At 43.1% G+C, this 60948-nt stretch overlaps 2 pseudogenes; one reads left to right on the top strand and one right to left on the bottom strand.

Annotated features, from left to right (window-relative positions):
- Positions 1–514: 514 nt before the first annotated feature.
- On the bottom strand, positions 515–10488 carry LOC123394242 (annotated as a pseudogene).
- An 8199-nt stretch (positions 10489–18687) lies between these two features.
- LOC123394244 lies at positions 18688–29522 on the top strand (annotated as a pseudogene).
- Positions 29523–60948: the final 31426 nt, after the last annotated feature.

The raw sequence follows: 60948 nt of genomic DNA, 5'->3' as shown, positions 1-60948 counted from the left end.
TTTGCCAGCATCCACTGTCCGTGTTCTATTTGATTCTCTCAGGAGATAATACTTTCCTTTCTAAAATGTACACTTTTTGCACCAAACAATTATGAGTATATGGCTAGGTCTTCAGATGACTCACTACCTGAACAATCAGCTTCTTATTATTTCTCCAAAACTGAATTAACTCATATAATTTTGTGTCAAGGCATCAGAACTCTTTGTTGCATAAAAAAAATAGAAGATATCACCCAACTCTGGCATAAAAGTTCTCCTGGAATATAATCAGCCTTTCAGCTAAACATGAAAGCCATTCAGTACTACCCATGTAGGAGTTAAATTCTTAAGTATTTATAATTTAGTATATTATAATCCAGAGCTCTGTTGGCAAGTTAACTTTGTTCCAGGCCTTACTGTTGTGGAGACTCCCAAATTTACTTCATGTTGGACACTGCCAAGAAAGTGTTCAAAGCACTTCATGCTTAAAGTCACCTTTGCCCTCTTTCATACCCACATGAGAGACCGAGCCCTATTTCACTCTTCTTTAAATTTTACTATTGTACTTATTAGTAATAAACCAAGGGAAATGGGATAACAAAGGGAAAAGTTCAGGCTAAGTAACTTCTTCTTTATGAATTAAAACACATATGCACACTTGAGTTACCCCCCCCCCATGTACAAATAGCTACATAATATAGTCCATAGAACACTGTGAGCCACTGATACCAGGAGCCAGGCAAAGGACCCCAGTTGTGTGAAGTCTCAGGCTGATCTGGTTCTAGATGACCAGCTTCTCCACGCTGAGTGTACTTGTGGTTTCATCCTCTTCATTTGACCCAAAATAGCCCGGGAGGTCCAGCATCCTCTGCTCTGCCTCGGTAAGGCCGAATGACGTATTGTCATAGAAGGCGAACTCAGGCTGGGCTGGGAAGCTCTGACACTTGTCTTTCCTACACTGAGAAGGGCTCAGAGGGCTCACCCTCTGGTTGCTCTCTTTGGGGGCCGTGGGAGAAGGCTGCTTCCTCGAGACACTCCTGTGACTGGGGGACGGGCCCCTCCGGGCTCTGTGCGGCTCCGTTCTCTCACCGCTGGCCGTCAATCCTGCCTGACAATCCCCCAGGTCTGGTTTCCTCGCGGGCTGCCCCAGGCTGTAGGATTTAGGGGGAGGACTTAATGGACTTCTGGTTGCACCTGCCCCGTGGAAATGGTCCGGTTTCTCAGGGGACGGGGCAGCTCCTCGACTCTGAGGCCGAGATCGCTCCTCCGCCTGGTCCCAGGTCCGCGTCCTGGAACCGTAGGCCGGGGCCTGCCGGGGGGTCAGGGTGGACATGCTCCGCTCCCGGAACGGCCGGGCCTGTCTGGCTTCGTGGAAGCTCGCGGTCCTCCTGAAGTGGGAGCCCCTGGGGTGGCTCCTCTCGGGCAGCGCCCCTCTGCCGCCCGCGTGCCTCAAGGCCGACTTGCGGATCACGGTCTGGCTGGGGCTGACCGCGCAGCTGGCGGCACAGACCCGGAGGTCCAGCCTGGAGGGGGGCCTGGCCGCCGCCTGCTGCTCCACAAATGGGGATTTGAGCCGGAACTTGTTGGCCGCGGTCTCTTCAGGGCCCTCCAGGTCCAAAGGGGGGGCGGTGGCCCGCGTCGATGGCCGTGTCGGTCAGGGGACTCTGAGACACGTGGTACACCTTGGTGGTTTCCGTCAGGCCCTTCTTCTTCATCTCCTTGAGCTGCTGCTGGGCGAGGCGGTAGCTGAACAGCGGCGGGATGATCTTCTGCGCGTTGGACTGCACGCTCTCACTGCCCGAGGCGTCGTCCTCCGCGGACAGCGGCCCGCCGCGCCTGTAGGTCAGGGGGATGCCCGCGTCCCCGGGGCCCCCCGCCGGCCCGTCGCCCGCGTCCGAGAAGCTCCCGCGCTGCTCGCTCAGCTCGCAGATGTTCTCCTCGTCCGAGTTCTTCCGGAAGCTGGGGGAGTGGATGGAGCTGTGGCGAGCCGGGGTGCTGCATTTGGGGGCGCGGCCGAACTTCCGCCGCAGCGTGATGAGCACCGTGGCGACGATGATGAACGAGCACAGGGAAATGCCCGTGACCCTCACGACGTTGTTGGGACTTCCCGGGGCCCTGGGGCTGAAGAGGAGACGCGCTGGATGGCTGGAGAGCTACCAGGAAAGAAAGAACAGATGGGTATTCTCTAGTAGGGCTCCACTGCGTGGTTTTATGGCTGGGAGAGGCTGGCTCTGATGCTCTGGCAGTTCTAGAAAGAATAAACAGGGACCGGGATTTCTGGCCTTATGCAGGCGTCCCTGCTGGCAGCTTAAAGCAGACCAGAACACAGGACCCACAGAGAGGAGGTGAGCAGTTAAACCACGATCGGGGACGGGGTGGGGGGACCCCTGGGCTCGCCAGCTCCTGCTGACAACGTGTCCCAAATGTTCCACCAAGCAGCAGCATAAGGAAAGTTTCCTGGTAAAATCAAGGTTTTCGCCTAAGATAAGGTAAACCTGGATAGCTTTAGTTCAATGTACTTTGAGATGCACAGCGGGAAATTCTACCAAGTATAAAACTTGACATGCAAAGTAATTCAGATAGATTGTACCTAAATTTTATATCTTGGGAAATTAATAGGTGAAAATCAGTCTTTAGGTAATGTAATGCAACTCACATTTAATAACCAGGAACTGTATTTCCTGAGGGTTGAAGCATCAGTTTCCCAGTCTGTTTCCAGCTGTCCAGTCCACTTGCTTCCTTCTATGGGACCGTTGATTTGTTTTTTTTCTTCCCTGCTTTCTCCAACTGGCTTGTCCAGGGTCATCAAAATGTCTCATTAAGCCTCAAGATGCCACCCGGGATCCAGCCTGTCCTGCCACTGAAACACCTGGGAACCTGAGACCAGCTGATGCTACCACCCTCTCCTCTTTCCTCCTTGTCACTGTCCACCTTGCGAGCCCTTCCAGTCACCTGCCTGCACAGTTTTACCAGCACCAGTTCTCTGTGTCATGTCCATGACCATGACCTCCCCATTGCCTACCCTCTTGGGTGGAAGCTGTGACACATACTTTGTTTCTAAGCAAACAGGACCAGCAGCAGGGACAGTTCCTCACTCTCCCCAGTCCTGATTGCCATTTTCAACTAACTCTTTCACCTCCACATAAAAACTCTTTTAATTAATCACTCTTAATTTTAATTAATTCTTTAAAAATCTATCTACCTGTCTATATATACTGACTGCATCTCCATGACTTACTTATTTTGTAACTTTAAGTTTGTCCTTCCTAATCTCCTTTATTTTGCCCATCCAACCCACCTACTTCGTTCAGGCAACCACCAGTTTTTTCTCTGTGTTTAAGAGTCTGTTTCTTATTTGTTTTGCTCTGTTTTTAGATTTCACAAATCAATGAAATTATATGGTATTTGTCTTTCTCTTTCTGACTTACTTCACTTCGCATAATACCCTCTAGGTCCATCTATGATGTTGCATATGACAAGGTCTCATCCTTTCTATGGCTGGGCAATATTCCATTGTCTGTTTACACCATCTCTTCTTTATCCATTCAGCTATTGATGGGCACTTGGGTTGCTTCCATATCTTGGCTATTGTACATGATGCTGCAATAAGCGTAGGGGTGCATATATCTTTTAGGATTAGTGTTTTCATTTTGGAATAAACACCCAGTTGCAGATTACTAGATCATATGGTATTTCCATTTTTAACTTTCTGAAGAACTTCCATACTATTTTCTGCAGTGTTTGCACCAATTTACATTCCCACCAACAGTGCGCAAGGGTTCTCCTTTCTCTACATCCTCACCAACACTTATAATTTCCTGCCTTTTTCATACTAGACATTCTGACTACTGTGAGGTTGATATCTCATCGCCATTTTTATTTGCACTTCCCTGATGATTAGTGATGCTGAACACCTTTGCATCGGCCTGTTGGCCATCCCTATGTCTTCTCTGGAAAACCGTCTATTCATATCCTCCACCCATTTTTAATTGGATTGCTTGTGTGGTGTTAAGTTGGAAAAGCTCTTTATATTTTTTGGATATTAACCCCTTACTGGACATATCATTTGCAAGTATCTTCTTCCAATCAGTAGGTTGCCGTTTTGTGTTGTTGGCGGTTTCCTCTGCTATGCAAAAACTTTTTATTTGGGTGCAGTCCCAATTGTTTATTTTTACATTTGTTTCCCTTGCCTGAGGAAAAATATATCCATAAATATGTCACTAAGGGTAATATCCAAGGTGTCTTCTACTCTTTTGATACCCGTGCCATCTACTCAAACCATCCACCTACTCCCCTCTCAAAACTATCATCTCCCAACCTCATGGCAGCCATCAGTCTCTAGCACCCGGGTCTCAGTCTTCCTCATCATCCCCTAGCCAGGCCTACCTGTCCATCCAACATATCATACCTTCCCATTGTCTGCAACTGCTTCTCTTCCAAAATCTTAAACTTCATAGCTCACTTTTGAGCAGTATTCTCCTCTCTCACTTACTCATCCTTCTCACACTCACCCCACACTCACGATCCATCACACAAACCATTCTCCTGCCAATAAGCTCAACTGTCTGACCTCTAGTACTGAGACATACCCCTTTCCCTGCTCTACACCAAAAGTCCATCCCTAGATTAACAAGACATGTGAATTATTAGCTGCTGCACCCAGGCCCTGAGACCTGGTGGAGAAAATAATACACCCATGCAGGCCAGGACCTCTATATACTGACAGCCCCCTAACCTGACCACCTGCAAATCTTTAAATGGTTTCCTAAGCAACTCGCTTCCATCCCCTACATGTTTCACCACTTCCCCAAGCACTCTACCTACCCTCTTCCTCAGAATTCCACTGGATCACAAAAACAAACAAACAAACAAACAAAAAACAAAAAACAAAAAACAAAAAAAACAGAAGCTATCAGGCAAGCGTACCCCTCTCCCAGCTCCTCCTCCTCCTGCTGTCTTCTCCCCAATAAACTTAGGATCAGCCACACTTCTATTCACTTCTTTCCCTATGGAATTAGTGGGAGAAGTATCTTCCTACAAAGGCAAGTCTACCAAGTGCTCTCTAGGTCACCCTTCTCCGGGGGATCAATGCTCTGTACCAATGATCTCCAGCTTCACCTCTATGCAGCTCCAGAGAAACATGTTCAAGCTCTTCTTACTTTAAAAATAACTTTCTAGAACTCTCATATCTTGTTCCTGGTCTTCCTAGCCAAGCTTACAGAAAAAGGAGTCTGCATTTGCTGACTTACTGCTTCCACATCACCTCTGATTCCTGCAAACTGCCTCCAGGATTCCAGTGAAATGGCTTCTGCCAATGTCAGTAATCACATAATAGCTAAATTCAAAGAAGTTTGGTCTGGACATTCCTTGACCTCTGCAGTATAGGCTACTGCCCAACACTTTCTCTGACCTTTTCTCTTCTTGGTTTCAATGATAGTACTCCTTCAGAGAGAAGAAGAGGAATTTTGGAGGAAGGAGATCTAGATCTCAACCTGGGTCCATTAGCTCTGCTCTCTCCACTGACGTCCTACCAACACCTTCACCTCCACATGCCCAAGACTCATCAATTTTCCCCCAGAATCTGTGCCTCATCCAATATATCCAATCTCAAGGAAATGGCACAAGTGTCCATGCAGTTGCCAGTACTAGAATCCTGGTTTTCACCTGTAATTCTTCCCTCTTCATCACTCAACATATCCAGAGTCTTTGAGTCCTTGTCTCCTCTGCATCCCTACGGCCATTCATTTTTCACCTGGGTTGCTGAAAGACTTAATGGCTTTGCTGCTGCCACCCCTAGCCCTTCCGATGTATTCTCCACACTACCCCTGAGAGACATCCCTCTGAAATACAGGCCAAACCTTCAAGGCCCCTCAGGATCTGACTCCTGCCACCTTCAGGAGTTCATTTCTTACCACTACCTCCTGGCGCACTATGCTCTAGACACATTAATTTCAGTTCTCTGGGTCTCTTAATGTGCCATCTTCTTCTGTGCTTTTATCCATGGTTCCCTTTGCTGAAGTTCCCTTTCTCACTTAGCTCACCTAGGTGGCACCTATTCTGCTTTCACACTTAAGCTCAAATATCACCACCTCCAAGAAAGGAGGTGTTTCAAGCATGAATTTTCACCCCTGCAAGTTTCCCGAGCAAGCTGTGGATACCTTTCTCACTGCAGGCTCTACATTGTGCTGTATATTATGCCTTTTTACATGCCTGCTGAGCAACTATGTCATAAGCACCTTCCAGACAGGAACATGTCTTATCTAGATATTCCTAGCCCCAGTCGCAATAACTTATACACAGTTGGTATCCGATAGATGTTAGGTTAACTCATTGAAAAAGGGAATGACAAAATGGTCAATATCCCACCGGATGGAATGTGGGTGTAATGGCGATGGATTCTCCCACTCCTGTTTGAATAAGATGGTCAAACTAACATAAAACTCGATGCAGACATTCTTTCAAAGACAAACAAAACTCCCAACTTGCAACCAAGTGAATACCATTGGATGGTGAAAGATTTGTTTCCTGACTTGTCACTTCTTCCATGTGCAGTGGTGGCTTATGTCCATGGGAAGCAGCAATGTACCTGTGCATGGTGGACCTCTTTACTCAGCTGTTAGCCTTCACTGTGGCTGGCTCCTCAAAAACATGGCTGGAGAAAAGACTGAGAGCTGCTGACCTTAGCCCTCTGCTTCATCGACTCCCTCCTTCACCTGAAGTAAAGGAGATTTATTGATGCTAAGAAGCCTGAGAACAGATTTTAACATTTCCAAAGACTGTGAAATATATTAAATAGGGAGAAGAACACTTGGAAGAAATGATCATTTTTATCCACGTAAACATAACTCTAAGGACCACTTACATTAGAAGTAGGCATGCCTATAGCACTTAACATTTTGCTAATTTATAATATATAACTTTCTAGTTCCCATTGAGTATTAAAGAATTAGGACATCAGAACATGAAATAATTTCACATACCCTCAAAAATTATTATTAATTCTGGGGTGTGGATGCTTCCAGAAAATTAAACTGGCCTGTTTAGAAAGGCAAGATATTTAAGATAGGTAGCTTAGTATGGGTCAGATCTAGTCCTCTGCTTTCTAGCTTGTTGATATTGGACAGGTCAGTTACCCTCTCTATGCGACAGTGTCCCAAATAAGTGAGATAATGTATTTAAAGTGTTAGCACATAGCAGATGGTCAATAAAAGGTTGATATTGTTGTCATTTCTAAAGATACAGTAGAAGTCAGGGACAATTGACCAAATTCAATTGCATTGCATTCATTCATTCATTCATTATAGAACTCTAGATGGAATATCTTTTTTAAAAGATTTTATTTATTTTTCAGAGAGAGAGAGCTCAAATTGGGGCAGGGGATACAGAGGGAGAAGCAAACTCCCTGCTGACCAGGGAGCCCAATGTGGGACTTGATCTCAGGACCCTGAGATCAGAAGTGGAGCTGAAGGCAGACGGGTAACCAACTGAGCCACCCAGGTGCCCTAGATGGAATACCTTAACACAACATGACATCCCAGAATTGAGAGGAATGGGTGTATGTGAAGGTAGTTATACCCAAGAAAGGAGCTGTGAAAGTGAGGGAGACTTCTGAACGAAGAGTAGATGGAGAAAAGAGCCTTAGAAAATAATATGACATATAACCAGAGGAAAAAGAGATTCAGGGTGTGGTCAAGGGATTATGAAAGAAGCAGAACAGACTGAGGGCTAGCAGAAGAGCCCGAGTCTGATGAAAAACAGAAGAAGGAACACCCTCAGGATGCTGGAATGAAGGGAACAAGGCCTACAGCACTGGCTGGAAAAATGAGCTAGAAAGAATGCACTTCCTAGGCCACAGGCAGGGACACTGGCCAAGATGTTGCTGCCAGGTAGTTTTGGCTAAAAGATGCTCTGAGATCCAAACACAAAACAACATCTGACTCCTCCAGACCCCAACGGACAAGGAACTAGGGACGGTTTTCTAACCTCGAATTGGAGAGCGGAAGAAGTGACAGAGGACTTTATCTAAGGGTCAGGAACAGAGCAAAGGCCAGCAAATTAACTGCGGGGACTGGCTATCGATCAGTTGGTGAGATGGTATGTGGGAAGAGCAAGGATCCTTATTACTGTGACCTGTAGCAGATGAATGGAATTCAACTCCATAAGCTGAAGCAAACCAAACGAAGCCATGTCAGCATCACATCTATAAACCATTTACATCAAATACTCACGGAGCACCTACTGAGTGCCTTCAAGATGTTGAAAGGATGAAGGAAAGGCCACTTTCTAGGTGATGACAAGAAGAAATCTCCGCACCTTCTCCTCCCTAGGTAGGGGTAGTAAACATAGGGCCTTCAGAAGATAAGATGGCGTGACTTGCCCCATTTTGACAAATAACGGTCTACGTAGTCCCCTCAGGCTTCTCTGAGATGATATGTTCTTCTGCAATTTTGGTGGGGAGAAGTAAAGGAAGGATAAATAAGAAAACAAAAAGAAAACAAAAAATATCTTAGGAAGAAATGATCATCCCCCTGCTCATATTTTTTTTTTTAATTTTTTATTTTTTATAAACATATATTTTTATCCCCAGGGGTACAGGTCTGTGAATCACCAGGTTTACACACTTCACAGCACTCACCAAAGCACATACCCTCCCCAATGTCCATAATCCCACCCCCTTCTCCCAAACCCCCTCCCCCCAGCAACCCTCAGTTTGTTTTGTGAGATTAAGAGTCACTTTTGGTTTGTCTCCCTCCCAATCCCATCTTGTTTCATTGATTCTTCTCCTACGCACTTAAGCCCCCATGTTGCATCACCACTTCCTCATATCAGGGAGATCATATGATAGTTGTCTTTCTCTGCTTGACTTATTTCGCTAAGCATGATACGCTCTAGTTCCATCCATGTTGTCACAAATGGCAAGATTTCATTTCTTTTGATGGCTGCCTAGTATTCCATTGTGTATATATACCACATCTTCTTGATCCATTCATCTGTTGATGGACATCTAGGTTTGGCTATTGTGGACATTGCTGCTATAAACATTCGGGTGCACGTGCCCCTTTGGATCACTATGTTTGTATCTTTAGGGTAAATACCCAGTAGTGCAATTGCTGGGTCATAGGGCAGTTCTATGAGGGCGCACTGAGGAGTGGGGCCCTGGGCTCTCGGCTACTCCGGGGCCGGCCGGAGACCAGGAGGCCGCCATTTGTATTCCCCGTCCTCTGGAACTCTATGGAAAGTGCTCAGGGAACAAAAGCTCCTGAAAGCAAACCAGAGGGGATTACTCACCCCGGCCCCTGATAAGGGCAGTGCAATTCGGCCTGGGGCAAAGACACTTGAGAATCACTACACCAGGCCCCTCCCCCAGAAGATCAACAAGAAATTCAGCCCAGACCAAGTTCACCTACCAAGGAGTGCGGTTTCAATACCAAGGAGAGCAGCAGAATTCCAGAGGAGGAGAAAGCAAAGCACGGATCTCATGGCTTTTTCCCTGTGATTTTTTTTTAGTCTTGCAGTTAATTTGATTTTTTTCTTTTTCACTTTTAGTTTTTTTTTTTTCTCGCCTTCTGGTTAAATTTTTTTTAACTTTTACCTTTTTCTTTTTTAACGTTTTTTAACTAGTTTATCTAATATATATATTTTTTTCTTTTTTATATTTTTCTTATTTGTTTTCTTTTTCTTAATTCTTTTCTTTTATTTTTTTTTCTTTTTTCTTTTTTTTTTCTTTCTTCCTTGTTGAACCTCTTTTTATCCCCTTTCTCCCCACTCACAATTTAGATCTCTTCTAATTTGGTTAAAGCATATTTTCCTGGGGTTGTTGCCACCCTTTTAGTATTTTACTTGCTCCTTCATATACTCTTATCTGGACAAAATGACAAGACGGAAAAATTCAACACAAAAAAAAGAACAAGAGGCAGTACCGAAGGCTAGGGACCTAATCAATACAGACATTGATAATATGTCAGATCTAGAGTTCAGAATGACCCTGCTCGTATTTTTAAAAATGTTTTCAGATGTCTGAATCTTTAATTTAGAGAATTTGCCTCTCATTGCCTTATCTTCCACATTGGTCAATCCCCTGTCATCTCACTGACGAGATACTCCCAGTCAGAGACACACTAATGAACACAGTCTTAGTAAAGTCAGCAGTACTAAGAGAGTGTCAGTGAATTCAGGTTGCTGATTTTCAGGCGGGCATAGATTCAACAGTCCCTCTGGGGAAAGATTCCCAAAGAAAGAAGGTACCTACCAGCACACTCCTCCAGGGAACACAGGGAGTTCTCCGAGGACATTCCAGGGCACCCAGGTCTGGAGGGGAAGGAAGACAGGCACACGCAGCGTCGCTCTCTGACACCATCCCCACACGTGGTACTACATTGGCTCCACGGCTGCCACAGTCCCCAAGTTTCTGCAAGGACATTAGCCATGCTTTTAATGCTAGTTCACTTGAGAATCAGAATTTAACTGCACTCAAATGAAGCAGCAAACTTAAATCTCAGGCCTTGAAGTCAGTAAATAAAAATATGCCCAAAGATGTGGAAAGCTGTAAAGAGTGTTTAATAAGCCTTAAAACAAAACAAAGCTGTATAATTTACAAAATGTTAACCTTTTTGGAACCTATCCTAGAGTAAAGCTCACAGGGCAACCAAATGGCCTGAAATGTTAGGAAAGTCAGGCTCCTCTAAGGAAAGACAGGATGCAAACCCAGCTTCTTTGGGTGGACACCAGGCCTCATACAAGCTGGTGAGAAGTCATCTAAAAATATAATGAACTGCTAGAAGCCTGGTGTGGGCTAGCATGAGAAACAAAAGCCCTGGGAGCCACAAACCCAATGGGAATTTGTATCCACTTGCAGGCTCTTCTTCATGGATCTCACCAAATGCTCACAAGAAGGACTGAGGGTAGGTGCAAGACCAGAGAAAGCCTCTCTTGTGGTGGAGGTCTGAGGCTGGAAGGAGTGGCACTGTGGAAAACACACAAACCTTACCTGGATCCTTCTCCCCATCTGCTCTCCCAGCAAGAGCCTCCACCACTGGGAACAAAGCAGAAGCCCCGTCATTCTGAGAGCACCAGTTGAGATAGAGTACTTCTAAGGAATGGAAAAAGAAGGAAATCCTTCACCCCTGGAAGGAGCAAAAAAATATACTGGGGCCAGACTTTTAGAGAGCTTCTATCACTGGAGAGGGGCAAGATCATCAAGAAGGCCCCATCTCTGAGACTCAGGGGCACAGCATTTGTCTAAGATGAACTAATGAACTGGAACAAGAAAAAGCTCTCTAGCTCCCATCACCCAACCCCTAGCCTGCAGCATGCTAGTAATTTCCAAGTATCAATAACAACAACCTACTGCTAGGGCAAGGGCAAGAGTGACAGGTGAAAACCTCTCTTATGTGCAGGCTCAAGCCTAAACTGAGGGTCCAACAGAAGCATGGAGGAAAATCCTCTGGTAAGCCAACTCCTACTCTGACTGCAAAGCAACATTAGAAAATTCTAAACTCTGTCATTCCTCAAGGATGGCCATAGCAACAGCAAAACCCCAACACAGCTTAATTCCTTAGTACATTGACCCAATCCCCACACTAAATGCCTAGCTAAAACAGGTGTATGCCCATTTCCTCACACAAATACTATTTATTGGTGTCTACAGTTCTAAATTAAAATGTCCAATTTCAACCAAAAATTATGAGACAAAGAAGCAAGAAAAAAAAGCTATCAAGAGATAAAGTAATCAAGAAACCTGGCTCTAATGTGACCCAGACATTGGAACTATCAGAGAGAGAAGTTCTGATAGCTATGATTAATATTAAAGACTTTAGTGGAAAAGGTTGGCAAGATGAACAGATGAAAAATTTCACTAGAGGGGCGCCTGGGTGGCTCAGTGGGTTAAAGCCTCAGCCTTCGGCTCAGGTCATGATCCCAGGGTCCTGGGATCGAGCCCCACATCGGGCTCTCTGCTCAGCAGAGAGCCTGCTTCCTTCTATCTCTCTCTCTCTGCCTGCTTCTCTGCCTACTTGTGATCTCTGTCTGTCAAATAAATAAATAAAATCTTTAAAAAAAATTTCACTAGAGATTTGTAAATTGAGAAGAGGAAATGGAATGCTGGAAGTGAAAAACATGGTAACAAGGATGAAGAATGCTTTCTCAGAGAATGCTCATCAGTAGACTCAATGCAGCTGAGGAAATAAAGAGTAAATTTGAATATAGATCCGTAGAAATCACTCAGCAGAGACACAAAGCTCAAAAAGAAAGAGTGAATAGAAAAGAATACCCAAGAGCTGAAGGGCAATATCAAAGAGGCTATCATCCATGTCATTAGAATCCCAGAAGAAAAAAAGAGAATCAAATAATGACCAAGAATTCTCCTAAATTAATGAAAGATAGTAAGTTAAATCAAGATGCTCAGAAAACATCGGGTAGGATAAAAAAAAAACAAATAAACAAAAAATTAATCATACTATATTTAAATAGTTAAAAACCAAACCCAGAAAACTTTGAGGGCTGTGGCAGGGAAGGAAGGTGGAAGGTGGAAATACATTGCATGCAAAAGAATAAAGATTAGAAATAGGCTTCTTCTCATGCAAGCCAAGGATGATGGAGTAATAACTCTAAAGTAATGAAAGAAAATAATGACCAAACCAGAATTCTATATCTAGTGAAAGTATCTTCCAAAAATTAAGGAGAAATTGACTTTTTAGAGAAACAAAAATGAATAAAATTAATTACTGGAGATGTTCACCAGAAGAAATGTTAAAAGAAAATCCTTCAGGCAGAAGGAAGATGATACCAGAATAAAAACCCTGCATCTGTACAAAGAACTGAAAAGTGCTGGAAATGGCATTTATGAAGGTAAAGGTAAAATTCATTTTTTTCTTATTTTTAAATGCTCTAAAATAGAATTGCTAAAGAAAACTAGTATTATGTGTTCACAGCATATATATAGTGAAATTTATGAGAACAATCACACAAATAATGGGATTAATGAGTTAGAAATATACTGTTAATAAGGTCTTTATATGACATGTGAAGCAAAATATTATTGCTTAGATAGATCAAGAAAAGGTAGATTATTCAAAGGCTGATCAAGAAAAGTCAAAGATATATACTGCAAACTCTAGGACAACCACCTAAAAATATTTTAAGGTATAAGCCACTAAAAAATATATAAGGTATAAACCTTAAAATTGAATATTCAATTAATACTTTAAACTTCCTCATGATAACTACTGATGTGTCTCTGCATTTTCAGTCTAATACGTGCGCCATCTTCTGGTCATTTTCTGTCAACCGAATTCTTTCCCCATGGTGATATTTTCCTATTTCTTTGTGAAAGTCTAGTAATTCCTTCCTTCCTTCCTTCCTTCCTTCCTTCCTTCCTTCCTTTCTTTCTCTCAAGATTTTACTTTTAAGTAATCTTTTTACCCAATGTAGGGCTCGAGCTCACAACCCTAACATCCAGAGCTGCATGCTCTTCTGACAGCTAACCAGGCATGCCAAGTCTAGCAATTTCTGACTGTACATGAGATATTGTTATGTATTCAAAACAGAAGTATTTTATTTTGCTGAAGAGTAGTTTTTGTTTTTTCAAGCCCGTTCAACTCTCCCAAACTAAAAAATCTTAAAAATATCTATATGTATCTATATACATCTATCTATACATATCATCCAGTGAGAGTCTTCAACTACAAGGAAGTTATCTGCAGAGCAGTATTTGGTCTTCAGCACAGCCATGTCTCAGTGCCTCGACAAGGGATCCAGCCTGAGGACACACACACACACACACACACACACGCACGCACACGCACATGCACACGCACAAAGGGCTTTGTAGTATATCTAGAAATCTGTAATTGCAATACCTCCATCTTTGTTGTTCTTTCTCGAGATTGCTTTGGTTACTCAAGAACACTTGTGCTTCCGTACAAATTTTAGGATTATTTGTCTAGTTCTTTGAAAAATGCTGGTGGTATTTTGGTAAGGATTGCATTGAATCCATTGATTTGCTTTGGTAACATGGACATTTTAACAGTTTTTTCTTCCAATTCATAATCATGGTACAATGTTCCATTTGTGCTGTCTTCAATCTCTTTCTCATTGCTGTATAAGTTGCAGAGAACAGGTCTTTTACCTCCTTGGTTAAGTTTATTCCTAAGTCTTCTATTCTTTTTGTTGCAATTAAGCAGAATATTTATCAAGTGCCTCCATTGGGTTTGAGGTTCTCCATTTTTGCATGGGTGTACAAGGTGGTCCTGGACCTTCTGGTGAAGGGTCTGCTGCTTGGTCATCCCCATTTTCACCACCGACACCATCCCTGCCAGGTTAGATTTCCTTACCAACTTGTTATTTGCTGACTCAACTATTTTAAGCATAGAAAACCCACAACACTGGCCCTGGTAAAGTATAGAGTGCACCATGGTCTGAGCCCCTCTCCTGCAGGGCCTTTTGGGACATCTATGAAAGAATACAGAACTATTTCTATTTTTCAGTCAAGGAGAATGAGATGATCAGAGGTCTATGCTTTGAGCAAGTGGAGAAATACTCCTCTAAGTTATTCATAGCTTCTGGGATACCTGATGGGTATCTGAGGAGCTGCTAGGTCTCAGTGGCTGGTGCTGGTGTTCCGAATCGTCATCACCCACTTAACGGGGGCCTACACAGTGTCGTTTGTGGTAAATTACATGGGAGTCAGTTACCTCCATAGATGAGCGGAGGGAAATGTAGTTAGTATTTGAGCATGCACTAGCCTCCTACCTTCTCGCTGTTGGAAATGTAACTGTTACAGATATGCAACAAGTCCTTGTACTAGCAGCTTGTGATGTCGGAACTGTTGAAGATGATTGAGTTAAACTATGGAAAGGTTCCAGTTAAAATTGCAGTGCTCTGAATGAAGTGGTTTATTCACTTTATCTGTGTCTTGGTCACCTAAATTTTGTACCCTCTTTAAAAATGCTGACATTCACCTCTTCTTTTGGAATAATTATTTTTATATAATTAGGGTCCTATTTTATTCCTAGAAGTACCTGAGAGAGAATAACTATAATTGTAGTACAGATATACTTGCAATTGCTTAAAAGAAGAGCTCACAGTTTTCAGGCTCCTTGAACATGTTTATCTGCCAGTAATTTGTGGGAGTTATTCAAAACAGCCCCTCTCCTGTCTCTACTTTGCACAATTCAGACAGAGTAACTATGTAACGTCAGTTATGAAATCGCACAAAATTACATAAAATATTTATGTAAGCCTTCTCTTCCATTTTTTTAAAAGATTTTATTTATTTATTTGACAGAGATCACAAGTAGGCAGAGAGGCAGGCAGAGAGAGAGGAGAAAGCAGGCTCCCTGCTGAGCAAAGAGCCCAATGTGGGGCTTGATCCCAGGACCCTGGGATCATGACCTGAGCCGAAGACAGAGGCTTTAACCCACTGAGCCACCCAGGTGCCCCTTCTCTTCCATTTTTTAAAAAAAGGTCTTGAGGTGGGGGCAGGAGCAGAGGGGGAAGAATAAGCAGACCCCATGCGGAGCACTGAGCCCAACGCGGGGCTCAGTCTCACAACCCAAAGACAGGACCTGAGCCCAAATCAAGAGTCTGATACTTGACTGACTGAGCCATCCAGGGGCCCCGCCTTCTCTTCAATTTTGATGACACTTTAAAAACCTAATCCAGGGGTCCCTGAGTGGCTCAGTGGGTTAAGCCTCTGCTTTTGGCTCAGGTCATGGTCTCAGGGTCCTGGGATCAAGTCCTGCATCCGGTTCTCTGCTCAGCGGGGAACCTGCTTTTCCCTCTTTCTCTCTGCCTGCCTCTCTGCCTACTTGTAATCTCTCTCTGTCAAATAAATAAATACAATCTCTTATACATACATACATACATACATACATACATACATACCTAATCCAATAGTTAGGTTTTCTGACACAAACAGTGGACATCTGAGATGCAGGGATCTCTGAGGCCCAGGAAAGGTAGAAGCATTAACGAGTGGCATTTTTCAAATGCTGACCTAGGCCAGGGTCCGGTGTTAAGACAGGGTGGCGTGGCTAGAGTTCATTCTTTTCCTTACCTTCAGACTTTTTTATTGAGGTCCTCTACAGCAATTTAGATTTTTCTGTTTTCTAAACTCTTACAATATAAAAGTGTAAAAATACATGATTGATGCTAAGCACGGTAGGATTCAGTGCATTCTCCCTTCGAATACGAACAATTAGTTGGTAGAATCCAGATGAAGATTTTCCGTGTGGTCCAATTTTAGCTCTTTAGGGATTAGCCAGACTCTCTGTCATCTTTCTCTGTTGCCTCTTTCCCTGTTTTTCTGATAGTCATCTGTGCTGCGGGGATTAGGCAGAGAGGGGTGAGTCCCTCCTGCCGGACTTCTCCTCCCTCCCTTGCTATGACTGCAAGCAACAAAGGGACTGTTCTTCATGAGCCTTTCCCGCAGCAGCTGTTATCTTCAGCCTTCTCGTCCATTTTTATGTAATCCTCGTGCAAACTGGATGGGGAGCCAAGGCTCCGAAGTTACTATCGCTGGTCCAGACTCTCACAGCAGAGCCGGCCTTCGGGACCAAGTCCATCTGACCCCATTGCTGACCCCTCCACACACACGCCACCCCCGTGCGCCCTGCGGTCTTGACTGTTGAACACGTGTCTGTCTCTCCCACCGAGGGTGGGTTCCTTCAGAGCTGGAGCTGGGTGCCGGGCACAGTGGGGACCCTTTGTTGTTAACTGAACTGGGCTTGGAGGTTTCATTGCCGGTGAGGGGTGGGAAGAGAGGTTGGAGTGAAAGCCCTGCGGTAGGGTACTTATCATTCTCTAAATTTCTGTAGGTGTTTGCGGCTGCATTCCAAACCAGAAGACGGGTGCTGGAGGAGACTTCTGTCCTGCTTTTAGGGGGCACAGCATGTGTACTGACCGGGCAGCCCTCTGACACCTTGAAAGTGAAGATGAAGATGTTCCCTGACCTGTACCGGGGCTTCACCGACTGCTGCCTGAAGACCTACTCCCAGGTGGGCTTCCGCGGCTTCTACAAGGGGACCAGCCCAGCGCTGATCGCCAACATCGCCGAGAGCTCGGTCCTCTTCATGTGCTACAGCTTCTGCCAACAGGTGGTGTGGAAAGTGGTTTGATTGGAGAAGCAGGCCAGGATGAGGTGAGTTGTGGGCACTAACACATTCTTCCTTTGTTTAGGAAAGACACCATTTTTGATAAACATAAACTTTTATGATACCTTATGGGAAGAGTGTTTCCTTTTTTAAAATAACCACATTGTTTCTGATTGTGAAGTTCTCATGTAAAACTTGCAGAAGGCTGGTCAGTAATGCACCGTAAATAAGGAGGTGCCCTTACGTGCTGATGTTCTTCAGGAAGATGCTTTTCAGATGCCCTGGTGGTACTGCTTCTCTTGTGGGCACCAGGGCTAGACGGGAGCCACAGGTGCAACTTGTGAGCCGAGCTTTGGGTTCCCCTTCATCAGAGTGCAGAGGACTGGAAGAAGCTGCCTGAGCCAGACAGGCTGGAGAGCAACTTGGAATTTTAGGAGGAGCTGGAAGCATCTGTGAAGATGCGGATGGACTGACTCTTTGGCCAAGTCTGCCCAAACATCAGACTTCAGCTTGTGCCGCATCCTCCCTTGCATATTTATTTACACAGAGACCATAGAGGATTCAGAAACCACCAGGATGTGTAGTCCTCCCTTTTTTGAACATTGATTTATTTTAAATCATTGAAACTTATATCAGGTTCATGGTTGGGCATATAGCTGTATGGGTTGTTTCTGTAGGAACTGGAAACCCATTTGCAACTCCGGTCCCACCCGACTGTAGGCCCCTTCTGTGCAGAAGTGTTCTCTGGAGACGCCTAGTGATCTCAAAGATGTGCCCTTTTGTTCGCAGGAGTTTTGTCTTCATGGATGGAATGTGTTTTTTAAAAGCTTGGGACTGGGTGGAATCACCCAGGGAGATAGCATCTATAGAGGGCTGTGCATGGATTCCAGGACCTTCCAGCACATAAGGGGTCATGAAGAGTAGGAGGAAGTAAAGAAATAAGCAGGAGATAAACCAGGAGAGTGTGGGATCTCATGCTAGAGACTGACAGAAAGAACACTGTAGCGACTGTCACTCTTCCTGCTAGAGGGGGACACTTTCTGTGGGACAAGATGGGACATTTAGGTCCCCTGCGACATTCCCAGAGGAGGATGCCTTATGGAGAAGATAGAGGTAGGAAGCAGCCACATGAGGTCCTGGAGGAAGTCCTACAGCCAAGAAGCCATTCTGTTTCATGTGGTCTCACCCCGTACCCTCCTCTCCAGTCCTGGTGAGGCAGGAGGGAGCTGGGTCTTCATCCCACACAACAGTGTTTGCTTATTACCTGGCAGGGAGTGGCCACATTAGAGTTGATGGAGCTGGGGCACCCACACCTGTCCTGTTTTGTTCATCCCTCCTCATGATCTGTGAGAGCAGCAGAGCTCTCCCTGCCATTCTGTTTTAAAACTGGGGACTCCCGACTTGCAGATACTGGCTTAGGATCCTATTACTTGAGCTCATAACTGAGCACAGGACCCAGAGCCATGTCTTCCGAGTCCCCGTCCAGAACTCTTGCCGTAAGACCAGAGTCGGGACTCTAGACTGTGGTAGGGGTCAGGTCTAGAGGAAGGCGTGGTCAGTAGAGGCAATGAAAGGAAAGCACTGCTTGGAAGAGCCTGCCGTGAATTTCAGCAATGATACTGTAAATATTTGCATGTCCTTGGCTTGAATGCCACCCCGAGTAGAGTTCTCCTCTGACCTTTGTCCACATGGGGTCCTAACACAGCAGGAGGGTTCAGGTACATGTTTGTTGAATGGGAGATAAGCAGCCGATTCTTACCAAATCCCATCCTGTGCCTGCTGCGGTTTCAGTTCTGGGGCTAACGCCTCTCCTGCAGGTGCAGCCTGGGGCCCCGCGTGCCTCACTGGGCGCTCAGGTAGGGGAGAGGACTCAAAGTCCACTGCAGGTGTGCTTTGGCCTTGCTGTTGCACTAGAACAGCGTGCTCATACTCGGGCCCCTGACTCTTAGGCTGAAGGGCTTCCACACCGATCGATGCCATCTTTGTTCCCGCAAACCTGGCCGTTCTGGCTGCTGGTCAGCAAATTGTAGAAGGGTGCCCGAGGGAAACAAAGCCTGGATCTGCAAACTGGCTGAAAGACTGCAGAAGCCACCTGAAGCTTTGGTCTTGACAGTCCACCGAGTAAGTGTGAACCATGTTGGACAGTTTCCATTCGCTAGAACCTGAGCACCAGCAGAGTTGCATGTCGCCGGGTAATGGCCTCATACCCAATTCTCTGAAACGAGAAGCAAGTCTGGACGCAAGCAGGGTCTCCCTCCTGGAAGAAAGCCTCGCTCCCCACCAACTCTTCTGGGAGCAGACAGGCTTGGGCCCCACCCTCCGTCTGCCCATGGCCCCAATGCCAGGTCACCCGGGAACAGAAGGTTGGGGCTGAGTTTGGAGGCGGCCCTTGATTTTCTCTTCCTGTCTGACGTCCCTTTGTGTGACTGCTTAACGGAACCCCGGACAGTCGCATGTGCTCGGTCTGTTAGGCTTTTGCTCACGGTTTGGGGAAAGCTTGGGAGGGGATCTCTGTAGCCAGGAAGGGGGTTGCCTCGCGGGGGTGTGGCGTCCTGGTGGTTAGGTGACACAGGCTGCCGGCTTGACAGGTGAGAGTCAGGGAGCCAGTCGTCCTGTGAGCAGCTCACTCTTCCTGCCCAGTCCCGGGTGCCAGCAGAGCTCTTGTGACCGAACACTCCGGGGCTGGAAGGGATCTTATTTTCTGACCCTTGTGAACGCTCAAGAGAATTCCTGACAGTTAATCTCTCAGACTTTTCCCCGTATTTTTGAACTCTGATGGGACCTCGCTTTCACAGCCCTGCTGGTGACTGTGGCTGGTGGTACCAGACCCTCCTGTGGTGAAATGAATGCTTGTGTTCCGTGCATTTGCTTCTCCGTTTAGATTCCCGGTGTAGCCATTTTACCTCCAGCCCTGGAGCTTGCTGACCCCTCCTTCACCCCCTCCTCCCCCGTCCTCGCTCCCGCTGCCCTCTGGGGCCGAGGTCAGGAGGTCGTCAGCGGAACTGGGAAATCTTTTTTGCAATGAGCAGCTTTTTGGTTAAAGATTTATTCTGGGCTTTCATCTGCAACAGTTACTTTGTACATGGGGTTGTTCCAGGGTGGATTTGGGGCATGCAGGGATGGCCCCAGAACCTCGCTTTATGAAGCTTAGTGGCAGATACGCCGAAGTATCGTGATGGTGTGTCTTTGGGGTGGTGGGAGTTTGGGTAATTTTTTTACTCCCTCTTTTTTTTTTGTTTTGTTTTTGGGTTTTTTGTTTGTTTGTTTTATATATCACTGTGTCTTAGTTGTGGCTGCTGTAACAAAATACCGTCAACTGGATGGCTTAAACAAACATTTGTTTCTCACAGTTTTGAAAACTGGAAAGCCCAAGATCATGGTGCTGGTTGATTGGGTGTCTTTTGAGGGCCTATTTCCTGGTTTACAGAGGGACACCTTCTTGCTGTGTCCTCAAAGGGTGGATAGAGAGAGCGGTGGCCTCTTATAAGGACACTGATTGCATCATGGGGGGTTCTACCCTCACGACCTCACTAAACCTAAGCACCTCCCAGAGGCCCCCTCCGAATACGTCACCTTGGGGGATTATGGCTTCTGCATAGAGCCTTAGGGGTGGGGGATATATTCCGTGCGTGTCGCCATGACTATGACCAATAAAAGGAGCTGGATCTTGCAGTCAGGCAGACCCAGGTCTGAATCCTAGCATTGCCCCGTGGTAGTGGTGTGACTTCAGGTACATTAGGTATTATGCACGGTTTTTCCACATGAAATTTGGGGTGTCGGTATCGGTGTTGGCTTCCCAGGGCTGGGGCCCTTAGATGAAACCGCATGTGCGAGTTCCCAGTGGGCACTCGGCAAAGAGTTCCTCTCCTTTGATCCTTGCTCTTCCTTACAGCCGAATGCTTTGAGTGGGGAGTGCTGAATGAACGAATGACCGGACTCCCGTGCTGGTTTCCTTCCAGTGATCTGCAGAACACAGCCGCGGGTTCCTTCGCCTCTGCCTTTGCGGCCCTGGTGCTCTGCCCCACTGAGCTCATCAAGTGCCGGCTGCAGACCATGTATGAGATGGAGTCATCAGGGAAGATCGCCAGAAGCCACAAGTAAGCGCTGTTCGGGGTTTCTCATTGCCTTGGTGCATTGAGTATTTGTCAGTTTTATATTCTACTAAAACTCAGTGGCATAGAAAGAGATTTATCTACTCCAAAATACTGTGGTTTTAGAACTCTTTCCCCTACCAGTCAGAGGGGTACTTCCTAAATGAACTTTCAGAGGCCAGACCCACTCCTGCTCCCACAACGGACCACTGTCTGCAGTAGTTTCTCACCTGGGACGTGGAGAGGCCGAGAGCTCCTCTCACTCTTGGCTCATTGAGTGCATGAGGCAGTGTCCCCAGCTGTGTTGGAGGCACACAGCAGACAGCTTTGAAACCGTGTCTGAGAGCTGAGCCTTCAGAATTGCCAACTTAGGTTCCAAGAGGGATATTTGGTGCCCGTTCCCAGGTTTCACGTGAGCGGATCAGCCCAGATTTCAGGGTCACTCTCTTACCTACCCCCCCCCACACTTCTCATGTACCGACAGCGAGCCTGGCTTCTGAACACTCCTCAGAGCCCTGGGGAGCTACTCTGCAGTTATCAGAATGCTCTCCCCCTCAGTCCTGCAAACAGATTCTAGTTACATGAGTGTGTGTCATACACAGTGTGATTTATTGTCTTTATTAATCTCAACATTTGCTTATTTATCTTGACATCTGGCTGACTAAAGCTCTTTGTCACTGTGGTTGACTGAGTGTGTAAATCTGACCAGAAATACCAGATTAATTGACCTTTTACACAAGTAGTCTCCTCCCAGGGAGGGTGGGGTTTCTAACAGAGTTCTATATCCTGCACCCTGGGGATTCTTTACAACCAGTTTGAAGCTACTCTTTCTAGCCTAGAGGTCCAAAAGCATAAGCCTTTGAAACTTTTTATTGAAATCTGCTGTACACCCAGAAATCATAAGTGGGGGTTCTCATAGTCACTAAATACACAATTTGGTAACCAATGCCCAGATTCAGAGATAGAACAGGAACAGAACCCAGTAAGTTGTTCTCATGTCCCCTAGGAGTAGTTTAAGGTTTTTTTTTTTTTTTTCATTTAAATTTTTAATTTATATTCAATTTAGCTAACATATAATGTATTATTAGTTCCAGGGTAGGATTTAGTGATTCATCACTTAAATACAACACTCAGTGCTCGTGACATCAAGCATCCTTCTTAATGCCCGTCACCAATTACCCCACCCCACCCCCCTCTCCTAAAGCAACCTTCAGTTGGTTTCCCAAGGTGCTTTTTTTTTTTTTAAGATTTTATTTGTTTATTTGACAGACAGTATAAGTAGGCAGAAAGGCAGACAGAGACAGAGAGGGAAGCAGACGTGGGGCTCAATCCCAGGACCCTGGGATCATGACCTGAGCCGAAGGCAGATGCTTTAACCCACTGAGCCACCCAGGCACCCCTTCCTGAGGTAGTTTTAAGGAAAGTAATTGTTGGCTCCAAAAACTTAAGCGAATGGACACCTTGCACAAAGGTAAGTATCGGTTGACAATATTTTAGGTGTGGCTATATACTCCTGGCCTACACAGGGTATATGGTACCTTGGGGTTAAGACTTGGTTCAGAAGGCAGGCCAGTCCCGTTGAGTTGGATCACTGTGTTACATTCCCATTATAGAATGCGAGCTGAGTTGTAGGAAGGACCTAGATAATGAGTGATGCCTGATGAAGCCTTCTGAAATGCTTTTGATTACCGGGTGGTTTGATTCTTCACTGGTCTAAGCGAGGTCACATGCTGAGAGCACTGTGAAGAGCAAGGGGTTTCCTAATACACACCAAAGATGTGGTTTCTGCTGCTGTTTTCCTGACAGATAAGGCCTGCCATGGTGCACACCGTCAGGAAGAGGGGTCTAGACAGAAAGGATCCTGCATTACTGCTGCTCCAGGGCTCTGCTCAGCCTGAAATAGAAGTTCCTGCCTACTTACTTTCTAAAACTAAATCCTCAGCGCCTCTTGCCCTGTACAGTTTCTAAGAATTTCCATTGTCGTGCCTTCAAGTAACATCTACTCCCTTAGTCCTTCACTGCACTAACACAAAGCGAAAAGACCGTAAGCATTGAACAGATTTCTTCTATACCCACCCGTTCGAAAGAAAGGTAGAGGAGGGTAGGCACAGAAGGAGGTAGAGGAGTGAGCAAATACGAGGGCATTTTATTCTTGCTGAGCGTGTACAGCTCCTTATTGTAATTTCTCTTATTCATTGTTGGACAAAAGTGGGTATTGGCTCTTTTACATCTTGGATAATATCCAGAATGTATGAATGCATTTTTTTTTTCAATGAACTAAAAAATAGATTTGTTTATTGAGGGCAAGAGGATGCAAGCAATATAAAAATCAGAGCTTGTCTGGCTTTCCCTGACTTTTCTTTCTCCACCTGTCAAATGGGGGTTGGATTTTATTTGTATGTGTTCTGAGCATCCCGATCCGCTCCTGGAATCCTTTATACAGGGGGAAGCTGTGGGTCAGATTCCTGAAGACCACCTCCACTGACCACCTGTGAGGCGAACAGTCATCGGGCAGGAGTGTTGGCTTGGTAGCACCTACTTCCTTTCCCTTGTTTCTTGTGTACCTTGTTTCTTGTGTACTTGCCTGCGATGGTGAGCCTTGCAACTAGCAAAAAGCAGCTCTAGAAACCTGCCTTGCCACGTTGGCACTGGTCTAGGTCCTTTGTTCTGTCCACACTCAGAGGAGGTCTTTCTGATTTTCCAGAAGTCCAGTGTACTCCTTCTCCAGGAGTGTTCTCAGGGCTTCCTTTCCTGAGTGGTACACTTGGGAAATATGAACATGGTTCCATTTGAGATGGGGTTCTGGCGTAGTCTGCTGAAGTCTTGGCCGGAGGCATAGTGGCCACACACAGGTCTCTATGAATACACACTTTAATGATATTTCCTAGCTGTTGGATAGTTCAGGTGAGAACAGTTTTCCTAAAATAATAGGATCTGTGCTTCTCTGAGATTTCCTCCCTGCAGAAGCCTCATTTTCAGAATTTGGGCCCCTGAGTTTCTAGAATCAGCCATTCCCTGCCTGCCCAGGGTTCAGCCAGGCCTGCCACTGGGGTGGGAATGCCAGGCTCGCCCCCCAGTCCCCCCATTTCACTGGCCCTAAGCACAGCTCCCTGTCTCCCTGCAGCACAGTCTGGTCCGTGATGAAGAGCGTCCTCAGGAAGGACGGCCCCTTGGGCTTCTACCAAAGCCTCTCCAGCACCTTACCCGAGAGGTGCCCAGCTATTTCCTCTTCTTTGGCGGCTACGAGCTGAGCAGGTCGTTTTTTGCATCAGGGAGATCGAAGGATGAGCTAGGTAAGCATTTGGCTGGGCTGGGCCTGGCTGTGGCCTGCTTATTGCAGAGGCTGTGGGGGTCTGCTAGGCACGGAGGTTTCTGGAGGCTTGGAAAGGACCTTGGCACCTTCCTCTGGGTGCACTCATGTCCTCGCCACGAGGATGAAGCTATGCATCCCAGACTTCTTTACTGGAGTAACATTTTAGGGGAGAAGATAGAAATTACTTTCCTCTGGGGACTCTTCAATAAAGGGGTAAATCACCTGTAAAGTTGTTGCAATAAGCATAAAACTTGGTAACAAATCTTGAGTGTGTTTCCAGAGGACTGAAAAGTATTCTTTCTAGCTTGTCCTGTGTAGCTGCTTGACGCAATCATGTCAATGTTTGGCTTGCATGAACGATTACTTGTTTCTTCTCAAACACATCACTTCAGTGTTTTGGTCTTATTCTGGGGTTAGGCAAGCTCCCAGGCTTAACTATCATGTTTAATAAGACAACTTTGGCTTTCGTGGTAAAGGAAGAATCAGGGCTGTGGGGCATTAACATAATGAAATACTGCAGACTGAGAGGGTTGGCAAAACGTGACCTGTGTTTCAGTGGCCACTGTTCTCATTCCCATGGGGTGGGGGGTGGGTTGCCATATTGTTGGGGCCTGCTGGTTCTGTGTGGGCCAGTCCCACAGAGGGCAGGCCAGGTGGGACACAGCGCCACAGTGACCAGCACTGATATGGTCCTGTGATGAGAGGCAGACCCAGAGTGCCACTTGGGACATTCTGTCCCCTGTGCAGGGAGCCCAAAGGGGCTTAATCCCTGAGATCATGACCTGAGCTGAAGGCAGATGCCTTACTGACTGAGCCACGGGTGCCCCAAGTATCAGCATTTTTATTTGTATCTACCTGCACCCACTACCACCTTGACCTCTGGAAATGTTGTCCTTGAGACAAAAATGCTGTTGGCTGTTTTCCTCCTCCAGGCCCTGTCCCTTTGATGTTAAGCGGTGGAGTTGGTGGGATCTGCCTCTGACTTGCTGTTTACCCAGTGGATTGTGTCAAATCCAGAATTCAAGTTCTTTCCATGTCTGGAAAACAGGCAGGATTTATCAGAACCTTTATAAGCATTGTGAAAAATGAAGGTGAGTCTGCTCATTGCAGAAATGGAGTGGGTATGTCTAGACCAGGTATTTCGCTGTAACCCTCGTGGAGGTCAATCACGTGTGTGTGGTTGTTCTCTTCCCCTGCCCCCTGTCCTTTATCTAGTGCCCCTGCCTTAGCTTGCTTCCATTCTCAATAATGTTTGATGTCCTTGTTCCTCGCTTCTGGGCCAGGATTCTTTGTTCTAAATAGCCCGGAGGGAACTTTAAAACTCCAGATTGTTCCAAGGGGACAAATGCTTGGAAGTCAGCACCCCTTGTACTATAGAGTATAGATAGTATTAGAAAACCATCTCTAACAGAACCACTAAAGGATTTAAAAGAACTTGCTGAAAGTCCCTAATGCTCAGGCTTCCTGAAGGTGATTGGCTCTGAATTTTGAGAGTTAACGTAGGAGTATCAAGATTTTCTAGGAGATGTTTGTATAATGCCCGGATCGTGCCTCTGGTGAGCAGAGACCTGTCCTTTCAGCATCCGCTCTACATCTTCCACCTCGGGATGTGAACTTCTCGGGCTTGATTTTGCGAGAGAGCAGTCACAGGGTGTGGAAACGGTTCAGTTCATACTCCAGAGTTGCATAAAGCCTCATAGTTGTGCAGAGCCCTTACGCCTCCCTCATCCACTTGGATCTTCATAATAGTCTGGGCAGTGCCAGCTGTGGACACAGGACTGTGCTTTTTGGCCCAGTGTCTTGTGGTCCTTGTCCTCCTGACTGAATCTGTGAGGCTGCTGCCCTCCTGTGTTCTGGGGCTACTTCTCTCTGCCCAGGTGAGGCCTCATACCAGGAGCGAGCCCGGGATTCGTGTGTGGTACCTGAGCGTCACCAAGATTTGCTGGAACACTGGATGCATGGCCTCGTTGCCGTGAGCCTCCATCCTTCCCGTTCGTCCAGGGACACCTGGACCGAAGCCCTTCCGTCCCTTGTCGGCATTCAGTGGGTTGTCTGGATCTGTCCGTGTCCAGCCCTGGGCTCTGCGGCTTCACAGGGTCTCTCTGAGAAGGGGCGTCTCAGTCTTTGATCACTTTTTGTCTTCTAGGAATAACAGCCTTATATTCTGGACTGAAACCCACAATGATCCGAGGGTTCCCTGCCAATAGGGCGCTCTTTCTGGCCTACGAATACAGCAGGAAGCTGATGAGCCAGTTTGAAGCCTACTGAAGTGTCCTGGCAAAACGAAATCCAAGTCTAGGTACGTGATCACGACAGTTCATCTCAGGGTTTCATGGAGTACAAGACCAATGGGGAATTATTTTGGTTTCATAGGAGTTCTGTTTTTTTGGTCTTCCCTTATACTCTAAATCTTAAACTTTGTGAAAAGGGTCTCCATTTTATCCTATTAATTTCTGCCCATAATCGTACTGAAATTGAACTCAGTTGCTGCTCTTGTCCTTGGTGGGACATTTAGGGTGAGCCGCCGACCTTGTACAGAATCTGAAAGGCTAAATATAGTTCTTTCAGGACTTTTCGTAAACCTGTATGTGTCCGTGCAGCTTGGATGGTTACATGTTAGAAGGCGTCATTTGGTTCCATGTTTAATTCTCAGATCTCACCAGAAAAACTCTGAGGTAACCATGTTTCATGAAGATGACTATGAGTGATTCCTTACTCTAGATGTAGGCTTTTAGAACCTTAGTACATGCACTGTGCTAAGTGGCTGAAGTTCAGTTTTTCTGTGGTGCTTGACAACTGAACTATCTATGTAGATTTTGTAGAGGAGAACATATCCGCAAACTGGTGTGGCTTCCATGTTCACGATTTAAGTGAGGAGTAAGCCTCTTGGACTTTCCCAAGATGTTCTACTGTTAAAATAGTGCCATTCACTTCCTAGGTGGGATCATCTTGACCCCTGACACATTGTCAGGTGTGGTGAGAGCAGCACGCCCCTCACCTGTGCCAGCTCCCCTTCTCTCCCAAAGAACTCCGCCTCTGCTGGGCCTTAGGTTGAGGGAGGTGCTGAGGGGAGGGGGCCCTGCTGCTGTGCTTTGTGAAGGCCCATGACCGCCAGCAGGCCTGCTCTTCCGTCTCTGGGTCCTGGTCTGGGTAGGATTGCAGATTATTTCTTTGGACCTTCTTTCGCCTGCTGATGCACTTTGGCCCACTCACTCACTCACTGCCTCCACCGACCAGAAACCCTTCCCGGGAGCAGAGTGCCAAAGCCAAGAGAAGCCCTTGTTCCCTACTGGTGCCTGAAGGACAGTGCTCATGGGCAAGGTCCTCTTTTGGATGGAACTGGACAGAACCGAGGGCTTGTCCTGCACAGTGTGTGATTTGGGGCTGACGCTCTTGTTTACATTTATCTCAGGATTGCTAACTTCCATGTTTCTTATTGGGTTGGAGCCTTTTACATTTGGTACTGGCAGTCCATGGATTTTCAGAATTGTATATAGGGGGTGACGTTACAAAGCAATGAAACATGCCAAGTAATTTTATGCCATATGAATGCACTAACCACCACCACAAAACTCCAGGTCACCTGGTGTAAGAGGGTCCCTTCTTGTCCTCACTTAGGCAAGCCTCATCATACCATGCTACTCCAAGCCCAGCAAGGGCTCTCTCAGAAACCAGTGTTCTTAAGCTGGCTGACTCTGCTAACATCTGTCCCGTGTGTGTCTGTCCTTGTTGGCACAGTGTCCCCCTCGAGTGAAACCTCTGGTTACCTGAAGCTTTTTGTTCTATGCAGAGGCTCTGTGCTAACTCTAGCCCACGCGCCAGAAGCCAGAGGGTCGGGGAAGTGAGCAGCTGCTCTTTCTGTATACTGCAGCTGTGCAAATTGGCCCACCAGCAGCTTTCTTCTTCTGCCTGGTTGTGTGGATGGGGTTGATGTAGCAGGAAACTGTTCTATTTTTTAAAATAGCTAAATTTCCTATTATGTTTTGGATAATTCTATTCCAGGGTAGTCATATCTATTCGAAAAAAAATAGTATCATTCTGATGTACCATGATGTAAGATTCTCGAGTTGTTCAAGGAAGTATTTATGTCAGTTTGTAAGGAGGCAAGCCTGTAAATTCTCTTTATGTGAGCAAAAGCACAAGAGTGTAGCAACTCAGTGGCCAGGAATTTGGATGCATCTTGGAGTGTTAGGGAAGAGAAACCCTAACTGTAATCTTCTTTCAGAAAGCAAGTCTTGAAAATTGGGGTTTTCTTCCTTAGTGCCAGATAAGTATCTACACCCTCACCCCCTGCCACCTGGTCTGCCCCTCTGGCTTATGATTGCATGCATGTTCAAGGGAACAGTACAAACTGTTTAGTAGCAACATGTGTTATTGTACACAAATTATAGCAAGTAATATAGTCAGAGCTTTCCCTAAAAAGCCTTTAGATGGGCTATTGCACTGGTAGCTGAGACCCTTTGAGGGATATTTGGAGGGAAAGAGAGCATCTGCATCCAGGCATGTTCATAAATAAGGAACATATTAACATATAAATAATGACATATAAATAAAACATATAAATAACGAGACTTCAAATAAAACAGCATCCAGCAACGAAGAGAATAGGATTCCCTGTGGACACTGGACTAACCAGTGTTTATAGTTAAAGGATGATCTTCACAGAGTTCCCTACATTTAAATGAAGTTGGCTGGAAGCAGAGTCTGTGTCAGGGGCTGTACTTTAAAATCATCTAGATTTCTCTAGGCAGACAATGCCTTTGACTTCACGGTGATGTTACAAAGAGAAAGAATCTGCTGTAATGTCTGCTTATGTTTACCCAGATTCTCTTGTCCTCCAATGACTGCCTGTGTAATTGAACCTTGTATCACAAGCTCAGCGGGGACTGTTTATAGGAATGGTCCTATGGGCTCAAGCCTTGTACTGCTGCCAGTCGGAGGTTTGTTAAATAGCTTAGAAATGACCTCTTTAATCTGACATTACACATGTGAAAGCAGGGACTACTTACCCCAAAATACATAATAAACCTCACGCAATATTGTGAGGAATCATTTTAAATGTTATTTTGATATGAAAGTTCTTTTAAACTCTTAACTTTGGCACGCAGTACCCAGGAACAGTAGTTCTCTCAACTCTGGCATACCTCCTTCAGGAAAGAAAAAGGACCACTAACGTTTTATAATGCATATACTTAAGGTGTCAAAAATGTACTGTAAGTATACATGCAAGGAAGGAGGGTTAGGAGACTTAAATGTGTGGCAGGGATGGTGGGGAACAGGATCCTTCTATCCCACGTCTTCAAAATATAGCTCCACTGCAAAGTCCTCACGGTAGATATGCCAGGTTTTTTTTTTATGTGGATTATCCAGTTGGTTCCGTGGAAGGTAAAGCCTAGGAAAGAAGAAACATGTTTCAAGCACAGAAGGCCAACCAGGGTTAGTCTTAGTCCCTCTCCTGTGCCTCAGTTGGGACATACAAGTGGAAGGGCTTGGTAACATCTGGGATGGTCAATGTTGGGGCAGTCAGTAAGGCTGTTTGTAATTCCCCAAATGCTCCTTCTGCCTCAGCTGTCCACTCTACCATAGTGAGTCCTCCCTTAGCCAGTTCAGAGAGAGGTCGCACCATCTCCGCGCACCGCGGTATCCACAGCTTGCAGCAGCCCACCGTCCCAAGGAACTCCCTCATGGAGACCGAAGCCTAAATAAGTGGCGTGGCTCTGACAGAGCTGTGTTTGTATTGCTGACACCCGATACCCTTTTCCCTGCAGAGTCTGCAAGAGAGCTCTTGTCCCCCACAAGCAAGACCCATAGTCCTCAGCGGCTATTTCTACTATTCCCACTAACTCAGTCCTCCTTCAAGTACTAGAGAACTAGAATTCTAGAGAACTTCCAGACTCAGGAACGAATTTCCAGAGAGGGAAGAAGTTTCCCTGGAATAATCTTCAGATAATTTATAAAAAAAAGATTTCCCAGTTTAGTCACTAGAAAGTCATTCCTAAAATAGAGACTATTGATTTTTTTTTTTAAGCTGTCTTCACGAATGTTTACTGTGTCCTCTAACTTCTGCCCTAGATCCAGGTGTGTGTCAGTCACCTTTAAACTAGCTAAAGCCTTCCTCGAGGATGCTTTCCTTTCTGGCCTAGAATATGGTAGGTGGTCGGTCATCAGAAGATGAGCACACACGGTGGACCTGCCCTAGTCGAGGTAATTGAGCAGACTCCTGCTACACTTGCAAGGGGAGCGATTTATTACCACACCTAGATCTGATTAGAATACGTCTCAGCTCCTATGACACGGTCCTATGGCATGGACTTTGAGGTTAAGGCCACAGTGGTTCTCAACGATAACCCTATATTTTACATAATGAAAAATGGGGGACTTGAGGATTTCTTGGTTTCTATAAATTGAGGGCAGGAGTGCCATTCTGCCTTACACAGATCTTGGAGATTAACCCATTTCTACTGGATTATATCAGAGCCATACCTTTTATTTTGTAAAAATGATGTATGGATCCAAAAAAAAATGGACACTGGTCATAATACTTGGGTAGGTCCTAAAATTAAAAGAAAAAAAGTTAATTTTCATAGTAAAAATGATACTAAAAACTAATTCCAAAGGGATTAAAATTCCTCCTTTTCCCTCCTTTCTATATATGTTGAACAATTAGAGCCGTTAGACACACAGCACTTAACCTCTATAACCCTCCGCTCACGACACAAAGGAGCCTTTAAGAAATGGCTTTTTCTTGCCATTCCTATCAAAATTTAAGGAAATGTGTTTTTTTCAATATAAATTAGACAATAGTCCCCCAACCTAGTTTACATCGTGCTGACCAGAGACTGATGCCACTTTATGTCCAAAGACTTCATCCATTTCTACAAGCAGCAGCTGCACTGATAATTGACTGTCAGTATTAATGATAAGAATACCCACACATGAGAGAGTTTTCATCTCATGGCCCTTGAAAATCACAAAATTAAGCAACACTGCCCAGGCCAGTACTTCTTGTAGTGGAGCTCCTGCTTTGGACCACCGACTGAGCGAGTGTTCAGACCGGCTTCAGGGATCAAAGGGGAGCCATCTGATATGGGAACCACCAAGGTCACTTGCTTCCACACACCTACCATTTCACTACTGAACAGATTTTCCCATAACGGGGAGCAAGCAGGGGGTGAAGGAGGGCACAAACTTTAACTTGATCAACACTGTTAGTTGTTGGCAGTTCTGCTTGATGATTTCAATAGGAAAACAAAACCACTGAGGCTTAGAAATTCATGTAAAGAGTAACACTTGTACACTTTGTGACTTCTCAGCAGAAGTTACACACTCATGTTCAGAGCAATGACAATGGCAAACATTCTCATTTTTCATAAGGTAAATGTTAGATTAAAAATACTATTTAAGGGGCACCTGGGTGGCTCAGTGGGTTAAAGCCTCTGCCTTCAGCTCGGGTCATGATCTCAGGGTCCTGGGATGGAGCCCCATATCGGGCTCTCTGCTCAGCAGGGAGCCTGCTTCCCCCCTCCCTCTCTGCCTGCCTCTCTGCCCACTTGTGATCTCTGTCAAATAAAATTTAAAAAAATACTATTTAACATGAATTATGTATCGGCTCAAAGGAAAGTCAGCTCTCCCTCATTTTAAAGTACTTTATAAACTATGGGGAGCACTGTGTTTAAAACATACAAAACAAAAGTGTGATCACCACTCTGCAGTAAACATACCTTTGTTTTTTCCCTATTTGAAAATATATGCAAGTTGTATAGAATTTAGAAAAAATGAGCAAGGGGCGCCTGGGTGGCTCAGTGGGTTAAGCCTCTGCCTTCGGCTCAGGTCACGATCCCAGGGTCCTGGGATTGAGCCCCACATAGGGCTCTCTGCTCAGCGGGGTGCCTGCTTCCCCCACTCTCTGTCTACTTGTGATCTCTGTCAAATAAAATCTTTTTTAAAAAATGAGCAAAAATCTCTTATGTTCTTTTTAAAATTTTTGATATAGACCGGCCTTGTTTTTCTCCCCCTCTCTGGTGAGGGGTTGACATCTCCTATCCTGTTCCTTGCCAGGAATTATAGTAAAGGAAAGCCTAAATCAGAATCACTCAAAAGGCCAGACAAGAATGCTGGCATAGGTAGGTTCTGGATGACTCACGGAAGAAGAGAAAAACTGCACTTTGATGTCATCATACAGTGGTGGGCAGTTGGACAGATGGATTGTCACGCTGTCTGTTTCTGCATCATGAAGGATCTGTGAATGATCACACAGAACTCAGAACCGTAACCCTAGCTAATGGGTGGATAAATGGTGAAGTTCAGTTTGCTTATCGCAGCTTCCTGGATTTATCAAGTACACTTGGTCTCAGAGTGCAGCCATTACACATATAAATAAATGTGAATCATTGTTTCTTTTCTTTTTTTTATTAATTTTTTATTTTTTATAAACATATGTTTTTATACCCAGGGGTACAGGTCTGTGAATCACCAGGTTTACACACTTCACGGCACTCACCAAAGCACATACCCTCCCCAATGTCCATAATCCTACCCCCTTCTCCCTACCCCTTCCCCCCAGCAACCCTCAGTTTGTATGTGAGATAAAGAGTCAATTATGGTTTGTCTCCCTCGCAATTCCATCTTGTTTCATTGATTCTTCTTCTACCCACTTAAACCCCCATGTTGCATCACCACTTCCTCATATCAGGGAGATCATATGATAGTTGTCTTTCTCTGCTTGACTTATTTCGCTAAGCATGATACGCTCTAGATCCATCCATGTTGTCGCAAATGGCAAGATTTCATTTCTTTTGATGGCTGCCTAGTATTCTATTGTGTATATATACCACATCTTCTTGATCCATTCATCTATTAATGGACATCTAGGTTCTTTCCATAGTTTGGCTATTGTGGACATTGCTGCTATAAACATTCGGGTGCACGTGCCCCTTTGGATCACTACGTTTGTATCTTTAGGGTAAATACCCAGTAGTGCAATTGCTGGGTCATAGGGCAGTTCTATTTTCAACATTTTGAGGAACCTCCATGCTGTTTTCCAGAGTGGCTGCACCAGCTTGCATTCCCACCAACAGTGTAGGAGGGTTCCCTTTTCTCCGCATCCTCGCCAGCATCTGTCATTTCCTGATTTGTTGATTTTAGCCATTCTGACTGGTGTGAGGTGATCTCTCATTGTGGTTTTGATTTGTATTTCCCTGATGCCGAGTGATATGGAGCACTTTTTCATGTGTCTGATGGCCATCTGGATGTGTTCTTTGCAGAAATGTCTGTTCATGTCCTCTGCCCATTTCTTGATTGGATTATTTGTTCTTTGGGTGTTGAGTTTGCTAAGTTCTTTATAGATTCTGGACACTAGTCCTTTATCTGATATGTTGTTTGCAAATATCTTCTCCCATTCTGTCAGTTGTCTTTTGATTTTGTTAACTATTTCCTTTGCTGTGCAAAAGCTTTTGATCTTGATGAAATCCCAATAGTTCATTTTTACCCTTGCTTCCCTTGCCTTTGGCGTTGTTCCTAGGAAGATGTTGCTGCGGCAGAGGTCGAAGAGGTTGCTGCCTGTGTTCTCCTCAAGGATTTGGATGGATTCCTTTCGCACATTGAGGTCCTTCATCCATTTTGAGTCTATTTTCGTGTGTGGTGTAAGGAAATGGTCCAATTTCATTTTTCTGCATGTGGCTGTCCAATTTCCCCAGCACCATTTAGTGAAGAGGCTGTCTTTTTTCCATTGGACATTCTTTCCTGCTTTGTCGAAGATTAGTTGACTGTAGAGTTGAGGGTCTATTTCTGGGCTCTCTATTCTGTTCCATTGATCTATGTGTCTGTTTTTGTGCCAGTACCATGCTGTCTTGATGATGACAGCTTTGTAATAGAGCTTGAAATCCGGAATTGTGATGCCAACAACTTTGGCTTTCTTTTTCAATATCCCTTTGGCTGTTCGAGGTCTTTTCTGGTTCCATATAAATTTTAGAATTATTTGTTCCATTTCGTTGAAAAAGATGGATGGTACTGTGATAGGAATTGAATTAAATGTGTAGATTGCTTTAGGTAGCATTTTCACAATATTTATCTTCCAATCCAGGAGCATGGAACATTTTTCCATTTCTCTGTGTCTTCCTCAATTTCTTTCATGAGTACTTTATAGTTTTCTGAGTATACATTCTGTGCCTCTTTGGTTATGTTTATTCCTAGGTATCTTATGGTTTTGCGTGCAATTGTAAATGGGATTGACTCCTTAATTTCTTTTTCTTCTGTCTTGTTGTTGGTGTAGAGAAATGCAACTGATTTCTGTGCATTGATTTTATATCCTGACACTTTACTGAATTCCTGTACAAGTTCTAGCAGTTTTGGAGTGGAGTCTTTTGGGTTTTCCACATATAGTATCATATCATCTGCGAAGAGTGATAATTTGACTTCTTCCTTGCCGATTTGGATGCCTTTAATTTCCTTTTGTTGTCTGATGGCTGAGGCTAGGACCTCTAGTATTATGTTGAATAGCAGTGGTGATAGTGGACATCCCTGCCGTGTTCCTGACCTTAGCAGAAAAGCTTTCAGTTTTTCTCCATTGAGAATGATATTTGTGGTGGGTTTTTCACAGATGGCTTTGATGATATTGAGATATGTGCCCTCTATCCCTACACTTTGAAGAGTTTTGATCAGGAAGGGATGCTGTACTTTGTCAAATGCTTTTTCAGCATCTATTGAGAGTATCATATGGTTCTTGTTCTTTCTTTTATTGATGTGTTGTATCACATTCACTGATTTGCGGATGTTGAACCAACCTTGCAGCCCTGGAATAAATCCCACTTGGTCGTGGTGAATAATCCTTTTAATGTACTGTTGAATCCTATTGGCTAGTATTTTGTTGAGTATTTTTGCATCTGTGATCATCAAGGATATTGGTCTATAGCTCTCTTTTTTGATGGGAATCCTTGTCTGGTTTGGGGATCAAGGTGATGCTGGCGTCATAAAATGAGTTTGGAAGTTTTCCTTCCATTTCTATTTTTTGGAACAGTTTCAGGAGAATAGGAAGTAGTTCTTCTTTAAATGTTTTGTAGAATTCCCCCGGGAAGCCGTCTGGCCCTGGGCTTTTGTTTGTTTGGAGATTTTTAATGACTGTTTCAATCTCCTTACTGGTTATTGGTCTGTTCAGGCTTTCTATTACTTCCTGGTTCAGTTGTAGTTTATATGTTTCTAGGAATGCATCCATTTCTTCCAGATTGTCAAATTTATTGGCGTAGAGTTGTTCATAGTATGTTTTTATAATAGTTTGTATTTCTTTGGTGTTAGTTGTGATCTCTCCTCTTTCATTCATGATTTTATTTATTTGGGTCCTTTCTCTTTTCTTTTTGATAAGTCGGGCCAGGGGTTTATCAATTTTATCAATTCTTTCAACGAACCAGCTCCTAGTTTCGTTGATTTGTTCTATTGTTTTTTTGGTTTCTATTTCATTGATTTCTGCTCTGATCTTTATAATTTCTCTGCTCCTGCTGGGCTTAGGGTTTCTTTCTTGTTCTTTCTCCAGCTCCTTTAGGTGTAGGGTTAGGTTGTGTACCTGAGACCTTTCTTGTTTCTTGAGAAAGGCTTGTACCGCTATATATTTTCCTCTCAGGACTGCCTTTGTTGTGTCCCACAGATTTTGAACCGTTGTATTTTCATTATCATTTGTTTCCATGATTTTTTTCAATTCTTCTTTAATTTCCCGGTTGACCCATTCATTCTTTAGAAGGATGCTGTTTAGTCTCCATGTATTTGGGTTCTTTCCAAACTTCCTTTTGTTTGATACCGGTTGAGTCCTGATTTAGGACCGAGGATTGATCTATTCTGGAGAATGTTCCATGTGCACTAGAGAAGAATGTGTATTCTGTTGCTTTGGGATGAAAAGTTCTGAATATATCTGTGATGTCCATCTGGTCCAGTGTGTCGTTTAAGGCCTTTATTTCCTTGCTGATCTTTTGCTTGGATGACCTGTCCATTTCAGTGAGGGGAGTGTTAAAGTCCCCTACTGTTATTGTATTATTGTTGATGTGTTTCTTTGATTTTGTTATTAATTGGCTTATATAGTTGGCTGCTCCCACGTTGGGGGCATAGATATTTGAAATTGTTAGATCTTCTTGTTGGGCAGACCCTTTGAGTATAATATAGTGTCCTTCCTCATCTCTTATTATAGTCTTTGGCTTAAAATCTAATTGATCTGATATAAGGATTGCCACTCCTGCTTTCTTCTGAGGTCCATTAGCATGGTAAATTCTTTTCCACCCCCTCACTTTAAATCTGGAGGTGTCTTCAGGCTTAAAATGAGTCTCTTGGAGGCAACATATAGATGGGTTTTGTTTTTTTATCCATTCTGATACCCTTTGTCTTTTGACAGGGGCATTTAGCCCATTTGCACTCAGGGTAACTATTGAGAGATATGAATTTAGTGCCATTGTATTGCCTGTAATCTGATTGTTACTGTATATGGTCTCTGTTCCTTTCTGATCTACCACTTGTAGGCTCTCTCTTTTCTTAGAGGACCCCTTTCAATATTTCCTGTAGAGCTGGTTTCGTGTTTGCAAATTCTTTCAGTTTTTGTTTGTCCTGGAAGCTTTTAATCTCTCCTTCTATTTTCATTGATAGCCTAGCTGGATATAGTATTCTTGGCTGCATGTTTTTCTCGTTCAGTGCTCTGAAAATATCATGCCAGCTCTTTCTGGCCTGCCAGGTCTCTGTGGATAAGTCAGCTGCCAATCTAATATTTTTACCATTGTATGTTACAGACCTCTTTTCCCTAACTGCTTTCAGGATTTTCTCTTTGTCACTGAGACTTGTAAATTTTACTATTAGGTTACGGGGTGTGGGCCTATTCTTATTGATTTTGAGGGGCATTCTCTGAACCTCCTGAATTTTGATGCTCATTCCGTTTGCCATATTGGGGAAATTCTCCCCAATAATTCTCTCCAGTATACCTTCTGCTCCCCTCTTTCTTCTTCTTCTGGAATCCCAATTATTTTAATGTTGTTTTGCCTTATGGGGTCACTTATCTCTTGAATTCTCCCCTCGTGGTCCAGTAGCTGTTTGTCCCTCTTTTGCTCAGCTTCTTTATTCTCTGTCATTTGGTCTTCTATATCACTAATTCTTTCGTCTGCCTCATTTATCCTAGCAGTGAGAGCCTCCATTTTTGATTGCACCTCATTAATAGCTTTTTTGATTTCAACTTGGTTAGATTTTAGTTCTTTTATTTCTCCAGAACGGGCTTTTATATCTCCTGAGAGGGTTTGTCATTTTATCCAGGTAAGAGTATATGAAGGATCAAGTAAAATACTAAAAGGGTGGCAACAACCCCAGAAAAATATGCTTTAACCAAATCAGAAGAGATCACAAATCGTGAGGGGGGAGAAAGGGAATAAAAAGAGGTTCAAAAAGGGAGAAAGAATAAAAAAAGAAAAAAAAAGAATTAAAAATAAAAGAAAACAAATAAAGAAAAATATAAAAAAGAAAAAAATTTTAACAGAAGGTGAGAAAAAAAACAAAAAATGAAAAAGAAAAAAATTAAATTATCTCTAAGACTAAAACAAAAATCACAGGGAGAAAGCCATGTGTTCCATGCTTTGCTTTCTCCTCCTCTGGAATTCTACTCTCCTTGGTATTGAAACCGCACTCCTTGGTAGTTGAACTTGGTCTCAGCTGGATTTCTTGTTGATCTTCTGGGGGAGGAGCCTGGTGTAGTGATTCTCAAGTGTCTTTGCCCCCGTCGGAATTGCACTGCCCTTACCAGGGGCCGGGGTGAGTAATCCACTTAGGTTTGCTTTCAGGAGCTTTTGTTCCCTGAGCGCTTTCCGTAGAGTTCCAGAGGACGGGAATACAAATGGCGGCCCCCTGGTCTCTGGCCTGGAGGAGCTGAGAGCCCGGGGCCCCACTCCTCAGTGTGCCCTCAGAGAACAGCACCCAGTAACTCCCATCTGCCTGACCTCCGGCCGCGCCCTGAGCTCACCGAGCCTGCGACCGGTTCAAGGTAACACCGAGCTGTGAGCTCACTGTCGGCTCTGTCTCTGTAGCTGGCTTTCCTGTTCCAATACCCACAAGCTCTGCGACACTCAGACACCCCCGATTCTTCTGTGACCCTGCGGGACCTGAGGCCACGCTGACCCCGCGTGGGCTTCGCCCCGGTTTAGCCTCTGGAGTGAGGTCCCTCAGTGGAACAGACTTTTAGAAGTCCTGATTTTGTGCTCCCTTGGTCCGCTGCTTGCCGGGAGCCAGCCCCTCCCCCCGGGGTCTATCTTCCCGTCGCTTTGGATTCATGTCTCCACCAGTGCTACCTTTCAGAAAGTGGTTGTTTTTCTGTTTCCAGAATTGCTGTTCTTCTTCTCTTTGATCTGCCGGTGGATTTGCAGGTGTTTGCAATTTTTAGATAAGCTATCTAGCTGATCTCCTGGTAGCTGAAGTAGTCTCAGCCTGCTACTTCTCCGCCATCTTGACTCCTCCCCCATTGTTTCTATTAAGTTGCAATACTGTTTACATTTTTAAAAGGCCAACATGTTTCGAGGGTATAGTACTACACTGCTGAAAAGTGAAATACTCCCTTTTCCATCAGAATTTAAATGTCACTGTTGAACGTGTGTCATTTGATTTGCAGATGCCGGGACACACTAAGAAGATCAGTTTTAAACTTGGCATTCACATTCAAAAACATGTGATTGGTCATGTTTATTAAAGAGGCGCTCGCTGATGGTATCAGAGGCCTTGTCCATAGCCAACTACTGGATGGAGTGACCAAAGATTGGTCACGTTTCTGGAATGAAGGACTTTGGGGCTATACTGAGTATTTCTTTGTTACTGATTGGCCCTTGCACAATAGTGGTACCCACACTAAGGAGAGTCTGTGCGAAATACCAAAGAAGGTGCAGACTCAGGGGATGCTTCAGGGAGCTACAGACATAAGAAACAATGGTAGAGTGGCATGAATTACATGTCAAGCTGGATAATGAAGACTGTGTGGTTGTGTGTTCTGGGGAGCTTAATGAGAAGCAGAGAGTAAGAAAGTTTCACAGAGGAGCAGAAAAAGAGTTCTGTGTGGTGGATTTGTACACACGAGGAGCTCTGAAAGAGAACGCTGTGCAGACTGGGTGGTGTGGGGGAGGGAGAGGTAAGACATGGAACACATGAAACAGAAATGAGAGTGTTGAGTCCCAAGGGCCAGAAGGCACCCTGTCTACTTGGAATGGAGTCTGTAGGTCAAGTTACTGAAGGAAATAAGCTCAGGTTTCAGGTAGGATAGGGAAATATCTTAAAAGGTTCAAGAGCCAGGAAATAAGAAAAACTGTGGAAGCATGGGGGCGGGGCAATTCCTATGTGACAAAGAGGCCTGACAGTTATCACTTATAACAGTGATTATAGCTCACAGGGCAACTTCATATATATTATCTAACCTAATCCTCACAACCCGGGAGATGTGGTCTTTATTTTGCAGATATACTGAGCCAAAGATACTGACTGGCTTTGACTAGAGGCACAGAGTGCATTGTTCTTCTGCTCCACTTACTGCTTTTCAAGTAGGAGCAGAGAAATGCCTGCATATTGCCGGTCTCTGGACACTGTATAGCATGAAGAGAAGGGACAGGTAGGGAGATCACTGTAGAAATCCAGGCATGAGCAAATGAGGTGCCGGACTGGGCGGTGACAATGGGAACAGAAAGGAACGGAGAGAGTGAGGAGAGATTCCCAAGGTAAAATCAATAGGAAGTGCTGACTGGATGTGGGGGCACGGCCAGGAGAGACTCCAGGATTCTACATCGTGAGGCCTCAGTGAGAGAATTCTGGTGTCACTTGCAGAAGCAGAGGGAAAGCTCATCTGACAAATCTGGATTGACACACACACAGTTCCGTTGTTGGGCAGAAGCTTTCTAGGTAGGTGTCCTGCACCTACCACGTGGGGGGTGCTCATAAGTCTGTGCGAGCGGATGGGAGAAAACAATAGTTTACGGCAGGGGAATGGATGAGCAGAACCAAGAGTAGAGTGTGTGCAGAGATAAGAATAGAAGTCAAGGATCGGGTCTGGGTGCGTGCCTTCCGTGGGACACAGGGGAAGGAGTGCTTGTGGTGAAGTAATAGGAGAAGAGACAAAAACCTGGAGAGAGAATTTGGATGGTTTATATTTCTTAAGACCCGGGAAAGCTTCTTATTGCTTTAGGATAGTCCAATGCACTTCAACATTTAAGAAAACAGACTACCAGGTCCCATCGCTTAGGGGAAAGTGGTATATATGTCCCCTTCCGGCCACTCTTGAGTTACTTCTCACAGTGCAGTCCCATAGGACATCGGAGGCAGAGTCACTTGGGACACTGCTAACACTTAACATGCTGGTTTGACATTGAGATTTGAAACAAACACCAGAATTTCCAGTTTGAATGCTATCTCTTACCCGACAGTTTTTGGAAGCAGAACAGAAAAAGACGATCTGGCTCTGCATCATTATTTGTACTTTTCCATCACTCCCATTGCCTTTTCCAACACCTGAAGGAAATAAAGTTAGGCTCGTTAGAACAAAGAGCAAAATGTCTCACAGATTAACATTATGGATTAAAGAGAAAATTATGACAGCTAACAGTGTGTCAGTAGTGAATCATCTGGGTCTTGCTTGGATTCCGTCTTTAAAAGACAAAGCTTTAAGCCCAACTTTGTCTCCTAAAGCATAATTTATAAGGCTGGGGGTGGGAGGAAAGACATATAGTTTATCTTCTAAGACAGAATTTCATCTCTTCATCTTTCTAGAAAAAAATCAGGTAGGTAACTTGCCACCTTTCCTCCTCATGTGTTGCTTGATTCAGACATCCGACAATGGGTCTTAAACAGTCTAATTTCCTCTTACCCTCATCTGGAGTTAGATATTAAACAGTTGCATCCAAACATTCTGGTGGCATTCAGGATACATCTATTGACAAATGGTTTCTTGCTCTCTATTCAATTCAGATGACGCCCTTTTTTAGTAGTTCTTAAAGGCTTGTTTCTCAATCCTTCAATTAATTCTTACTGCTTTTGTTTTAACAAATATGCATAGAAGTAAAGGTACAGAACTAAAAAAAATTATCTAAGAGTCATATGTTAATCATTCTTGATGTTCAGATTCTATTTACATCGTAGGACCACATTATGAATTTGCATTAAGCATCATCATGTCTGAGCCTTACTTCCTCCACCCCATGCCATCCTATCCCATTCCAGTTACAGAACTTCTTTGCAGAACTGATGCTCACCAGAAATTAGTGAAAATGTAGAACTAAATTAATTCAAATACTTAACACATGACAGGAAAGGGCACTGATTTACAAGCTTAATTCCCACACATTTAAACCTCTTAAAATAAAGCATATTTCTATAATATAAAAGGTAAAAAAGACATGAGGGGAAGATTCTGGCTCACCTACTCCCACCTGTTTATTTGTCCAGCTCCAAATGGAGAATATTTTTATGCACATATAATCAAAAAGGAATTCTCACCCAGAGTATTTTTACATATGTACATATGCACAAATATGGATACATATTATTCCCCATTTCTGTGTTACAGAAATTGTTGCATACCACAGCACTGTCCTGTGCCTTGCATTTTTAAAATACATGTCAAAAATCTTATTTGACTTGACAGTAAAATGTTACAGCTGATTCAAAGTTAACTACAAGCCACTGTGGAAAACAGCAGGGAGTTTCCTCACAAAATTAAAAAGAGAATTACTGTATAGTCCAGTAATTTTGCTACTAGGTATTTACCCAAAGAATATTAAGCACCGATTGAGAGGACTATGTGGTTCTTCTCTCTTCTCATATTAATTTGTTCTCTCACATTGATTGATTTGCGAATGTTGAACCATCCTTGTAGCCCAGGGATGAATCCCACCTGATCATGGTGGATAATCTTTTTAATGTGCTGTTGGATCCTGTTGGCTAGGATCTTGTTGAGAATCTTAGCATCCATATTCATCAGTGATATTGGTCTGAAATTCTCTTTTTTGGTAGGGTCTTTGCCTGGTTTGGGGATCAGGGTAATGTTGGCTTCATAGAAAGAGTCTGGAAGTTTTCCTTCTGCTTCAATTTTTTGAAACAGCATCAGGAGAATAGGTGTTATTTCTTCTTTGAAAGTTTGGTAGAATTCCCCTGGGAATCCGTCAGGTACTGGGCTCTTTTTTTTTGGGAGGTTTTTGATCACTGCTTCAATCTCGTTAATAGATATCGGTCTATTCAAGTTGTTGATTTCTTCCTGGTTCAATTTTGGGAGTTTATAGTTTTCCAGGAATGCGTCCATTTCATCTAGGTTGCTTAGCTTATTGGCATATAACTGTTGATAGTAACTTCTGATGATTGTTTCTACTTCCTTGGTGTTAGTTGTGATCTCTCCCTTTTCATTCACAATTTTATGAATTAGGGCTTTCTCTCTTTTCTTTTGGATTAGTGTGGCCAATGGTTTATCTATCTTATTCTTTCAAAAAAACAGCTTCTAGTTTCATTGATATGTACTACTGTATCTCTGGTTTCTACCTCATTGATCTCAGTTCTAATCTTGATTATTTCCCTTCTTATGTGTGGAGTTGATTTGTTGTTAATTCTCCAGTTCATTAAGGTGTAGAGACAGCTGCTGTATTCTAAGTTTTTCAATTTTTTTGAGGGAGACTTGAATGGCTATGTATTTCCCCCTTACAAGTGCCTTTGCTGTATAGGTTTTGGACCGAAGTGTCTTCATTCTCATTGGTTTCCACGAATTGTTTCAGTTCTTCTTTGATCTCCTGGTTGATCCAAGCATTCTTAAGCAAGGTGGTCTTTAGCTTCCAGGTGTTTTGAGTTCCTTCGGAACTTTTCCTTATGATTGAGCTCCAGTTTCAAAGCATTGTGATCTGAGACTATGCAGGGAATAATCTGTCTTTTGGTACCGGTTGAGTCCTGATTTGTGACCCAGTATATGGTCTATTCTTGATAAGGCTCCATGTGCACTTGAGAAGAATGAGTATTCTGTTGTTTTAGGGTGGAATGTTCTGTATATATCTATGAGGTCCATCTGGTCCATTGTGTCATTCAATGCTCTTGTTTCTTTATTGATTTTCTGCTTCAATGATCAGTGTATTTGTGAGAGAGACATGTTAAGATCTCCTACTATTAATGTATTCATATCAATATGATTCTTTATCTTGATTAACAGTTTTCTTATTTGACAAAATCCAGCATCCATTCCTGATTAAAATGCTTCAAAGTATAAGGGTAGAGGGAACATTCCTGAACTTCATCAAATCTATCTATGAAAGACCCAGAGCAAATATCATCCTCAATGGGAAAAAGCTTGCAGCCTTCCCATTGAGATCAGGAACACGACAAAAATGCCCACTCTCACCACTCTTGTTCAACATAGTATTAGAAGTCCTAGCAACAGCAATCAGACAACAAAGAGAAATAAAAGGTATCCAAATTGGCAATGAAGAAGTCAGACTCTCTCTCTTCGTAGATGACATGATTCTTTATATGGAAAACCCAAAAGACTCCACCCCCAAACTACTAGAACTCATACAGCAATTCAGCAACGTGGCAGGATACAAAGTCAATGTGCAGAAATCAGTGGCTTTCTTATACACTAAAAATGAAAATACAGAAAGGGAAATTAGAGAATCGATTCCATTTACTATAGCACCAAGAACCATGAGATACCTGGGAATAAACCTAACCAAAGAGGTAAAGGATCTGTACTCGAGGAACTACAGAACACTCATGAAAGAAATTGAAGAAGACAAAAGAAGATGGAAGACTATTCCATGATCTTGGATTGGAAGAATAAACATTGTTAAAATGTCTATACGTCCTAGAGCAATCTATATTTTTAATGCCATTCCAATCAAAATTCCACCGGTATTCTTCAAAGAGCTGGAGCAAATAACCCCAAAATTTGTATGGAATCAGAAGAGACCCCGAATTGCTAAGGAAATGTTGAAAAACAAAAATAAAACTGGGGGCATCACGTTACCTGATTTCAAGCTTTATTACAAAGCTGTGATCAGCAAGACAGCATGGTATTGGCATCAAAACAGACACATGGAACAGAGTAGAGAGCCCAGATATGGACCCTCAACTCTATGGGCAAATAATCTTCGACAAAGCAGGAAAAAATATACAGTGGAAAAACGACAGTCTCTTCAATAAATGGTGCTGGAGAAACTGGGCAGCTATATGTAGAAGAATGAAACTCGACCACTTTCTTACACCGTACACAAAGATAAACACAAAATGGATAAAAGACCTCAACGTGAGATGGGAATTCATCAGAATCCTAGAGGAGAACATAGGAAGTAACCTCTTCGATATCAGCCACAGCAATTTCTTTCAAGATATGTCTCCAAAGGCAAAGGAAATAAAAGTGGAAATAAACTTTTGTGACTTCATCAAAATCAAAAGCTTCTGCACAGCAAAGGAAACAGTCAACTAAACAAAGAGGCAACCCACGGAACGGGAGAAGATATTTGCAAATGACAGTACAGACAAAAGGTTGATATCCAGGATCTATAATAAACTCCTCAAACTCAACACACACAAAACAGAGAATCATATTAAAAAATGGCCAGAAGATATGAACAGAGACTTCTCCAATGAAGACATACAAATGGCTATCAGACACATGAAAAAATGTTCATCATCACTAGCCCTCAGGGAGATTCAAATTAAAACCACATTGAGATATCACCTTACACCAGTTAGAATGGCCAAAATTAACAAGACAGGAAACAACATGTGTTGGAGGGCATATGGAGAAAGGGGAACCCTCTTACACTGTTGGTGGGAATGCAACTTGGTGCAGCCTCTTTGGAGAACAGTGTGGAGATTCCTAAAGAAATTAAAAATAGAATTTCCCTATGACCCTGCAATTGCACTCCTGGGTATTTACCCCAAAGATACAGATGGAGTGAAAAGAAGGGCCATCTGTACCCCAATGTTTATAGCAGCAATGGTCACAGTTGCCAAACTGTGGAAAGAACCAAGATGCCCTTCAACAGACGAATGGATAAGGAAGATGTGGTCCATATACACTATGGAGTATTATGCCTCCATCAGAAAGGATGAATACCCAACCTTTGTAGCAACATGGATGGGACTGGAAGAGATTATGCTGAGTGAAATCAATCAAGCAGAGAGAGTCAATTATCATATGGTTTCACTTATTTGTGGAGCATAACAAATAGCATGGAGGACATGGGGAGTTAGAAGAAGGGAGTTGGGTGAAATTGGAAGGGGAGGTGAACCATGAGAGACTATGGACTCTAGAAAACAATCTGAGGGGTTTGAAGTGGCGGGGGTGGGGGGTGGAGGTTGGGGTACCAGGTGGTGGGTATTACAGAGGACATGGATTGCATGCAGCACTGGGTGTGGTGAAAAAATAAAGAATACTGTTATGCTGAAAATAAATAAAAAAATAAGAAAAAAAAAGCTAAAAAAAAGAATATTAAGCAGCAATTTGAAGAGCTATATACACCCTTATGTTTATTGCAGCATTATTTATAATAGCCAATACATGGAGGCAATCCAAGTGTGTACTGAGAGACGAATAGGTAAGGAAAATGTAGTGAAGATGTATTTATACAGGTATACACATACACAACGAAACATTGTTCAGCTGTAATTAAAAGAAATGAAACCTTGCCATTTGCAACAGTGTGGATGGACCTATAGCCATGCTATGTGAAACAGAGAAACAAATATATTTCGCTCATGTGGAATTGAAAAATATAAATGAAAGGAAAAAAGGAGACAAAAAAAATCAGACTCTTCAATACAGAGAACAAAGTGATGGCTGCCATAAGAAAGGTGAGCAGGGGGATAGGTAAATAAAGGGAAATAAAGAGTACACTTATCATTTTTAAAATTAACATATAATGTATAATTTGTTTCAGGGGCACAGGTATATGAATTATCAGTCTTACATGATTCATAGCACTCGCCATAGCACATAACCTCCTCAATGTCCATAAATTTTTTTTTAAGATTTTATTTATTTGAGAGACGCAGAGAAAAAAAGCATGAGCAAGGGAGAGGCAGAGGGAGAAGGAGGCTCCCCACTGAGCAGGGAACCTGACACAGGGCTCTATCCCAGGACTCTGGGATCACGACCTGAGCCAAAGGCAGACACTTAACAGACTGAGTCACACAGGTGACCCATGAGAGTTTACTATCTTGATGATAATATATTTATCTTGATGATAATATATTTATCTTGATGAACACTGAGTAATGTATAAAATTACTGAATCATTATATTGTACACTTGGAGCTAATATAAACGAATATATGTTATATTTCAATTAAAAAAATACTGCGCATCTATAGGGAAATAAAGATTGATGACATGAGTTTATAAACAGATACAAAATGGCTTAATCAGTCGCCTGGGTGGTTCAGTTGGTTAAGTGACTGCCTTTGGTTCAGGTCATGATCCCGGAGTCCAGGGACTGAGTACTGCTTTGGGCTCCCTGCTCAGCGGGGAGTCTGCTTCTCCCTCTGACCTTCCCCCTCTCATGCTCTCTCTCTCTCTCATTCTCTCTCTCCCAAATAAATAAATACATAAAATCTTAAAAAATGGTTTAATAATCAAGTGCTTTCCACTAGATACAACTAACTTGTATTTTTATGTACAAAAATTTACAGTATTATTACTTTTCTACAACTTAGAGTTATAAAGAGCTTAAAGACCATGAGAGGTAGAGATAATCCCAGAAGGGTGCACAAGTCAAAACACTGCTCACTGCAAATTCTTTCACCCTTTTTTCTGACAGTCTCCCTATCCCCATTCTGTTTTGATCTTAACAACCTCAAAGGAAGATTATTCTTACTCCAAAAGAAGGCTGGTGTCTCTAACACTGAGTCACGAAGAAATAGGAAATCTGAACAGACCAATTACTAGTAATGAAACTTAATCAGTCATCAAATAACTCCCGACAAACTAAAGCTCAGGACCAGATAGAATCACAGTGAATTCTGCTACACATTTAAAGAAGAGTTAATACCTATTCTCCTGAAACTATCCCACAACATAGAAGGTGAAGTAAAACTTCCAAATATATTCTATAAGGTCAGCATTACCCATACCAAGACCAGACTAAAGCCACAATTAAACAACAAACAAAACTACAGGCCAATATTCCCCATGAACTTAGATATAAAAATCCTCAACAAAATATTAGCAAAGTACATTCAACAATAAAAAGATCATTTGCCATGATCAGTGGGATTTATTTTGGGAATGCAAGCATGGTTCAACATTTTCAAATCAGTCAACATGGTCCACCACATTAACAAGAGGAGGATAAAAGTTATATGATGGTTGTTTTTTTGTTGTTGTTGCTGGGAAGATGGCAGAGTAGGAGGATCCTGTGCTAACCTTGTCCCCTACACACACACCAAGATAACCGCCACATCAATTACAAAAAACTCTGAAAAGGACCCAAAGATTGGCAGAGCAGACTTTCTACAGTAGAGAGGAGGCCACATCGAAAAGGTAGGTGAGGTGAAGACACAGTTGAGAACCAACCCCCCGGTAAGACTGTCCATGAAGAGGAGGGTCCCCCAAGCATGGAGAAGCAAGAGGCTCAGACCATAGAGCAGGCACAGGAGTCCCGCACTGAGAAGACAAGTCCCCATAACATTTGACTTTGAAAACTAGTGGGGCTTAATAGGTTTTGAGGACCAGCAGGGCTCAACTCTGGGCACTTTATTTATTTACTTGAGTATAATTAACATGAGTGCTGTATTAGTTCCAGGAGTGTAGTATAAGGATTCAACAATTCTATACAATCAAGGTCAGTGTACTATTCATCATCTTTATCTATTTCACCAATCCCCTACCCCACTTACGTTCTGGCAACTAGTTTCTTCTCTGTATTTAAGACTCTAGTTTTTGTCTTTTTCTTTGTTGTTTCTTAAATTACATATGTGCATGGAATCATATGGTACTTGTCTTTCTCTGATTGACTTATGCATTTAACAATATACACTCTAGGTCCATTCATGTTATTCAAAAGACAAGATATCATTCTTTTTTATGACTGAGTAATATTCCATTATACATATGTGTATATGCACCTTCTCTTTATGCATTTATCCATTGGTGGACACTTGAGTTGCTTCCATATACTGGCAATTGTAAATAATGCTGCAATAATCATAGGGGACATGTACAGCTTTTAAAACTAGGGTTTCCATATTCTTTGGGTAAATACCTGGTAGTGGAATTACTGGGTCATATGGTAATTCTACTTTTAATTTTGTGAGGAAACTCTATAGTATTGCCCACAGTGCTTTCACCTCTATGTCTACTGCAGCATTACCTACAATAGCCAAGACGTGGAAGTACTCAAGTGTCCATCGATAGATGAATAAAGAGGTGGTCTGTATGTAGAATGGAATATTATTCACCCATAAAAAGAATGAGATTTTGCCACTTGTGACAACATGAATGGACCTACAGGGTATTATGCTAAGTGAAATAAGTCAGACCAGAAAAGGACAAATACAAAAAGTATTTCCTTATTTGTGGAATCTAAAAAATAAAACAAACAAAAATGAACAAACGAAAAGTAGAACCAGACCTGTAAATACAGAGAACAAACTGATGGTTGCCAGAGGGGAGGCAAGTGGGGAGAGGCACAAATCAGATGAAGGAGAGTGGGAGATATAGGCTTCCAAGCATGGAATGAGTAAGTCTTGGAGGATAAAGGTACAGCATAGGAAACAGTGAGTGACACTCTAATAGTCCTGTATGGTGAGGGATGGTAGCCACACTTGTAAGCATGACATAATGTATAGTTTATGTATCTAAAATGAATGTAACATTTAAAAAAAAAGATTTATTTATACAAGTAGGCAGAGAGGCAGGCAGAGAGAGAGGGGGAAGCAGGCTCCCTGCTAAGCCAAGAGCCGGATGCGAGGCTCAATCCCAGGACCCTGAGATCATGACCTGAGCCAAAGACAGAGGCTTAACCAACTGAGCCTCTCAGGCACCCCTAAAATGAATGCAACATTTTCTGTCAAGTATATTTCAACAGAGAAAATGTTTATAAAAGTAAACATCTAGACAACATCTAGACAACATCTAGAAGTCCAAGAATCGTTACTATAAAAGAATGACAACAACAACAAAAGAGGAAGAAAGACACTGTTGCTAGAGATGATTTATGGACAGACAGAGAGGTGGGGAATAAAATCAGAGAAGTGGATGAGGGGGGCCGGACAGGTGTGATGAGACGTGCCAGAGACATTTTCGTTCAAGTCAACTTCAGAGAGATCTACTGAGCTCCAACTGTGTGTCACGATCTGGAGGATTCAAAGAGTAATGAATAATGGTCTCTGTCCTCATGCAATTTGCAACACAGTAGATCACCTGACAGAGACCAGGGAGATACAGTGTTATAAATATGACACCTCAGTATAAGGAAATGCATGATCACAGGTTGAGTTCTCCCGGAAGTGGACCCTAAACCAACACTCTGGGTACTAGTGATTTATGAAGGAAGTGCTCCTAGGAGGAATTTCTTCATAAGAGCCAAGGAAGGGTGGGATTCAGCAGATTCAGCTTGATCTACGGGGAATTCTTTGGTGTAAATTATACTGCAGAGTTTCTCACACTTGGAAGCAAAGGAGTTGAGGTTTTTACAGCTGCTAGTCATTGCGTATAGGTTGCCCAACAGAGTGGTGACACTCTCAGGGATTTGGGGCTCTAAATAATTGAGTTGACTCCAGTAGTAATTCTCCAAGGATTATAGGAAAGGGGGTGGAGGCTGGGGGGTGGGGGGGTCACAGAGCTGGTGGAAGGGATCCAATGGGATCTTGATGGGGCACCAAGAGTGTCCAACCCCAAAGGCTAACAGAACTTCTTAGCCTAGAGGGTGCAGTTTTTTGGGCAAGCTAACAATGTAATAAGAGAATAATAAGTAAAAAAAATATATACATAAAGAAAAATGCTGGTGTCATTAGCTTTGGCCTGATTATTTACATGGGTGCTGAAAGACTGGTAACTTATCATGTAGCCCTTCTGAAGCTGGCTCTGAAGTCTGGACCCACATGGTACTGAACAGCTGCTAAGATTACAACTTTGTCTGGAAGTCTCCATGAAGCATCTCAAACTGGACTTTTAGAATCTATTTGTTAGCCTGAGACTAGCAAACCAAACCCATGAAACCCTCTCCCAGTTTTCTTCTGCAGTACTTTTTCATTTGGGGATAGCTCCTCTGTTCTACATCTGTGCCACCTTCCAGTTTTAACTAATCAATGTTTCTGCAGTTTATATAAAATATAAAATAATAGCAGAGAAGTCACAGTCTTAAGGGTATAATGTCAGACTGAGAAACATATGAAATTCTAGAACTTATTAAAAACATTTTCAGCTCAGAATTTTGAGAAACAATTCCCATTCTCACTATTCATGTTAGGAAAATACATTAAAATTCCACTGGACCAAATGTCTATTTGTCTGTCTGGAACGGTTAATACTCATGGGGGTCTCTATAGATACCGTTGGTCCCATTGTTAACAAAGAAGAAACTGAAGCAGAGCATACACTCAACACAATTCTGGCTCTCCTACCACTGAGTTGGTTTTATGGTTGTCTTTATATTTCTCAGTGGGAGAAAATGCTCCGGTTGCTAACCATGTTGCTTTTCCTGGTCTAGAATAAAGTGGCCGACTCTTTTTGCAGGACCCCACTGAATGTGGGAAGGGAACAGAGCAAAACTGCTGTCCCCTACCTTCTGACACCTGTTGGACAAGCCTGGCTCTGCCTGGGGACGTGTGGCAACACCTGGAATTCTGAGTGAGGTCAGCCATTATGACCACGACAACTTCTCCCTCCTAATACATACACAGCCAAGGAAACAGTCATAATGGACTCCATAGAGGACTTTGCAGTCTGCAAAGCCTTTTCACCAACAGTTGCTAATTTTTATACACAAGCAGCCTTCTGCCCGAATGGGCCGTGTTTCAAGGGTCTGCCTGCACAATGCTTCTTTGGAAACCTAGACAAAATTTCCCACAGAAACAATGCTCCTGGGTTGACATTGGTTTTCACAAGCTGGAAACCGATGCAACCCAATTGTGGTAATCCATTGAAACTCCTCACCACCACCTCTGTGTGTGTGGTGGGGAGGAAGGGATATAAAAATAATTTGAAAAAAGCATTTTATACTTTAACTGTAATTTTTTTTACTATGCAGTTTATATATATATATATTTAAAGGATTCTTTTATTTCTGAATAATTGGATGAAATGTTAAAATATATATATATATATATATATATATATATATCTAGCTCTTATTTTTTGGGACTCCCCAGAAGGCTAAAAATATAAGCCTGTTGGGATGCATACCAGTGCTCTGGCACCATACTACTCATGAGGGACCCGGCATCTCCGCACAGGCCATACTTTAACTTTGGGGAGGCAGAGCATCACTCCCTGCTGCACCTCGGGCAGTGAGAGTGAAGCCCCAGCCCACCCGCACAGAGGTGGCCCTGTTCTGCTGCCTCCCCTGTGAGCTGTGCAGGAAGCGGGGTGGTTGATGGAGAATTAGACTTGAGGATGGTTCTCGCTTCCCCTTCCCCTTCATTTCTTAAGGCCCAGAGATGGAAGATCTAATTTTCCTGCCTCTCTGCGTGCTGGCAGATCCCAGTCTCTCTCCTGACATTCCTGAAGCAGTAGAACAGTCATTTCTTTTTTAAAACGGATCAGGATTTTTACTCCTGGTAATAACTAATAGAAGCAAGGAGGCTGAGAGACGCCCTCCCCCCACCACCACCTCCGCCCCAAGCCCAGGTTTCCTCCAACCCCCTTTCTGTGTTTACGTAGATTCCAGTAAGGAAGACCTGGGTAGTGCTCCTTAGGAAGCTATCCTTGACCTTGACCCTCAGCTGGCAGGGTCCAGTCTGTGTGTGCCCCAACACTGTGGTCAGCTCTTTATATCCATGCACACTCATTCCTCCCCTTCCTGAGGGCAGAGAAACACTGGCAGGGGGCTAGCCCAAAGCAGGCACTTGGTAGTTATTTCTAAAAGAAAATTTGTGGCAACAAATTTCATTTGTTGTTTGGGTATTTAAGACATATCAAGACGTATCAAAGACATAAGACATATCTAAGACATATCAAAGACATTTGTCTTTGTGTATTTAAGACATATCAAAACATCTTGAGTTGCTGGGGATGAGGGGACTAACAGTGCAGGAGGGAGGGGAGAGGGAGAGACCAGGATGATGAGAGGGAAAAGAAGGTTTCTGAAAGACTCATGTGAGCAAATGGTACAGGGCTGCCAGATGAACCCTGAACTAGAGGTGGACATGAGGAAGAGGTGGTCTCCAGGGCTCATGAGCCCTTCCTCTCTTCTCCATCAGGGTCCAATTCTTAAAAGCCCACCCTGCGCTGAAGCCAAGGCAGCAGTGAGAATAGAAGACAGAAGGGGATGGAGCCCCCACAAACTGGTGAAGAGAGGACATCTAAGGATTTCTGGGCTCTTTCACCGGGAGGGGTTACATGTGAGGATGCCTAAAAGGACAGCTATGAGTTGGGATTGTTGGTACACACATGGGAGCAACCATCCCATGCCTCAAGAGTCAGAACACAGACCTCCTGGCCTACTTGTCAATGACACATAAATCACTTACCATGAATTGAATGAATAACGATTTTTTTTAATCTGAGTGTTTTTCTTGGAGAGTCATGTTGTAGATATTTTTCATATCTGCAAAATATCCAACATATCTATTCTGCAAAACAACAGAAGACTCAATTTAAGTGGAGGTGAAAAGTCTATCCTCTGCATTCCTGATTTTGTTTTGTTTTTATTTTTACATAGAATTTAGGGAGAATCATTAATTAAAGAAACATTTATTGAATGCCATGATATGACTAGGCATGCTTATGTTTGCTGCCTCATGACTGAATATCTCCCTTAGAAGAAAAATTCTGAACTCTGTGCTGTGGGGAAGGAACAAGAAGGGAGGCACATGTTGCTCCTATAGGCCACTTTCGACTGCAAGGACACCTAACCAGACCCAGGGAAAGCGCTACAACCTTTCACCAAGACGTAATTAATACGACTGTGGAAAAGCTCGGTCTGGGGGTGGAGGCTTAACTGTGACTAAGTTCAAAGAAGGTCTGTGTCTGGCAGAGAGTAGCCTCCTCATCACGAAAGGACTTGAGCTCCACACACCGCTAAAGAAGATACATAAGTTCTTGTCCTTGCGGCCTGCTTGAGTGTATTTTTTACATATTTTATTTACTTATTTGAGAGTGTACGTGTGCATTAGAGAGACCAAGAGCATGGAGAGGAGCAGAAGGAGAGGGCGAAGCAGACTCGCCAGTGAGCAGGGAGCCCCAGGGTCATGACCCAAGCTGAAGGCAAACACTCAACTGACTGAGACACCCACATGCCCCAGAAATTGGATATTATTAAGGTATCATTAAGGTAAGCTGTAAGTATGCTCCACACCCAGCACAGAGCCCAGTGGAGGGCTTGAACCCACCACCCTGAGATCCAGATCTGAGCTGAGATCAAGAGTCAGACACTTAACCAACTGAGTGACCCAGGCACTCCCTATAGCATTTTAAAGCAAACCCTTGATTTCATGCTATTTCATCCTCAAAATTTATGTTTTACTCTAAATTATATTTTTGCCTTGCTATACAAAATCTGATTTGAAAAATTTACAGTGTGTCTTTTATTTATACACTTATCTGTAGCTTTTGTCTTAGGCAGTGTATGCTGAACTTACTTTGTGAAATTTCAAACTTACCGTTTTAACTTAGATATATACTACTTCCTATTCTTTTTTTCCTTTTTTCAATGAACAACTAAACTTATTTTACAACCCATAGTTTGGAAAACATTCTAAGCCACGTACTTCCAAAAAAGACTTTTTACCAACTCATGCTGTGATACATAAAGGCTTCTTGCTAAAGGAAATTCTGACTATTACCAACCCTGCTCTCAGTGGTAAAGACTGTTAACATTTCAGTTCTGTCTGGAGGCCATCACTGGGTCTCTATAACTGGGATTTTCCCATCTGAAAAACACTTTTGCAGATTCCATGTCCTTGAGGCTGTGTACAGTCACAGACACAGTACATATCCTATCATCCAATCAAGTGAAGTCAAGGCAGGGAAGCATAAAAAGATACATACTTACCTTTAGTCATTTATCTTAATTTAAAACATAAGCATTTGCAAAACAGTGTGGAGATTCCTTAAGAAATAAAAAAAAATAGAGCTACCCTATGACCTGCAATTCCACAACTGGATATTTATCCCACAGATACAGGTGGAGTGAAAACAAGGGCCGTCTGTACCCCAATGTTTATACCAGCAATGGTCACAGTCGCCAAACTGTGGGAGGAATCAAGATGCCCTTCAAGGGAAGAACGGATAAACAAGATATGGTTCATATATATAAAGGAATATTGTGCCTCATCAGAAAGGATGAATACCCAGGATGAATACAGGATGAATACTTTTCTATTCATAGTATTTCTATGAATACTTTTCTAGATGCTGAAAAAGCATTTGACAAAGTATAGCATCCTTTCTTGACCAAAACTCTTCACAGTGTAGGCATAGAGGGTACATACCTCAATATCATCAAAGCCATCTATGAAAAATCCACAGCAAATATCATTCTCAATGGAGAAAAACTGAGAGCTTTTCCGCTAAGGTCAGGAACACAAAAGGAATGTCCATTATCACCACTGCCATTCAACTTAGCACTAGAAGTCCTACCTCAGGAATCAGAAAACAAAACAAAATTAAAGGCATTCCAAATTGACAAAGAAGAAGTCAAACGGTCACTCTTTGCAGATAGTATGATACATTATGTGGAAACCCCAAAAGACTCTACTCCAAATCTGCTAGAACTTGTACAGGAATTCAGTAAAACGTCAGAACATAAAATCAAAGCACAGAAATCAGCTGCATTTCTATACACCAAGAGCAAGACAGAAGAAAGAGAAATTAACGGGTCAATCTCATTTACAATTGCACCCAGAAATGTAAGATACCTAGGAATAAACCCAACCAAACAGGCAAAGAATCTATACTCAGAAAACTATAAAGTACTCATGAAAGAAATTGAGGAAGACACAAAGAATAGGAAAAGTGTTTCATGCTCATAGATTAGAACAACAAATACTGAGAAAATGTCTAAGCTACCTAAAGCAATCTACACATTTAATGCAATCCCTACCAAAATCCCATCCATTTTTTTCAAAGAAATAGAACAAATAATCTTAAAATTTATATGGAACCAGAAAAGACCTCAAATAACCAAAGGAAAAAAAAAGCAAAAGAAAGCCAAAGTTGGTGGCATCACAATTCCAGACTTCAAGCTCTATTACAAAGCTGTCATCATCAAGACAGTATGGTACTGGCACAAAAACAGACACATAGATCAATGGAACAGAACAGAGAGCCCAGAAATAAACCCTCAGCTCTATGGTCAACTATCTTTAACAAAGCAGGAAAGAATGTCCAATGGAAAAAAGACAGCCTCTTCAACAAATGGTGCTGGGAAATTTGGACAGCCACATGCAGAAAAATGAAATTGGACCGCTTCCTTACACCACACACAAAAATAGACTCAAAATGGATGAAGGACCTCAATGTGCGAAAGGAATCCATCCAAATCCTTGAGGAGAGCACAGGCCGAAACCTCTTCGACCTCAGCCACAGCAACGTCTTCCTAAGAATATCGCCAAAGGCAAGGCAAGCAAGGGCAAAAATGAACTATTGGGATTTCATCAAGATCAAAAGCTTTTGCACAGCAAAGGAAACAGTGAACAAAACCAAAAGACAACTGACAGAATGGAAAAAGATATTTGCAAACAACATATCAGATAAAGGAGTAGTGTCCAAAATCTATAAAGAACTTAGCAAATACAACACCCAAAGAACCAATAATCCAATCAAGAAATGGGCAGAGGACATGAACAGACATTTCTGCAAAGAAGACATCCAGATGGCCAACAGACACATGAAAAAGTGCTCCATCACTGGGCATCAGGGAAATGCAAATCAAAACCAGAATGAGATATCACCTCATACCAGTCAGAATGGCTAAAATTAACAAGTCAAAAAATGACAGATGCTGGTGAGGACGTGGAGAAAGGGGAACCCTCCTACACTGTTGGAGGGAATGCAAGCTGGTGCAACCACTCTGGAAAACAGTATGGAGGTTCCCAAGATGTTGAAAATAGAACTATCCTAAGAACAAGCAATTGCACTATTCCGTTTTATCCAAAGGATACAAACATAGTGATCTGAAGGGGCACATGTACCCCAATGTTTATAGCAGCAATGTCCACAATAGCCAAACTATGGAAAGAGCCTAGATGTCTATCAACAGATGAATGGATAAGGAAGATGTGGTATATATCATTCATATATATATATATATATACACACACACACACACACACGCACATACATACACACACACACACACACACACACACAATGGAATATTACTCAGCCACCATAAAGAATGAAATATTGCCATTTGCAACAACATGGATGGAACTAGAGGTATTATGATAAGCGAAAAACGTCAGAGAGAGACAAATATCATATGATTTCATTCTCATGTGGCATATAAGAAACAAAACAGATTCATATAAGGAAAGGAAGGGGAAAATACAATAAGGTAAAAGCAGAGAGCAAGGCAAACCATAAGAGACTCTTAACTCTAGAAAACTGAGGGTTGTTGGAAGAGAGGTGGGTGGGGGATGGGGTAATTGGTGATGCCATTAAAATTGGTGAAACCTTGGATGGAACGAAAAACCCAGAAAAAAGAGGAAACAGATATGCTCATAAATCAAGGAATTGGGACGGTCTGTCTAACCTTGTGTTTGGCCTCTCCCTCAAAGTCACTAGAGATAAGTTCTGGTAAGCAGAATAGGCATTTATGTACAAATTTGAGTACTCCATCATGAATCACCATAGTTTGAAGTAAAACACACACAAAACGCTGCAAACAAAGGTGCCAACACCTAAAGAAACAGATAATATGAGAGAAGAAAATTTTAGAAGTGGAATAAATAACTTCAAAGAGATAAAAGAGGAGATTAGAAATATTAAAAATTATTATCCAGATGTCTTGGAAGTAAAGAACTCCATAGATGCTCTGAATAGCCGAAGAGACATACTTGAAGAGACAAGGAATGATCTAGAAGATGGACTTGAAGAATGTTCTAAAGTTACAATGCAAATGGCCAAAGAGATAATGAAGAAAGATCCAGATATAGAGGAGAGATCCAGAAGCTCCAACATCCATTTGACAGGAATTCCAGAAAAAGATAATAAAGGGAATGGAGCAGAGGAAATAATTAATAATTGAAGAAAACTTCCCAGAGCTAAAGAAAGATTCAAATCTTTTTTTCTAAGATTTTATTTATTTATGAGAGAGGGACACAGAGAATGCATGAGAGGGGGGAGGGTCAGAGGGAGAAGCAGACCATGCTCTGAGCAGGGAGCTGGATGTGGGACTGTATCCCAGGACTCCAGGATCATGACTTGAGCCAAAGGCAGTTGCTTAACCAACTGAGCCACCCAGGTGCCAAGAAAAATTCAAGTCTTGAGACTGTCAGTGCTTACCAAGTACTCAGTAAGATTGATGAATAGAGACTCCTAGGAATCTGGGAATTCCAAGGATAAAAAAAATCATAAAGTCTTCCAGAAAGAGGAGCGTGAACCTGAAAGGAACAAGAATCAGACTGACAGCAGACTTACTGGACACTATGGATGCTAGAAGGAAATGGGGCAGTAACATAAAATTTCTGCAGGGGAAAACATTTAAACCTCGAATCCTACATCCAGCCAAAATGGCATTTTATTTTGAAGGTAAAAAAAAGACATTTTTTGATATGAAAGAATTCACAGTTTGTTTCTTGCATACCCTCTTTGAAAGAATCACTGGAGGATATACTTTAGCAATCTAGGGTGAGTATAAACTCATACACGCAATGTAGATTATCTTTCTCCCACATCAAAAAAGGAAAACAGGAAAATAAAATCCCACATTTCTACTCAGGAAGATGAACAGCTAACAGTGCTCTTGGGGAATATAGGAAAAGAAGGTTACGGATACTACCTAGATGTTGGTAAAGTTAAAGAGTGTGTTAAAATGAATTTAATCGTCGTAGCTTATGTATAAGTATAGATTCTAAACTACTGGGGATCACTTCTTGGCCTTTTGCTAAAGATCGAGTGTAAACTACTGGGGAGAGGGAGGGAATGCGTCAATAGGACAATAGACAGGAAGAGATGGGGTGAAAGTAACAGAAAAACACAGGAAAAAATGTGGCAAGAAACGTTAAAACGAGAAAGGCAAAAGTTGAGCTCTTATCAAGAGAAAGGTAACTTTATCATTAATATTGATGTGAATCTTGAATCTTTAAATTAAACCTTTTCCTTCCAAAAATAAAATAAATACTACAAAGCAGTAGTAATCAAAATAGTACAGTAGTGCCACAGAAAGAGACACATACATCAAAAGAACAGAACAGAGGCCCAGAAATAAACTCACACTGAACACCTGGGTGTCTCAGTTTGTGGGGTGATTGCCTTCAACTCAGATTATGGTCCCGGGGTCCTGGGAGAGAGTCCGATATCAGGCTTCCTCTGTTCTGCGGGTAAGCTGCTTCACCCTCTCCCTGCCACTGCCCCCTGCTTGTCGTCTCTCTCTGTCAAGTAAATAAGATTTTTGTATTTTCTTTTAAGATTTTATCCATTCATTTGACAGACAGAGAAGCAGGCAGAGAGAGAGGAGGAAACAGACTCGCCACTGAGCAGAGAGCCGGATGCTGGGCTTGATCCCAGGACCCCAGGACCATGACCCAAGCAGAAAGCAGAGGCTTTAACTCACTGAGCCACCCAGGCGCCCCAAATAAATAAAATCTTAAAAAAAAAAAAACAGTTTCAGGGGCACCTGGCTGGCTCAGTAGGTTAATCCTCTGCCTTTGGCTCAGGTCATGATCCCAGGGGCCTGGGATCAAGCCCTCCATCAGGCTCTCTGCTCAGTGGGGAGCCTGCTTCCCTCTCTACCTGCCTATCTGCCTACTTGAGATCTCTGTCAAATAAATAAATAAAAGCTTTAAAAATAAATAAATAAAAATGTTTCAGGAATAAACCCACACTTACAGGGTCAATTACTCCACAAAGAAGAAGAAGCCATATGCAATGGTGGAAAAGAAAGTCTCTACTCTAAATGGTATTGGGAAAACTGAACAGATACATCCAAAAGAATGAAACTTTTTTTCACCATACACAAAAATAAACTCAAAATGGATTAAAGTCCTAATGTGAGACCTGAAACCATAAAACTGCATATAACTGAACATAAAACAAACATAAAACTAAAGAAAACATAGGCAGTAAGACTTCTGACACTGGCCTAGCAACGTTTTTCTAGATAGGTCTCCTGAAGTGAGAGAAAAAAAAAAGCAAACTATTGGGACTACACTAAAATAAAACTCTTCTGCAGAGTGAATGAAACCATGAACAAAACAAAAAGACAACCTACTGAACGGGAGGGGATATTTCCAAATGATGCATCAGGAGACGATATTTGCAGATGACGCATCTGACCAGGGGTTAATATTCAAAATATATAAGGAACTTCTGTAAGTCAACATCAAAAAAATAGCAACAATAACAACAAATACCTAAACTTTCTGATTTTAAAATGGGCAGATGACCTGAATAGACATTTTTCCAAAGAAGACATCCAAAGGGCCAGGAGAATCATGAATTTTGGCTCGAGAGGATAAAAATCAATGATCTGGGTCACAGTGAGAAGCTAGGCTACTTAAGGCATACAGCAACAAAGTTAAAGCAGGGGGCGGGTTATAGTTGTCAAAAAACTACTATATTATTTTCTTTTAAAAAAGAAAGAAAAAACCCTATTGTATTTTAAAGGGAGACCAAGGTTCCTCATGAAGGAATTTAACTTTTGAGCTCCACACTGTCTCATTTCAACATTATACAGTGACCTATCTTCTTCAAATCCTCCCCCATCCTAGCTGCTTGGAGTTTCTCAAATTTCTCCTACACTAGTAGACAGGTAGTGCCAGCTTCCCAGCATTTTCCAGCAGATGAACTGGACCAAAAACATGCTGGATGGGGGAGGTCTATTTCAAAGAAAAGGAGGGACACGGAAAAGAACATGTGTATACTACACCGAGATCACCTCAGTCCACGATGGCCCAATGTCCCAACCAGACAGCTGGCAGCAAGGCTTGAGATTAACCTCCACCCCCAGGAGGGCTCTTGCCCATTATGGAGTTTTACGAGACCAGTGCTCTAACCCCTGAGCTACGGAGGCACCATTATGGAGTTTTAAAACAAAGACAACAACAGCACCAGTCAAGGAACCAAGGAACCAACGTCCTAGCCCTGTCTAGACACCATCTAGCTGCACAATCATGGGCAAATGCACTCGGAGTC

The sequence above is a fragment of the Mustela putorius genome, unplaced genomic scaffold (genome assembly GCF_011764305.1).
Source record: "Mustela putorius furo isolate JIRA1106 unplaced genomic scaffold, ASM1176430v1.1 tig00002080_pilon_pilon_pilon, whole genome shotgun sequence".
NCBI classification, from domain to species: Eukaryota; Metazoa; Chordata; class Mammalia; order Carnivora; family Mustelidae; genus Mustela; species Mustela putorius.
Note: the sequence above shows the minus strand (reverse complement) of the source record. Positions and strands in the feature narration are given on the sequence as shown.